At 51.2% G+C, this 70,328-nt stretch overlaps 4 protein-coding genes and 1 pseudogene across 5 annotated transcripts; 3 read left to right on the forward strand and 2 right to left on the reverse strand.

Annotated features, from left to right (window-relative positions):
- Positions 1 to 8,796: 8,796 nt before the first annotated feature.
- Positions 8,797 to 9,830, forward strand: LOC310890524 (olfactory receptor 14J1-like; the record flags this gene model as incomplete). The annotated part of the gene is made up of 1 exon (XM_083852853.1): positions 8,797 to 9,830. The coding sequence occupies exon 1, from the start codon at positions 8,901 to 8,903 to the stop codon at positions 9,828 to 9,830; it is 930 nt and encodes a 309-aa protein (XP_083708979.1). The 5' UTR covers positions 8,797 to 8,900.
- An 11,082-nt stretch (positions 9,831 to 20,912) lies between these two features.
- LOC310890525 (olfactory receptor 14J1-like) lies at positions 20,913 to 23,494 on the reverse strand (the record flags this gene model as incomplete). Its single annotated transcript, XM_083852854.1, has 1 exon — positions 20,913 to 23,494. The coding sequence occupies exon 1, from the start codon at positions 21,840 to 21,842 to the stop codon at positions 20,913 to 20,915; it is 930 nt and encodes a 309-aa protein (XP_083708980.1). The 5' UTR covers positions 21,843 to 23,494.
- Positions 23,495 to 33,715: 10,221 nt separating this feature from the next.
- LOC310890607 (olfactory receptor 14C36-like) lies at positions 33,716 to 35,903 on the forward strand (annotated as a pseudogene). Its single transcript has one exon. The product of its transcript is annotated as an olfactory receptor 14C36-like (transcript).
- Positions 35,904 to 57,387: 21,484 nt separating this feature from the next.
- Positions 57,388 to 59,905, forward strand: LOC310890526 (olfactory receptor 14C36-like; the record flags this gene model as incomplete). Its single annotated transcript, XM_083852855.1, has 1 exon — positions 57,388 to 59,905. The coding sequence occupies exon 1, from the start codon at positions 58,976 to 58,978 to the stop codon at positions 59,903 to 59,905; it is 930 nt and encodes a 309-aa protein (XP_083708981.1). The 5' UTR covers positions 57,388 to 58,975.
- Positions 59,906 to 63,551: 3,646 nt separating this feature from the next.
- Positions 63,552 to 66,268, reverse strand: LOC310890627 (olfactory receptor 14C36-like). Its single transcript, XM_083852938.1, has one exon. The coding sequence runs from the start codon at positions 64,904 to 64,906 to the stop codon at positions 63,878 to 63,880; it is 1,029 nt and encodes a 342-aa protein (XP_083709064.1). The 5' UTR covers positions 64,907 to 66,268; the 3' UTR covers positions 63,552 to 63,877.
- Between the last annotated feature and the right edge of the window lie 4,060 nt (positions 66,269 to 70,328).

Below are 70,328 nucleotides of genomic sequence, written 5' to 3' on the forward strand. Positions count from 1 at the left end.
CAACCCCTGTGGCAGGGTCAGAGAAACGAGCTGTAGCAGTGCAAGTTGACCCCGCAGAGGGTATTCCAACCCCTGTGGCAGACCCTGTGGCTGGGTCAGAGAAACGAACTGTAGCAGTGCAAGTTGCCCCTGTAGACAAGGTGAAAAAATGGTATAGAGACTCGGGTCGTTTAGAATGCAGACAGTCTTCTGCTAAGTCTGGGCATAGTGAAGATGAGGCTGGGCCATCAAAGGTGCAGGAGGATGAAGATGAGGATGGGGATGTCGAAAAATCAACAGTAACTACCCGGACTCTATACCAGCGTGAGCTACGAGATGTGCGAAAAGATTTTGGTGGCTGTATAGGTGAGCAGCTTGTCACCTGGCTGCTCCGGTGCTGGGACACCGGAGCCAATTGTGTGGAATTAGAGGGCAAGGAAGCCAGGCGGCTGGGATCCCTTGCTAGGGATGCATGTATTGACAAAGCAATTGGAGATGGAGCACGATCTCGCAGCCTCTGGAGGCGTCTCCTGTCAGCTGTGCAGGAAAGGTATCCCTTCAAGGAAGAACTTGTATGTCTACCAGGCAAATGGACCACCATGGAGAAGGGAATTCAGTACCTGAGGGAATTGGCCATACGGGAAGTAATTTATAAGGACCTAGACGACGCACAAACATCCACAGATCCAGATGAAGTCCGGTGTACACAACCCATGTGGCGGAAGTTCGTACGGAGTGCACCATCATCATATGCCAGCTCATTGGCAATACTAACCTGGAAAGCGGAGGAGAATCCCCCAGTGAATGAAGTGACTAAAATACTCCGGCAGTACGAAGGAAATCTCTCCTCTTCCCTACAGGCCTGTGTCTCAGCTGTGGAGAAACTCTCTGAAGAGGTCCACCAACTTAAAGAGAATTTATCTTCCCCTCCACCTGAACGAACCAGTGTCCACCAGCTAAAAGAGAATGCTTTGGAGAAACTTTCTGAAAAGATCCACCAACTTAAAGAGAGATTATTTTCCTCCCCACCTGTACAAACCAGTGTCTCAGCTATTAGGGGTAAATGTTCATCTGTGCAAGGAAGACAATATGGTGGGCACACACCCCGTGCCACCCTGTGGTTTTACCTACGTGACCATGGAGAGGCCATGAGAAAATGGGATGGAAAATCTACTGCGACCCTAGAGGCACGGGTACATGAATTGCAAAGGAAAACAATTGGGAAAAAGGGGTTCTCTGAAAAGTTTGCTGCTCCAACTTCCAGCAGGCAGTCCTTTAAACACAGAAACGAAGATTCTGACCAGGACTAGAGGGGCCCTGCCTCCAGCCAGGGGGAGGAAAGGGACAATCGAGTTTATTGGACTGTGTGGATTCGATGGCCTGGCACGTCAGATGCACAGAAGTATAAGGCTTTAGTAGACACCGGTGCACAATGTACTCTAATGCCATCAAGCTATAAAGGGCCAGAGCCCATCTGTATTTATGGTGTGACGGGGGGATCCCAGCAGTTAACTGTATTGGAGGCTGAAGTGAGTCTAACCGGGAATGAGGGGCAAAAGCACCGTATTGTGACTGGCCCAGATGCTCCGTGCATCCTTGGCATAGACTGTTTTAGAAGAGGATATTTCAAGGACCTAAAAGGGTTCCGCTGGGCTTTTGGCATAGCTGCCTTAGAGACAGAGGATGTTAAACAGTTGTCTACCTCTCCCGGTCTCTCAGAGGACCCTTCTGTTGTGGGGTTGCTGAGGGTTGAAGAACAGCAAGTGCCGATTGCTACCACAACTGTGCACTGGCGGCAATATCGCACCAACCGAGACTCCCTGAGTCCCATCCATAAGCTAATTCGTCAACTGGAGAGCCAAGGAGTGATCAGAAAGACTCATTCACCTTTTAATAGTCTCATATGGCCAGTGCGAAAGTCTAATGGTGAGTGGAGACTAACAGTGGACTATCGTGGCCTGAACGAAGTCACGCCACCACTGAGTGCTGCAGTGCCGGACATGCTAGAACTCCAGTATGAACTGGAATCAAAGGCAGCCAAGTGGTGTGCCACAATTGATATCGCTAATGCATTTTTCTCCATCCCTCTAGCAGCATAGTGCAGGCCACAGTTTGCTTTCACTTGGAGGGGAGTCCAATATACTTGGAATCGGCTGCCCCAGGGGTGGAAACACAGCCCTACCATTTGCCATGGACTGATCCAGTCTGCGCTGGAGCAGGGGGAAGCTCCTGAACACCTGCAGTACATCGATGACATCATTGTGTGGGGTGACACTGCAGAGGAAGTTTTCGAGAAAGGGAAGAAAACAGTCCAAATCCTTCTGAAGGCCGGTTTTGCCATAAAACAGAATAAAGTTAAAGGACCTACATGAGAGATCCAGTTTTTAGGAATAAAATGGCAAGATGGACGTCGTCAAATCCCAATGGATGTGATCAACAAAATAACAGCTATGTCTCCACCAACTAGCAAAAAAGAAACACAAACTTTCCTAGGTGTCGTGGGGTTTTGGAGAATGCACATTCCAAATTACAGTCTGATTGTAAATCCTCTCTACCAAGTAACCCGTAAGAAGAATGCTTTTGAATGGGACCCTGAGCAACGACAAGCCTTTGAACAAATTAAGCAGGAAATAGTTCATGCAGTAGCCCTCGGGCCAGTCCGAACAGGACCAGATGTAAAGAATGTGCTCTACACCGCAGCCGGGGAGAATGGTCCCACCTGGAGCCTCTGGCAGAAAGAACCTGGGGAAACTCGAGGTCGACCCCTGGAGTCGGGGATACAGAGGATCTGAGGCCCGCTATACTCCAACTAAAAAGGAGATATTGGCAGCATATGAAGGAGTTCGATCTGCTTCGGAAGTGGTCGGTACTGAAGCGCAGCTCCTCCTGGCACCCCGACTGCCGGTACTAGGCTGGATGTTCAAAGGAAGGGTCCCCTCTACACATCATGCAACTGATGCTACATGGAGCAAGTGGGTTGCACTGATTACTCAGCGGGCTCGAATAGGAAACCCCAGTCGCCCAGGAACCTTGGAAGTGATTATGGACTGGCCAGAAGGCAAATACTTTGGGATATCATCAGAGGAGGAGGTGGTCCGTGCTGAAGAAGCCTCACTGTACAACAAGCTACCGGAAAATGAGAAGAAATATGCCTTGTTCACTGATGGGTCCTGTCGTATTGTGGGAAAGCATCGGAGATGGAAAGCTGCTGTATGGAGTCCTACACGATGAGTTGCAGAAGCTGCTGAGGGAGAAGGTGAATCGAGTCAGTTGGCAGAAGTGAAAGCCATTCAGCTGGCTTTAGATATTGCTGAACGAGAAAAGTGGCCATATCTCTATCTCTGTACTGATTCATGGATGGTAGCAAATGCCCTGTGGGGGTGGTTACAGCAATGGAAGCAGAACAACTGGCAGCGCAGGGGCAAGCCCATCTGGGCTGCTGCATTGTGGCAAGATATTGCTGCCCGGGTAGAGAACCTGGTTGTAAAGGTACGCCATGTACCTTTGATGCTCATGTGCCCAAGAATCGGGCTACTGAAGAACACCAAAACAACCAGCAGGTGGATCAGGCTGCTAAGATTGAAGTGGCTCAGGTGGACCTGGACTGGCAACATAAAGGTGAATTATTTATAGCCCGATGGGCCCATGACACCTCAGGCCATCAAGGTAGAGATGTAACATACAGATGGGCTCGTGATCGAGGGGTGGACCTGACCATGGACACTATAGCACAAGTTATTCATGATTGTGAAACATGTGCTGCAATCAAGCAAGCCAAACGGTCCAAGCCTCTTTGGTATGGAGGACGATGGCTGAAATATAAATATGGAGAGGCCTGGCAGATTGATTACATCACACTCCCTCAAACCTGCAACGGCAAGCGCCATGTACTTACAATGGTGGAAGCAACCACCGGATGGCTGGAAACATATCCTGTGCCCCATGCCACCGCCCGGAACACTATCCTGGGCCTTGAAAAGCAAGTCCTATGGCGACATGGCACCCCAGAGAGAATTGAGTCAGACAACGGGACTCATTTCCGAAACAACCTTATAGACACTTGGGCCAAAGAACATGGCATTGAGTGGGTGTATCACGTCCCCTATCATGCACCAGCCTCTGGAAAAGTTGAACGATACAATGCACTGTTAAAAACTACACTGAAAGCAATGGGTGCTGGGACATTCCAAAATTGGGATACACATTTGGCAAAGGCCACCTGGTTAGTCAATACGAGGGGATCTGCCAGCCGAGCTGGACCTGCCCAATCAAACCTGTTACGCACTGTAGAAGGGGATAAAGTTCCTGTAGTGCACGTAAGAAACATGCAGGGTAAAACAGTCTGGGCTACTCCTGCCTCAGGAAAAGGCAAACCCATTCGTGGAATTGCTTTTGCTCAGGGACCTGGATGCACTTGGTGGGTAATGCAAAAGGATGGGGAGGTCCAGTGTGTACCTCAAGGGGATTTAATACTGGGTGAGAATAGCCCATGAGTTGAATTGTAGTATGTTAATTATTATATAATACTGTATGTCATCACTACCATGATTGCTATATATCATAGATGAAAATGGTGATTAATTACAAGGTACTGGAAAGAGTGTAACCTGAGCATGACATAAAATGGTATGGAATAAGGGGTGGATATCTGTCCTGGTTTCAGTTAGGAGAGAGTTAATTTTCCTCCTAGTAGCTGGTAGGGTGCTCTGTTTTGGATTAGGATGAGTAGAGCACTGATAACATGCTGATGTTTTAATTGTTGCAGAGCAGTGTTTACACCAGGCCAAGGACTTTTCGGCTTCTCGCTCTGTCCTGCCAGCGGGCAGGCTGGGGGTGCAGCAGGAGCTGGGAGGGGACAGACCCAGGACAGCTGACCCAAACTGGCCAAAGGGGTATTCCATACCATCTGGCGTCGTGCTAAACAATATATAGGGGTGGCTGGCCGGGGTGGGGGGCAGGCTGCTCGGGGATAGGCTGGGCATCGGTCAGCAGGTGGTGAGCAATTGCATTGTGCATCACTAGTTTTGTACACATTATTATTAGTAATATTATTATTATTATTATTATTATTAATTTTCCTGTCTTAATAAACTGTCTTTATCTCAACTCACAGGCTTCACTTTCCCGTTTTCTCTCCCCCATCCCAGAGAGGGAGGGGGGAGGGTGAGCGAACGGCTGTGTGGTGTTTAGCTACTGGCCGGGTAAAACCACAACAAGCATAATTTGCTGGAGGTGCAGAGCTCATGGGCACATTTTGGAGGATGCTCCTAAAGACCTTTGTGCCCTTTTCTCTCCTGACAACAATGCCACTTCTGTCTCAAGAATAGAGTTGCCAACAGAGGTGAGACAGATACTCTGGGATCAAGAATGTCATCCGAAAGCTGATCCCAATAAGATATGGGGAGGTCAGGAGCAGCCTGGACAAGAGAGATGTGAGATTTTGGGGTGGGAAGAAGAGCTTGCCCAGCAGAAACTTATGATTTGGTAGACCTAAGAGGGTTCATGTAATGTAGATGCTGTGGTAACACTGACTTAAAACAGTCAGGTATGGCCCTTACCTTACTTGAACCAGGAATTTTAATCCCTAAACCTAAATGCTACTACAACACTCTGAAAGGAATCCATTTTCTCGCTTGCTAACCCTAATGTCTTCCCTTAACACTAAAATTAAAATGGTCTCTTTAAACCTAGACTTCTTGGCAGGCCTAAAACACCCCTAAACCACAGAGCTAGGCCATACCTTAACCACAGAGCTGACACCACAAGCAGAACACCAAACACTCCCATTAAAACTTTGCTTCATCTCTAATCCAGAAAGTGAAATACAGGTACCGAGAGGGCTCTGTAGGTCAGCCACGACTCCCCTGGGTGAGCTCTGCCTCAGGATCTCCATCCCCAGCAGGAGGAATGTGACCGGGGCAGTGACTGGGAGGTCACTTCTGTCTCTGCAGCTGATAGGGCAGCAGCAGGAACGTGTCACGCAAAGGGCCTGTGAGGTCCCTTGTGTCTGGAGGTGGCAGGTCAGCCTTGGCTTCTCCCTGGGATGTGCACTTTGGGGCTGACATCTGCCAGTGGCCCTGCTAGGCCAGCAGAAGGCCCCTGCTTGGCATGCTGCCTGTGGGATCCCCTCTGCTTCCATCCCCAGGAGGACCCAGACAGAAAGAAGGCCCGCAGAGGGCTTGTCCTGTCCCTTCTGCTTGAGTCCAGGACTGGGCAGCAGCAGGCCCAAGGCTTCGCTGTGTCTAGCCAATAAGCTGCAAGGCCAGCAGCAGGCCCAGGCCTTGGAAGATGCTGGTGAGGTGACTTCTGTCTGCTTGGCTGACGGGCCGCAAGGAGCCTGATGGGTTGAGATGCCTGCTTCAGGAGTAGTTTCCACCCTGATGGAGCTTTGTTTTGTTGTAGAGATGAGCAGAAGAGAAAAAACTGCCACAAAGTGCACCTTGGAAGCTTGGCACTGGCCATGAGGAAGAAGAAATGTCCAGGGGAACAACTGGTTTTGCTGCTAGAGCCTGAGGCAAAGAAGGCATTAAGTGCCTCAGCCTTCACCTCATCTCTTGTCACCAGGTTTCCTCCCACAGACAATAAAAGATGATGAAGCTCCTGAATCCTCCATTATTAGAGTGTTTCTATAAAGAGTTTTTATTGTCTTTGACAGTAATAGATGGATTGACAGCCACCTGGGCTTTAACCCATCTGTATACTTCCCTGCACAGCTCCATAACTTTTAGGACACAGCTCCAGCCAGAATGAAACCATGCATGAGAAGGAAGCACAGAGGAGGTGGAACCTGGCAGCCTTCTGTCCCCTGCCCTTCTGTGACTCTGTGCTGCGATTCCATTCAGCTGGTTACTCCTGTATTATCCAAACTTCCTTGCAGCTCCTGATGCTGCTGTCTTGTCAGAGATAGCACAAACACAGAAAGGTGGAACTGTCTGCCTGCAGACATGAACACCTGTCAGAATGGAGCATCAGAGTGGGGGAACCCTGAGAAACTGCAGGATTTTGCCTACAGAAACCTCTTGACCTTTACAAGGAGAAGAGCCCAGTCCTGCAGCAGAGGAAGAGGAACCCCGCACATCAGGGCACACTGGGACCCTGCTGAGTGAGCAGTGCCCAGGAGGAGGAGGGCCTGGGCACCACGAGTGGTCTCATACGAGCTACTCAGCTAAGACCCCATATGACAGCACATGGACAAGGGTCTACAGCCAACGGCAAAAGAGGTGCATGTCTGGGAGACTCTACGATACTCTGGTAATGAGAGGAACAAGGAAATAGGCAACGCTGAAAGTCCCAACAAACCGACATCTTTGTGTCCAAGGCTATGGCTTTTGTCTCTGTCACTGAGGCCTATGAAGAGACAACGTATTGCTAAAGAACCAGGACCACCTCATCCCCACTGATTAACCAGGCAGGGCTTGTACCATTCTCCTGCACTTGGCCATGCACATCCCCATCTCCTCCTGCCCCACGAAGAGCCCTGAGCAGTGTGTGAAGGGAAAGGATCTCCCTTCCCAGGGGCTGGCGGTCAAGGCCTGGCCCTTGTCCTTGATGACACACATCCAGTTTTCCTACACATCAGAGCCACCTTCACACTGCCTTTGTCTCCTTGTCCTCACTGCCTCCAATGCTCTGCTCTAACGAGCTCCAAGGGAGGCTGTGTCAGTGCTGGCCCTCAGGGGGACACTGCAGGAAACTTGCCTCTGACTTGGACTTGTTGAGAGATGGCTTCAATTGTCTCTCAGTGCCTGAGGTTCGTGGGCTCCTCCCCAAAGCCCCCCGAGGGGGGATTCCAATGCCTTGGGCTGGGCGTCTGGTGCTGAGCTGGGCCGGGCTCCTGGGACAGAGAGAGCTCGTGGCAAGAGGGCCCTGGTGCAGAGAGACAGCTCTGCCCAGGAGCAGCTCCTGTGCACAGCGCAGCAGGGCTGGGAGCTCTGACCGCAGGTGGCACGGGGAGAGGAGAGAAGGAGAGAGGGCTTGGAGGCAGTTGGCAGTGGGAGGATGCTGAGAGCTGCCTGCAGGAGAAATGTGCACAGCCCTTGACAAGGTACGTCTCTGGTTGCAGGGCCACGCAGCTGCACGTCCTGGAAGGGTCTCCTGCTGGGTCTTGTTTCTGGGAGGGCAGTGGGCAATGCAGGAGGCTTTGGGAGTCCTGCTGGATGGCACTGCGAGGTGAGGAAGTCTGGCAGAAGCCCCTCGGAGTGGCCTAAGCCAGGTGCCCCCGGTCAGCCCAGAACACCCTGCCCTGCCTGGCCAGGCCGGGCTCTCTGCCAGCTGCCCCGGAGCTCGTGCAGCCATGGAAAGAAGAGAAGCTCCCAAGATCCCTCTGGCTTGCTGTGGCCCTTCTTCCTCAGCAGAATTCTCCTGTTTCTTCTCAGGGAAACACCTCAATCTTATGATAGCGCAGCTCAGAGAGGGGTGACACAAGGCAGCTGAGAACAGGACAGGTGGACAGAAGTGTTCTTCTCAGTCTTCACTAATGGACCCTCCCATAAAATATCAGCAGGAGTGTCCAGGAAATGTGAGGACATTCAACCCTCCAATACCTATCCTAAGCATTACAGGGCCTACTGGGGTAAAATACAGCAAACAAAATCCCTACAGCTCAGCTCTGCGTTCAGATGACTTGTTTGCAGGAACCGACTAGTCGAATGGAGTTGAGTTTCCCCCATGTTCCTGCCTCCCTCCTGCTGCACAGCAGGAAGGACTCCTCTGGAGCCCACAGCAGCCCCTGCTCCCAGTGCCACTTTCAGCCACCACCAGCCAGAGCTCAAGCAGGGGAGATGCAGAAAGGTTCTCCTGCAAAGAGAGAGGCTTGGGCTGGGGGTGCTCTAGGGCTTGCAATAGGTTTTCCTGAGATAATTATGTTCTAACCTTTTTCTGCCTTTTCCTCTTCAACAGACAGCAGTGTCCAAAGTCAGGAAATGGCCAACATCAGCTCTGTGAGCGAGTTCCTCCTGCTGGCATTCACAGACACGCGCGAGCTGCAGCTCCTGCACTTCGGGCTCTTCCTGGGCATCTACCTGGCTGCCCTCCTGGGCAACGGCCTCATCCTCACCGCCGTAGCCTGCGACCACCGCCTCCACACCCCCATGTACTTCTTCCTCCTCAACCTCGCCCTCCTCGACCTGGGCTGCATCTCCACCACTCTGTCCAAAGCCATGGCCAATGCCCTCTGGGACACCAGGGCCATCTCCTATCAGGGATGTGCCGCACAGGTCTTTTTCTTTCTCTTCTTCATATCAGCAGAATATTATACTCTTACTGTCATGTCCTACGACCGCTACGTTGCCATCTGCAAGCCCCTGCACTACAGGAGCCTCGTGGGCAGCAGAGCTTGTGCCCAGATGGCAGCAGCTGCCTGGGGCAGTGGCTTTCTCAATGCTGTCCTGCACACGGCCACTACATTTTCCCTGCCCCTCTGCCAAGGCAATGCTGTGGACCAGTTCTTCTGTGAAATCCACCAGATCCTCAAGCTCTCCTGCTCAGGTTCAGACTACCTAAAGGAAGTTAGACTTCTGGTGGTTAGTGCATGTTTAGCATTTGGCTGTTTTGTTTTCATAGTGGTGTCCTATGTGCAGATCTTCAGGGTGGTGCTGAGGATGCCCTCTGAGCAGGGCCTGCACAAAGCCTTTTCCACGTGCCTCCCTCACCTGGCCGTGGTCTCCCTGTTTGTCAGCACTGCCGTGTTTGCCCACCTGAGGCCCCCATCCATCTCCTCCCCATCCTTGGACATGGTGGTGTCATTTCTGTACTCGGTGGTGCCTCCAGCACTGAACCCCCTCATCTACAGCATGAGGAACCAGGACCTCAAGGAGGCAGTTAAGAAACTCTTTGCACACATGCTTTTATGAACCATTAATGCTCACTTGATTTCCAGGTTTATTTCAGAAACAGGAAAATATTTTTTATTATTTGTCTTTATGAATATATTATCCAAGTTGTGGTTTTCGTTTAATTAATGTTATTCTTAACATTCTGCCCGTTATATTTTCTAACTTACTTTAGCCGAATAGTCTCATGTACTTACAAAACTGGGCTTCATGTGTAGATAAATACAATAAAAAAAACAGGAGATATTCATTGTTATCAGCTGCCGTCTCTTCCCATCTCCTGTGCAGCTGGGGGAGCAGCCCCAGCACACAGGAGGGGCTCAGGGCCCAGAGCCCAGCTGCCACAGGGAGGAGCAGCCCCGCTGGCCCTCGCGGCTGCCCCTCACTGCCCGCTGGGCTCTGCCTCTCTGCTGCCTTCGGGTCGGGGCTGCTGCTTCCCTGGAGCCATGGCCATGGCCAGCAGCAGGACGTGGCCTTTCCACTGCTGCTCTCTTCTGGCTTCCACATTGTGCTTCTTGTATTTGGATAAGCCCTGAGATCTCATGTATGTTGGTGACAGTCCTGTTATCCCTACAGTGGCATCTCTTCAATATCTCTGCACGCCTCTTGCAAACCTGGTTTCAGGAATACACCCAAGGAGCTGCTTCCTGAACAGACCTCTTGCTTTTCTGGGCCTCACAATGGATCAGAAGCCCAGCGTGATCAGTGAAGGACCAAGGGCTGGACTGGGAGCTGCCTTCTTTGCTGTCCATGGCTCAGCAAACAGTAACTGGCCTTGTCAGGCCTGGTACTGTCCCAGTGGTGCTGGGTCTGATGGCAAATGTCATCCTGGAGAGGAATCTGGAGGTGCTCTGTGCCTGGGCCAAGCCTCTTGTGCTGGCCTGGGGAGCGGGGCTGGCCCTGCGGGTCACAGGCACTCTGTGCTGGGGATGTCCCAGGCAGGAGAGCAGGGCTCCTGCAGCTTCACGGCCCTCCATCTCCTGAGCCGTGGCTGGCCCCAGCGCGGGGGCTGCTGGGGAGGCCCAGAGCCGCCTTTGTGCCAGCAGCTGCGGTGCCTTGCGAGGGGCTGGGGCTGTGCTGGCCGTGCCCAGAGCCCTGCAGCAGGCTGCGGTGGGCACTGCCCTGGGGCCAGCCCAGCCTGGGCTGCTGGGCTGGGGAGACAAGGCCCGGGAGGTGGGGAGAGGTGGGCAGGGGCTGGGCTGGGCTGGGCAGTGCCCGGCAGAGGGCACCAGCAGCGTCAGGGAGCGGTGGCAGCATGCAGGGGAGGGCTCCCAGCAGGGCTTGGTGCTGCAGAGCCAGGGCTGGGGAAGGGAGCCCAGAGCTGCAGGGGCAGGGGACACGAGGCCGCTCGGGGCCCTTGCTGGCCTGGGCAGAGCAGGAAGGGGACCCAGGGCATTCGTCCCCTCACCGCAGCCTACCAGGACCAGCACAGCCCTCACGGAGCGTCCAGGGCCAGGCTCTGCCCCGTGGTGCGCAGGGAGAGGGCAAAGCCTCTCTGAAAAAGAGGCTGAAACTGAAAAAGGTCCCTCCACTGCCCCGTGGTGTGACAGGGCCAGGGTGGGACAGCTTACCTTTATTTGATGTAGTTCTTGTCTAATTTGCATTGGTGCTGGCACAAAAAGACAGCTCCTTCAGCAGTGATGTACATCCTTCTTCATGTTAGGACATAATTCAACATCCTTCACTCTGCTTTATCTCACAGATGAACTGGATTAGGTCTCCTTGATTATTCTGAGGCACAATGCAATGCTTTTTGCCTTCTTTGCCTACAGCACAATATGTGTGACTTTCCCTTACTCTGCGTATTGACCTGACGGGTCATTTCACATTTTTCTCTTTCATAACCTGAGTTGGACGGGGACTATTTCGAAAGTGGGACAAGCTGATGGGTTCTGTCTCAGCCATTTGAAGCGTTCTATACTTGATTTTTTCAGTTGGAATTTGCTAAAGATGACCCAGGAAGGTAAACGGATGTTCAAGTGTCTCGTAGGAATAAGGGAGAGTATCATGGGTTTCCAATGGCCATTTCAGATTTAGGTCAGTCCCAGGAACGCACTGAACTAGGGTGTTTTCTTTGAAGGGGTTTCCTGTGCTGGGCTTGTTAGTAATTGAAGATGAAATAATACAATATTGCTTAATATGTTACATTTGCGATGTACTGTTCCGGGGCTGCGCTTGGAAGATACAAAATATATGTGCAAGGGTAGCATGAGAGAATGCACCGATTCGTGATGAGGAGTAAGGAGGATTAAAAGAATGCTCAATTTGCAAGACATCTAGGTAACTGGGGCTTCTTGGACCCTGGGAACTGGATCAAACCAACCTTGCGGTTTGGACTGAGACCGAGGGCTCAGAGAGCATGCGTGAGAAGGAAAGGTTAAAAAGTACAGCTCTGATGAAGACATCTTACTTCATCCCGACGACCACCCGGACGACCACCAGAGAGTAGTACGCAAGCGCAGAAGGACTGATCAGATAATTAGCATACGAAGCGAGGCTAGGCGGAGCTAGGAAATGAATATGCATAGATGAGTTGTGAAACCTTATGCATATGTAATATCTTAGGATATAAAAGAGAACTAAGAGAACAAATCGGACGGAGTTAGATTTGGGGAGGCATGCACCTAACTTCCGGCACCTAATAAAGCACCTTCATATAATCACTTTGTGGATTATGTGTCTTCATGAACGCTAACAGGCTGGGCTGCAGTTACAGGGACAAAGACCACTGCTGGCAGGGGAGGTGCCCTGGGAACTCCACCTGGCTACATACGAATCCTCCAAAGGGCTCTGGTCTCTTGCATGTCCTGCTCGCTTATTGTCTGACAGCAAAACTCTGCCTGAATACCCAGTAATTACTTTAGTATTTAAGTAGCAGAGCAACTCCCCTTACTCTTTGATCATTCAGACCGCTCTCACCAACCCAGTTGCTGCTTTGAGTTTCAGTGAGTTCCAGCTCGCCCATCTCTCAGCAGTGTGTCTAACGGTTTCCTTAGCAAGAAACTCAACATTAATCATTGAATTAGTATGATATGGATTAATATTAACACTATTATTTTAAATTTCCTATTATTCACTGTAAAATATATCATGTACAGTCATCCTTTTGGGAAGGTAAACATCACTGGAGGCAACAAAATGAGGAACATGAACATTGTTTTTTTTTTTTTTGAAAATTGCAGCATGGTTTCCTATTCTTTGCATTTCAATAGGAAAAACCCTGCTCTTCCTACACTAAGCAGGGATCCAAAGGAGAAACCCTAGACCAATACCTATAGGACAATGATGCTCCAAGCTGAAATGCAACAAAATTCAGCCTTTAAAATGAGGAAAGAGTTCTATCAGATGCTCTTTGAAATCTTCCTCCTTAACTACACCATGAAAGCTCTCCAATTAACTGCACAAGTCCTGAACACCTGAAGAAAACTGTGGGAGAGATATGGCTCCTTAGGACTTTCTCTCTTTTAATGAGTTCCATGGTGTATTTTGGTGCTCGGTCTATGAAGCTCAGGTACTGAGAGGAGAATGATGTAACCACTTGAGAAAGTAAAGTCAGGAGGAAAAGTTGAAGTGACTTGGAGTATTAATGGGCCCCACTGAGGGCTGTTCCTAACAAAGCCTCCCCAGGGACTTGTTAGGGCAGATAATTGGAGGCCATGATTGCAGACAGGCAAAGCGCTGTGCTGAGAAAAGTCTTGGTTGGTTTTGGTGAAGCAGAAGGGCCAAGGCCTGACCCCAGCCACTGGGAGGGGAGATCCTGCACCCCCCCGTCTGGCTCAGGGCTCTTCTTGGGGTCTGTATGATGTGGTGGGCAGTGTGATGCCACGGGAAGAACTTCATTAGGACACGTCCCCACCCCTGCACAGGGTATCAAGGAAGCAGTGAGGCCCCATTGCAATGACTATATCTCGTCTCCTCAGAAGCTCTAGCCAAAGGGACAAAAAGGTCAGGGCTGTTGGGGCCTTCCATTCCTGCCAGCACCCTCTGCCTTCTCCTCTGCAGGCTTTCCTATGCTGTCCCATACTTTGTCCTATTTCCTTGAAGTCTGCAGACACCCATCTCTGTGTACCACCTTGCTCTCATCCAGGACTTTCCATCAATTCACCCATGTCTCATCAACCCTCACCAGCTGTTCCTTGAAACACAAAGCTAGAGTCTGATCACAGATGCTCACCAGCATCTCCCAAGCCCTGGGCCTGCTGCTGGCTTTGAAGCTTCTTGGCTAGACACAGCAAAGCCTTGGGACTCCTGCTGTCCAGTCCTGGACTCAAGCAGAAGGGACAGGACAAGCCCTCTGCGGGCCTTCTTTGTGTCTGGGTCCTCCTGGGGATGGAAGCAGAGGGGATCCCACAGGCAGCATGCCAAGCAGGGGCCTTCTGATGGCCTAGCAGGGCCACTGGCAGAAGTCAGCCCCAAAGTGCACATCCCAGGGAGAAGCCAAGGGTGACCTCCCACCTCCAGACACAAGGGACCTCACAGTCCCTTTGCGTGACACGTTCCTGCTGCTGCCCTATCAGCTGCAGAGACAGAAGTGACCTCCCAGTCACTGCCCCAGTCACATTCCTCCTGCTGGGGCAGGAGATCCTGCGGCAGAGCTGAGCTCCTCAGAGCATTCCCACCCATCTCCTCCTTGTGGCCCACAAACTGACCAGATCCATGGCCCCTCACACTCAACTCTGAATGCCATGCGACTGCACAGCAACCTCACAGTTCCTGCCCTGCCGGAAGGGGTCAAGCACCTAAAGTTAAGGGTCAGGTGAGAGGCTGAAAGTGAGGAGGTTAATGTACGGGAACGAGGGCTTTGTCTGGTTACTTTTTACATTTGGGTTTAGGGACCAGGGCTCACCTTTCTGGGTTAGAGTTTAAGCAAATATTTTGTGGGCAGGTTTGATGTTCTGCTTGGGGTGTCATGTCTGTGGTTAGGGGATGGGCAGGCTTTGTGGTTTAGGGTTTTGTTTAGGTTTTTGTTTGTTGTTTAACCCTAGAAGTCTAGGGTTAAATAGAGCAATTACAAGCTAGTGCTAAGAGCAGAGATCAAGGTAAGCAAGAGAGTAAAGGTAAGGGAAAGAGGCTATGGGCTGAGTTTTGGCTTCAGTGCATACTTTGAGGTCAGGCAGAAGAGGAGTGGATTCCTGTCGGGGTGTGGGGTAGCAGTTCGATTTGTGAATTAAGGTTACTGATTGAACCTGGGGAAGGGCCTAACATGACTCTCTTAAGTCACCATTACAGCAACATCAGCATAACCTGAACCCTCTTACCTCTACAAATTCCTTAATTTCTGCTGGCCAAGCCCCTATTCCCTCCCCAAATCTCACATCTCTCCTGTCCATGTTTCTCCTGACCTCCCCATATCAGTCATCTCATTGCGATCAGCTTTCTGATGGCTTTCATGATCTCAGAGTTAAGGTTTAGGAGAGGGTTTAAGGTGAGGAGGTTAATGCACAGGAACAGGGGCTTTGGGTTAGAGATTAAGCAACTGTTTAGTGGGAGGGTTTGGTGTTCTGCTTGGGGTGTCAGGTCTGTGGTTAGGCTATGGTAAACTTTGTGCTTTAGGGTTTTCTTTAGCACTGGTAAGAAGTTCTCTAGGATTAAATAGAGCATTTTAATGCTAGTGTAAAGGGAAGGGATCAGGGTGAGCAAGAGAGCAAGTGTAAAGGTAAGGGGCTGAGTTTTGGCTTCACGGGATTCTTTGAGGTCAGGCATTAGAGTAGTGAATTCCTGTCAGCGTGTGGAGCAGCATTTAGGTTTAGGGATTGTCCGGGTTCCAGTTAGGACAGAGTTAATTTTCCTCCTAGTAGCTGGTAGGGTGCTATGTTTTGGATTAGGATGAGAAGAGTGCTGACAACATGCTGATGTTTTAAGTGCTGCAGAGCAGTGTTTACACCAGGCCAAGGACTTTTCAGCTTCTCGCTCTGTCCTGCCAGCGAGCAGGCTGGGGGTGCAGCAGGAGCTGGGAGGGGACAGACCCAGGACAGCTGACCCAAACTGGCCAAAGGGGTATTCCATACCATCTGACGTCATGCTAAACAATATATAGGGGTGGCTGGCCGGGGTGGGGGGCCGGCTGCTCGGGGATAGGCTGGGCATCGGTCAGCGGGTGGTGAGCAATTGCATTGTGCATCACTTGTTTCTTACACATTATTATTATTAATACTATTATCATGATCACTATTATCATTATTGTTATTATTATATTCCTGTCTTAATAAACTGTCTTTATCTCAACTCACAGGCTTCACTTTCCCGTTTTCTCTCCCCCATCCCAGAGAGGGAGGGGGGAGGGTGAGCGAACGGCTGTGTGGTGTTTAGCTACTGGCCGGGTAAAACCACAACAAGCATAATTTGCTGGAGGTGCAGAGCTCATGGGCACATTTTGGAGGATGCTCCTAAAGACCTTTGTGCCCTTTTCCCTCCTGACAACAATGCCACTTCTGTCTCAAGAATAGAGTTGCCAACAGAGGTGAGACAGATACTCTGGGATCAAGAATGTCATCCGAAAGCTGATCCCAATAAGATATGGGGAGGTCAGGAGCAGCCTGGACAAGAGAGATGTGAGATTTTGGGGTGGGAAGAAGAGCTTGCCCAGCAGAAACTTATGATTTGGTAGACCTAAGAGGGTTCATGTAATGTAGATGCTGTGGTAACACTGACTTAAAACAGTCAGGTATGGCCCTTACCTTACTTGAACCAGGAATTTTAATCCCTAAACCTAAATGCTACTACAACACTCTGAAAGGAATCCATTTTCTCGCTTGCTAACCCTAATGTCTTCCCTTAACACTAAAATTAAAATGGTCTCTTTAAACCTAGACTTCTTGGCAGGCCTAAAACACCCCTAAACCACAGAGTTAGTCCATACCTTAACCACAGAGCTGACACCACAAGCAGAACACCAAACACTCCCACTAAAACTTTGCTTCATCTCTAACCCAGAAAGTGAAATACAGGTACCGAGGGGACTCTGTAAGTCAGCTACGACTCCCCTGGGTGAGCTCTGCCTCAGGATCTCCTGCCCCAGCAGGAGGAATGCGACTGGGGCAGGGACTGGGAGGTCACTTCTGTCTCTGCAGCTGATAGGGCAGCAGCAGGAACGTGTCACGCAAAGGGACTGTGAGGTCCCTTGTGTCTGGAGGTGGCAGGTCAGCCTTGGCTTCTCCCTGGGATGTGCACTTTGGGGCTGACATCTGCCAGTGGCCCTGCTAGGCCAGCAGAAGGCCCCTGCTTGGCATGCTGCCTGTGGGATCCCCTCTGCCTCCATCCCCAGGAGGACCCAGACACAAAGAAGGCCCGCAGAGGGCTTGTCCTGTCCCTTCTGCTTGAGGCCAGGACTGGACAGCAGGAGTCCCAAGGCTTTGCTGTGTCTAGCCAAGAAGCTGCAAGGCCAGCAGCAGGCCCAGGCCTTGGGACATGCTGCTGAGGTGACTTCTGTGTGCTTGGCTGACAGGCCGCAAGGAGCCTGATGGGTTGGGATGCCTACTTCAGGCGTGGTTTCCACCCTGATGGAGCTTTCTTTGGTAGTAGGAAAGAGCAGGAGAGGAAAAACTGCCACAAAGTGCACCTTGGAAGGGTGGCACTGGCCGCAAGGAGGAAGAAATGTCCCTCAAAGGGTCGTGCTGTGGTGCTAGAGGTCACCCAAAGAGTGTCTGTAATCAGACACAGGCTTTGTGTTTTAAGGAACAGCTGATGAGGGTTGACGAGACATGGGTGAGATGATGGAAAGTCCTGGATGAGAGCAAGGTGGTGGACAGAGGTGGGTGTCTGCAGACTTCAAGGAAATAGGACAAAGTCTGGAACAACATAGGAAAGCCTGCAGAGGAGAAGGCAGAGGGTGCTGGCAAGAATGGAAGGCCCCAACAGCCCTGACGTTTTTCCTTTTGGCTAGAGCTTCTGAGGAGACGAGATAGAGTCATTGCAATGGGGCCTCACTGCTTCCTTGATACCCTGTGCAGGGGTGGGGACGTGTCCTAATGAAGTTCTTCCCGTGGCATCACACTGCCCACCATATCATACAGACCCCAAGAAGAGCCCTGAGCCAGACGTGGAGATGCAGGATCTCCCCTCCCAGGGGCTGGGGTCAGGCCTTGGCCCTTCTGCTTCACCAAAACCAACCAAGACTTTTCTCAGCACAGCGCTTTGCCTGTCTGGAATCATGGCCTCCAGTTATCTGCCCTAACAAATCCCTGGGGAGGCTTTGTTAGGAACAGCCCTCAGTGGGGCCCATTAATACTCCAAGTCACTTCAACTTTTCCTTCTGACTTTACTTTCACAAGCAGTTGCATCATTCTCCTCTCAGTACCCAAGTTTCATAGACTCAGCACCAAAATACGCCACGGATCTCATTAAAACAGAGAATCTCCTAAGAAGCCATATCTCTCCCACAGTTTTCTTCAAGTCTTCAAGACTTGTGCAGCTAATTGGAGAGCTTTCATGGTGTAGTTAAGGAGGAAGATTTCAAAGAGTATCTAATAGAAATCTTTCCTCATTTTAAAGGCTGAATTTTGTTGCATTTCAGTTTGGAGCATCATTTTCCTATAGATATTGGTCTAGGGTTACTCCTTTGAAGCCCTGCTTAGGTAGAAAGAGCAGGGTTTTTCCTATTTAAAAACAAAGAATAGGAAATCATGCTGCAATTTAAAAAAAAAAAAAAATCAAGTTCCTCATTTTGTTGCCTCCAGTGATGTTTACCTTCCAAAAAGGATGACTGTACATGATCTATTTTACACTGATTAATAGGAAATTTAAAATAATAGTTTTAATATTAATCCATATCATACTAATACAATGAGAAATGTTGAGTTTCTTGCTAAGGAAACCATTAGACAGACTGCTGAGAGATGGGCGAGCTGGAACTCACTGAAACTCAAAGCAGCAACTGGGTTGGTGAGAGCGGTCAGAATGATCAAAGAGTAAGGGGAGGGCAAAGCAGGAGAACCATGGGAAGTGCATAGGTCCAGACAGGCAGCTGGAAAAGGGACATTCGGCAGGGTCTGTGTAATCAAGTCAGGTTTTCTTCCTGGAAGATGAGGGAACACACCATGATAGACAAAGCGACGACAATGCAAGCACAGGTGAACACCAGTATTTCTTCTCCTGCGATGGATATACATCCTGAAAATTCACATTTCTTCAAAATAGAAATTATCATTCATGTGAGACATTTAACGGAAGGGGTTGAATTATTTGAGCTGATGAGTAGTTGCTTTATTAGTTAAGTACTAAAATAAATTACTGGGCATTGAGGCAGAACTTTGCTGTGTGAAAATAAGTATAACCAGGGAAAACCCCCTGTGGCCCCATTTTGTTTTAGGCACTTTCCTGGACCAGCAGATGTCAGAAAAGACCTGCAGGAGACCGGAGCCCTTTGGGAAAATCAGGTGGAGCCAGGTGGAGTTCCCAGGGCACCTCCACTGCCAGCAATGGTCTTTCTCCTTGAAACTGCAGCCCATCCCAGCACAGGAAACCCCTTCAAAGACAAATCCCTTCTTCAGTGGGTTCCTGGGACTGCTCTAGATTTGAAATGCCTGTTGGAAACCCATGATATTCTTACTCCTACTTAACCCATGATACCCCTTATTCCTACGAGACACTTGAACATGCATTTACCTTCCTGGGTCATCTCTAGCAAACTCATGCTGAAAAACTCAAGTATAGCACGCTTCAAATGGCTGAGCCAGAACCCATCAACTTGTCTCACTTTGGAAATGGTACCCGTTCAACTAAGGTTTTGAAAGTGAAAAATGTGAAATGACCCGTCAAGTCAATGCGCAGAGTAAGGGAAAGTCACACATATTGTGCTGGAGTAGCAGAAGGGAAAAAGCACTGCACTGTGCCTCAGAGTAATCAAGGAGACCTAATCCAGTTCATCTGTGAGATAAAGCAGAGTGAAGGACGTTGAGTGGTGTCCTAACATGAAGAAGGATGTACATCACTGCTGAAGGAACTGTCTTTTTGTGCCATCACCAATGCAAATTACACAAGAACTACATCCAATAAAGGTAAGCTGTCCCACCCTGGCCCTGTCACACCACGGGGCAGCGGAGGGACCTTTTTCAGTTTCAGTCTCTTTTTCAGAGAGGCTTTGCCCTCTTCCTGTGCACCACGGGGCAGAGCCTGGCCCTGGACACTCCATGAGCGCCGTGGAGGTCCTGGTAGGCTGCGGTGAGGGGACGAATGCCCTGGGCCCCCTTCCTGCTCTGCCCAGGCCAGCAAGGACCCCGAGCGGCCTCGTGTCCCCTGCCCCTGCAGCTCGGGGCTCCCTTCCCCAGCCCTGGCTCTGCAGCACCAAGCCCTGCTGGGAGCCCTCCCCTGCATGCTGCCACCGCTCCCTGACGCTGCTGGTGCCCTCTGCCGGGCACTGCCCAGCCCAGCCCAGCCCCTGCCAACCTCTCCCCACCTCCCGGTCCTTGCCTGGTCACCCAGTCTAGGTCCTTTCCGCTTGTTCACTGAAGGTCTCTGAGACCTTTGTGCTGTGGCCTCGCTGTGTGTCCTGGCATTGCAGAGCTCCCATCAGCCCGTGCATCCTTTGGCTTGGCTTTACTGTGAAGACCCACTCGCTGCCCACCCAACACAAGGCACACGGCACCCCAGGAGAACCCTTAGGGTATCCTGGTGGCTCCCGATACCTCCCTGATGCCACCAGCCCTGTCACGTTTCAATCCCAGGAAGCTGCTTCTTGACCAGTCAGGGCCTCCAGGGGCACTGAGAATCCACCAGTGACGACTCAGTCCAGCCCTGACTCCCTCACCCCCCACCCCATGCCCTCGTGCCCCTGTGTCCAGGTGGCACCCAAGCACAAGAGTGAGGCCTTGAGCCTGGCATTCCCTGAGCATCTTCTGCACTCCACTTTGGGAAGAAGAGCCCTGAGCACTGAGCAACTTCACTTTTAGTACCCAGATGCCACAATGGAGGCCAGGTGTCATTTAGGAATAAACATGTTTACAGAAAAAATCTCAGTCAAACAAAGGGTTGGTCATCTGGAAAAGAGGAATGAAAGCAAATATTTAACTGCAAAGAGAATTACAAACAATACTACACATAAAGGTAAAATTTGGCTCAGATTAACTAAAAAAAAAAAACTAGAAAAGTGAGATAGCCAAATCATTGCTAAGTAAATATTACAACTAGAAGCATTTTCTTCAGTGTGTCTTTCAGGTCCTGGTTCCTCATGCTGTAGATGAGGGGGTTCACTGCTGGAGGTACTACCACATATAAAACTGCCACCAGCAGGTCCAGGGATGGGGAAGAGATGGAGGGGGGCTTCAAGTGTGCAAACATGATAGTGCTGATAAAGAGGGAGACCACGGCCAGGTGAGGGAGGCACGTGGAAAAGGCTTTGTGCAGGCCCTGCTCAGAGGGCATCCTCAGCACAGCCCTGAGGATCTGCACATAGGACACCACAATGAAAACAAAACAGCCAAAGACTAAAGAAACACTAAACACAAGTGCCCCAACTTCCCTGAGGTAGGTGTCTGAGCAGGAGAGCTTGAGGATCTGGGGGATTTCACAGAAGAACTGGTCCACAGCATTGCCTTGGCAGAGGGGCAGGGAAAAGGTAGTGGCCGTGTGCAGGACAGCATTGAGAAAGCCACTGCCCCAGGCAGCTGCTGCCATCTGGGCACAAGCTCTGCTGCCCACGAGGCTCCCGTAGTGCAGGGGCTTGCAGATGGCAACGTAGCGGTCGTAGGACATGACAGTGAGAACTGAATATTCTGCTGATATGAAGAAGAGAAAGAAAAAGACCTGTGCAGCACACGCTTGAAAGGAGATGGCCCTGGAGTCCCAGAGGGCATTGGCCATGGCTTTGGGGAGAGTGGTGGAGATGGATCCCAGGTCAAGGAGGGCGAGTTTGAGGAGGAAAAAGTACATGGGGGTGTGGAGGCGGTGGTTGCAGGCTACGGCGGTGAGGATGAGGCCGTTGCCCAGGACGGCAGCCAGGTAGATGCCCAGGAAGAGCCCGAAGTGCAGGAGCTGCAGCTCCCGTGTGTCTGTGAATGCCAGCAGGAGGAACCCGCTCACAGAGCTGCTGTTGGGCATTTGCTGGTTCTTGGCATGCGTTTCTGTCCCAGGGGGATAAAAAGCATTAATAAATCCAAAAACTTTTATGAGAAAATCTTTTTCTCTTTCTCAATTAATCCAATGTAATGACTGTCCTCTTTCAGGATTACAGTTGGCAGGTGCCTTTCAGGAGGTCTTACTGACGCTGCCTGAGGATATCCCAGTGAATAGGGGATTCTGCTGTGAGCAACACGAGGCAGTCCTGCCCAACAACAAGAGGTTAAGAGGAACATTGGCTCATTTCACATTCAAGTCACCTGCTAATAAGGAGCTTTTTCATATTGTTGCTCACAATTCATCCATTTGCAGAGCATGGCTGTGGGGATTTATTTTTGTATTTTTTTTTGTCTAGCTGCCCACCCCAATCCTGAGGACTTTTTCTAAGGCAGAAATCCTGGGCATTTCTGCTGCAATCCAAGAGAAAACCTGTGGATCATCAGAGGCAAAGGGACTGTCCCTTCAATACAGAGTGTTCTTTAGAGAGGCCAGCCAGTCTGTCCATTACAGCTGGTCACAGCTGCCCTGTACTGGCATCCACCTGAGATGCAGGACAATTGCACTCAGAGATTCATAGAGTCATAGACTCATAGAATATCCTGACTTGGAAGGGTTCCACAAGGATGGTCAAATCCCACCCCTGAATCTGTATATAAGCACCCAAAAATTGCTCCACATGCCAGAGGGTGTTGTCCAAATATTTCTTAAATTGTGATAGCCTCAGTGCTGTGACCACTTCCCTGCGGTGTTTGCTCCTGTGCCTAAAAAACCTGGACACTTCAGGGAGCAAAAGAATCCAGGCTCAACGTGCCCATCTCCAGACCCCTCACCCTGTCCCCGTACTCCCCTTCCCCCAGGCACCCCGAGGGCTCACTCCATGGGCAGGTGAAACCCCCATCCCCAGGCAGCCTGGGAACAAGAGCAGCAGCAGCACGGCCAGGTGGAGAAGCCAGGAGGAATGGCAGCGTGCTGCTGCCAGGGGAGGCAAGGCCAGGGAGGGACAGACGGACACTCAGCACACCCTCCTGTGCTGCAGCTCTGCCTGCAGAGGAGGCAGCTCCTGCTCATTGCAAACTATCTCTGCTCCCCTCAAGCCCCCAGACACCACCCAAAGGCAGGGCACTGGGCATCGGAGGGTTTGCAGCTCCTAAAGATCAGCTAGGATAAAGCCTGAGAGGACCACAATGATGATGTTGGAGCAGTCTGTGGGCTGAGGTGTAGGAAGGGACTTTATGATAAAGTTCATTGATGGCATATTGGTCCCTCACTGCAATGCTCTAGGAGTCTCAGTCTCCTGTACAATCCTGACAAACCATTACCATGGAACCTGCCTCCCCTCCACCGCAGGATTCTTCAGGCACAGAGTGCAAAAAAGCCTTGCCTTTCTGCTAGCCCCTGCCTTGATCTTTCTCTTGAAAAATGCAATCATAAATGCCATTCACTAAAGCATTTTCTACTCCTCGCTGGAGAAACAGTGAGACCCATCCCAACAGATGCTATCAACCATCGGATGTGCCAGCTGTAGAAGACCCCTCTGGCAACCCCACCTGCACGACCCTGCTGCCACAGACTCACGGTGCCAAGAGCCTGCAGATCTGTCCTGCCACACGCTGCCCTCTGTTGATGCGCTCCTCACTGCCTCCAAGCCCTCTCTCCTTCTCTCCTCTCCCCGTGCCAGCTGCGGTCAGAGCCCCCAGCACTTCTGCGCTGTGTAGAGGAACTGCTCCTGGGCAGAGCTGTCTCTCTGCACCAGGGCCCTCTTGCCACGAGCTCTCTCTGTCCCAGGAGCCCGGCCCAGCTCAGCACCAGACGCCCAGACCAAGACATTGGAATCCCCCCTCGGGGGGCTTTGGGGAGGAACCCACGAACCTCAGGCACTGAGAGACAATTGAAGCCATCTCTCAACAAGTCCAAGTCAGAGGCAAGTTTCCTGCAGTGTCCCCCCGAGGGCCAGCACTGACACAGCCTCCCTTGGAGCTCGTTAGAGCAGAGCATTGGAGGCAGTGAGGACAAGGAGGCAAAGGCACTGTAAAGGTGACCCTGATGTGTAGGAAAACTGGATGTGTTTCACTAAGCACAAGGGCCCAGACAATAGTGAATGATTGAAAATTTGAAAAGACAGAAAAAGGAGTTAAAACAGTAATAATAACAATAATAACAATAACAAGAATAACAATAATATGTACAAAGCAAGTGATGCACCATGCAATCCCTGAGAAGCCCCTCACCGATGCTCAACCTGTCCCTGAGCATTGGTCCCCCTGACCCTGGCCAGCCTGCAGCAGGATCTCTTGTGCACGTCCCTTCACCTTCAGTTCTTTTAGTGCAAAATCAGCTGTCAGAGGAATTTGGAGTATTTTCTTCCCTTTCTCAAACACTTCCTCTGCTCTGTCACCCCACACAACAATGCCATCGATGTACTGCAGGTGTTCAGGAGCTTCCTCCTCTTCCAGGGCACTCTGGATCAGTCCATGGCAAATGGTAGGGCTGAGTTTCCTGCCCTGGGGCAGTCGATGCCAGGTTGAAAGCAAGCTGTGACCTTCCATCTGCTGGCAAACGGATGGAGAAAAATGCATTAGCAATATCAGTTGTGGCAAAACGCTTGGGTGCCTTTGATCCCAGTGTGCATGGAAGCTCTACCGTGTCCGGCATGGCAGCACTCAGCACTGCATGACTTCCTTCAGGCCACGACGATCCTCTGTCAGCGGACTCGGTTGGTGCTCTACTGACTGAGGTGCACGGCTGTGGCAGTGATTGGCACCAGCTGTCCTTCAGCCCTCATCAACCCCACAACAGAAGGGTCCTGTGAGAGACCAAGGCAAGGCAGACAACAGCATCATGTCCTCCGTCTCCAAGGCAGCTGTGCCAAAAGCCCACCCATACCCTTTTGGGTCCCTGAAATATCTCTCCTCTCCTGAAGCAGTCTCTTCCAAGGATGCACAGAGTCTGGGGCCAGTCCCAGTGGGGTGCTTTTGCCACTCCTTCCCACTTAGACTCACTTCAGCCTCCAGTACAGGTCAGTGTTGGGATCCCCCTGTCACTCCAGACATACAAATGGGTTCACCCCTCCACAGCTTGATGGCACTAGGGTACGCTGTGCAGTGGTGTCCACTGGAGCCTGAGACTTCTGGGGGCCTGATGTGCAAGGCCATCAAATCCACACAGTCCAATACAGCCGATTGTCCCCTTCCTCCCCCTGGCTGGAGGCAGGGCCCCTCTAGTCCTGCTCATAGTATTCCTTACTGTGTCTGCAGGACTGCCCGCTGGAAAGTGGAGCAGCAGTTCTCTAAGAACCCCTTTTAGGGATTGTTTTTCCTTGCCACTCACATACCCGTGCCTCTAGGGTTGAGGCAGATTTTCCATCCCACTTTCTCATGTCCTCTCCATGGTCACACAGGTGAAACCACAGGGTGACACATCGTGTGTACCCACCATCTCTCCTTTCCTGCCCTCTGAGTCCAGGGAGGGGCCCCGTTTCTTCCAGCACCAGAGCAGCATAGGGATAGGGATCGCGTGATTACTGATGCTCTTAGGACCTCTTCCTCTTTGTCCTCCTACTCACATGATGGCCCAGCTTTTCTGAAGCCTGCCTCATCTTCTTTCTCCTCCTTTCTTGTCTGGGTAGGAGTTTCTTTCCTTTCTTAAAAAGAAAAAAAAGTGCCCATGAAAGGAGCTGGAGTTTTTGCAGGGCATTTTACAGATGCTGTAGTGGCTGCAGGGTCTGTCAGAGGGGTGGGAGTGGCTGCAGGGCTTGTCACAGAGGTTGGAGTGGCATTGATTGTGGCTCTGTAAGCATAGGCCGAGACCCAGCACACTGCAGTGGTATGTGTTTCTTTGGAAATGCCAGGGTGATAACACCACTTTTCCAAGCATTTAACCATTTTTTTTAGGATTCTACCTTTGCTCAGAGGTGAAGTTCCAAAACAGTGGAGGTGCCCCCTGCTCTAGGTGCCTGCCCAGATCCTCCCACACTCCCTGCCACTCCTCACTCTCCTGCCTCTGGACACATCTCTGGATGGCATGCTTAAGTGGTTGTTTGACTTTAAACAAAAGCTGAAACACATTCAGGAGACATAACAATAGGAACATGCTGGTTTGACCATCCCAAGGATATTCAAAACTTTGAAGAGCTAGTGTAACTAGCCTGGAGGAGAAGGGGGAGGTGAAGGAGAAAGGGAGAGTGAACCAGTGAGGAAAAGTGTCCTCCCCTTGTCTCCCCCATGGCTTGGTTTCCTGAGGAGAAAAGGTCAAGAGTGTAATTCTTAATAGTTTCTGAGAGATGGCTCCCAAGGTACGGAGGTAATGGCAATGCTGAGTACAAGTACCAGATTAGTTTCATGACCAGGAATTTTATCATATCATAAGCCAGTGTTACACGATACAAGAAAAGAATAAACTTGAAGCAGCCATCAGAAAAGATAAAGAGCATGACAGGGGAGACATACAGGAAGTCATGTGCTATACAACACAGTTCTGAAATTGAGCACAACGGGCCTGAGGTTAAAAAAATAATAATAAATAAACTTTTTATCAGCAACTCTTAAAATTATTTAATGCTTGTAATAGCTTCCTATTATTTTATTATTATTATTATTTTTTTTTATTTAACATGCTGTGGTGAGATCTGTCATTGGCTCAAACTTCATGCTCCATGTTGGGCACCAAAAAGAGCGTGGTTTAACCCGGCAGGCAGCTCAGCACCACACAGCCATTCCCTCACACACACACCCTGCTACACCCCCAGCGGATGCAGGAGACAATGAGGAGGGGGGAAAAAGAAATAATAATAATCATGGGTTGAGATGAAGACAGTTTAATAGGACAGAAAGGGAAGACAAATAATATGAACAATGATGACGATGACCGTGATGGTGATTGCCTGTCCCACAGCAGTGGTACCCCCTACCCTGGCCAGCCACCCGATATCGATTGTTCAGCATGACGGCTGCGGTATGGAACATCCCTTTGGCCACTTGGGGTCAGCTGTCCTGCTTCTGTCCCCCCCAGCTCCTCAGGCACCCCCAGCCCTCCACTGCTGGGTAACAACTAAGCCATCAGTGTGTGATCATCATTCTTCTCATGCTAAATGCAAAACACAGCATCATACCAGCTACTAGGAGGAAAATTAACTTGATTCTAGCCAACAGCAGGACACCCCCAGACTAAGGGCATGATATCTCTGTGTGTATATCAAAAGAGAAAAGGTGGTGGTGATTAATTAGAAAGTACTGGAGCTGAGCACGATGCAGATGGTGTGGAATATGGGGCGGATATTGTCCTCGTTTTGGCAAGGGAATGCCAGGCTCAAGGCCTCACTCTTGTGCTTGGGTGCCACCTGGACACAGGGGATGGAGGGCACGGGGTGGGGGGTGAGGGAGTCAGGGCTGGACTGAGTCATCACTGGTGGATTCCCAGTGCCCCTGGAGGCCCTGACTGGTCAAGAAGCAGCTTCCTGGGATTGAAACGTGACAGGGCTGGCGGCATCAGGGAGGTATCGGGAGCCACCAGGATATCCTAAGGGTTCTCCTGGGATGCCGTGTGCCTTCTGTTGGGTGGGCAGCGAGTGGGTCTTCACAGTAAAGCTAAGCCAAAGGATGCATGGGCTGATGGGAGCTCTGCAATGCCAGGACACACAGCGAGGCCACAGCACAAAGGTCTCAGAGGCCTTCAGTGAACAAGCAGAAAGGGCCAAATGTGGGTGACCAGGCAAGAGCAAGGGGGTGGGGAGAGGTGGGCAGGGGCTGGGTTGAGCTGGGCAGTGCCCGGCAGAGGGCACCAGCAGCGTCAGGGAGCGGTGGCAGCATGCAGGGGAGGGCTCCCAGCAGGGCTTGGTGCTGCAGAGCCAGGGCTGGGGAAGGGAGCCCCGAGCTGCAGGGGCAGGGGACACGAGGCCGCTCGGGGCCCTTGCTGGCCTGGGCAGAGCAGGAAGGGGGCCCAGGACATTCGTCCCCTCACCGCAGCCTACCACGACCTGCACGGCGCTCACGGAGCATCCAGGGCCAGGCTCTGCGCCGTGGTGTGCAGGGAGAGGGCAAAGCCTCTCTGAAATAGAGGCTGAAACTGAAAAAGGTCCCACCGCTGCCCCATGGTGTGAGAGGGCCAGGGTACTTAACTAATAAAGCACCTAGACATCAGCTCAAATGATTCAATCACTTCCATAAAAAGTCTCATGTAAATGATAATTTCTATCATGAAGAAATGTTAATTTTCAGAATGTATATTCATTGCAGGAGAAGAAATACTGGTGTTCACCTATACTTGCATTGTCATCGCTTTGTCTATCATGGTGTGCTCCCTCATTTTCTAGGAAGAAAACCTGACTTGATTACACAGACCCTGCTGAATGTCCCCTTTCCAGCTGCCTGTCTGGACCTATGCACTTCCCATGGTTCTCCTGCTTTGCCCTCCCCTTACTCTTGGATCACTCAGACCGCTCTCACCAACCCAGTTGCTGCTTTGAGTTTCAGTGAGTTCCAGCTCGCCCATCTCTCAGCAGTCTGTCTAATGGTTTCCTTAGCAAGAAACTCAGCATTAATCATTGAATTAGTATGATATGGATTAATATTAACACAATTATTTTAAATTTCCTATTAATCATTGTAAAATACATCATGTACAGTCATCCTTTTGGGAAGGTAAACATCACTGGAGGCAAAAAAATGAGGAACTTCAACTTTTTTTTTTTTTGAAAATTGCAGCATGATTTCCTGTTATTTGTTTTTACATAGGAAAAACCTTGCTCTTCCTACCTAAGCAGGGCTCCAAAGGAGTAACCCTAGACCAATATCTATAGGAAAATTATGCTCCAAAATGAAATGCAGCAGATTCAGCCTTTAAAATGAGGAAAGGTTTCAGTTAGGACAGAGTTAATTTTCCTCCTAGTAGCTGGTAGGGTGCTATGTTTTGGATTGGGATGAGAAGAGTGCTGATAACATGCTGATGTTTTAATTGTTGCAGAGCAGTGCTTACACCAGGCCAAGGACTTTTCAGCTTCTCGCTCTGTCCTGCCAGCGGGCAGGCTGGGGGTGCAGCAGGAGCTGGGAGGGGACAGACCCAGGACAGCTGACCCCAACTGGCCAAAGGGGTATTCCATACCATCTGGCGTCATGCTAAACAACATATATAGGGGTGGCTGGCCGGGGTGGGGGGCCGGCTGCTCGGGGATAGGCTGGGCATCGGTCAGCGGGTGGTGAGCAATTGCATTGTGCATCACTTGTTTCTTACACATTATTGTTAGTAATACTGTTATCATTATTATTATTATTATTATTATTATTATTATTACTATTTTCCCATCTTAATACATTGTCTTTATCTCAACTCAGAGGCTTCACTTTCCCGTTTCACTCCCCCATGGCAGACAGGGAGGGGGGAGGGTGAGCGAACGGCTGTGTGGTGTTTAGCTGCCAGCCGGGTTAAACCACAACTGTGACAACACAATTCCAAGTAGATGACATCGGTCAGTCTTCCTTTGTCGTCTGATGTGGTCACTCTATTATAGAAAGCCACGAGACTGGTTAGGCACGATTAACCCTTTGGTGAAGCCATGCTGGCTGTCTCGGATCACCTCTTTCTCTTGCATGTGCCTTGACATTGATTCCAGGAGGATCTTTTCCATGATCTTGCCAGGCACAGAAGTGAGGCTCACCATTCTGTAGTTCCCTGGGTCCTCCTTTCTACCCTTAATCAAAAGGGGAGTGATGTTTCCCTTTTCCCAGTCACCAGGGACTTCACCCGACTGCCAGGACTCTTCAGATATGATGGAGAGAGGCTTGGCAACTACATCAGCCAGTTCCCTCAGGACCTGGTGTGCAAGTCATCAGGCCGCATAGACTTGTACGTGTTGAGTTTCATCAGGTGCTCCTAAACATGCTCTTCACTTACAGCGGGTGGGACTTTGAACCCCAGCCTCCATCTGTGAGTTCAGGGAAGTGAAAGATTTGGGAAGCCTGACTGGCAGGGAAGACTGAGGAGAAGACGTTGCTGAGTCCCTCAGCCTTCTCCATGTCTGTCATTACCAGTTCACCCTTCTCATCCATCAGAGGGGGTACACTCTCCTTGGCCTTTCTTTTCTGAGCAATGTATCTGTAGAATCTCTTCCTGTTATTCTTTGCATCCTTTGGCAAGCTCAGTTCCATCCATGCCTTGGATTTCCTTATCCCATCCCTGCACATCTGAAACAAAACCATGCGTGAGGGCCTGGAAAACGGAACCCTGGACCAGAGAAGCCATTTGGGAAACAAAACTTATAGGTAGGAAGTGCAGTTTTGTGGAGGTGCAGAGCTGATGGGCACATTGTACAGGATGCTCCTAAAGACCTTGTGCCTTTTTCCCTCCTGACTACAATGTCACTTCTGTCTCAAGACTAGAGTAGCCAGCAGAGGTGAGACAGATAGTATGGGATCAAGAATGTCATCAGAAAGCTGATCCCAATAAGATATGGGGAGGTCAGGAGCAGCCTGGACAAGAGAGATGTGAGATTTTGGGGTGGGAAGAAGAGCATGGCCAGCAGAAATTAATGTTTTCACAGAGGTATGAGGCTTCATGTAATGTTGATGCTGTGGTAACACTGACTTAAAACAGTCACGTATGCCCTTTAACTTAATTGAACCAGGAATTTTAATACCTCAACCTAAATGCCACTCCAACACTCTGAACGGAGTCCATTTTCTCTCTTGCTAACCCTAATGCCTTCCCTTAACACTAGCATTAAAACGGTCTATTTAACCCTAGACTCCTTGGCAGACCTAAAAAAACCCTAAACCACAGATCTTGCCCATACCTTAACCACAGACCTGACACCACAAGCAGAACACCAAATACACCCATTAAAACTTTGCTTCATCTCTAACCCAGAACGTGAAAAACAGGTACCGAGGGGGCTAGAGAGAAGTCAGCTCTGCCTCAGGATCTCCTGCCCCAGCAGGAGGAATGTGACTGGGGCAGTGACTGGGAGGTCACTTCTGTCTCTGCAGCTGATAGGGCAGCAGCAGGAACGTGTCACGCAAAGGGACTGTGAGGTCCCTTGTGTCTGGAGGTGGCAGGTCAGCCTTGGCTTCTCCCTGGGATCGGCACTTTGGGGCTGACATCTGCCAGTGGCCCTGCTAGGCCAGCAGAAGGCCCCTGCTTGGCATTCCGACTGTGGGATCCCCTCTGCCTCCATCCCCAGGAGGACCCAGACACAAAGAAGGCCCGCAGAGGGCTTGTCTTGTCCCTTCTCCTTGAGTCTAGGACTGGACAGCAGCAGGCCCAAGGCTTGGCTGTGTCTAGCCAAGAAGCTGCAAGGCCAGCAGCAGGCCCAGGCCTTGGGAGATGCTGGTGAGGTGACTTCTGTGTGCTTGGCTGACAGGCTGCAAGGAGCCTGATGGCTTGGGATGCCTGCTTCAGGAGTAGTTTCCACCCTGATGGAGCTTTGTTTTGTTGTGGAGATGAGCAGGAGAGAAAAAACTACTACAAAGTGCCCCTTCGAAGGGTGGCACTGGCCATGAGGAAGAAGAAATGTCCAGGGGAACAACTGGTCTTGCTGCTAGAGCCTGAGGCAAAGAAGGCATTAAGTCCCTCAGCCTTCACCTCATCTCTTGTCACCAGGTTTCCTCCCACAGACAATAAAAGATGATGAAGCTCCTGAATCCTCCATTATTAGAGTGTTTCTATAAAGAGTTTTCATTGTCTTTGACAGTAATAGATGGATTGACATCCACCTGGGCTTTAACCCATCTGTATACTTCCCTGCACAGCTCCATAACTTTTAGGACACAGCTCCAGACAAATTGAAACCATGCATGAGAAGGAAGCACAGAAGAGGTGGAACCTGGCACCCTTCTGTCCCCTGCCCTTCTGTGACTCTGTGCTGCGATTCCATTCAGCTGGTTACTCCTGTATTATCCAAACTTCCCTGCAGCTCCTGATGCTGCTGTCTTGTCAGAGATAGCACAAACACAGAAAGGTGGAACTGTCTGCCTGCAGACATGAACACCTGTCAGAACGGAGCATCAGATTGGGGGAACCTTGAGAAACTGCAGGATTTTGCCTACAGAAACCTCTTGACCTTTACAAGGAGAAGAGCCCAGTCCTGCAGCAGAGGAAGAGGAACCCCGCACATCAGGGCAGACTGGGACCCTGCTGAGTGAGCAATGCCCAGGAGGAGGGCCTGGGCACCACGAGTGGTCTCATACGAGCTACTCAGCTAAGACCCCATATGACAGCTCATGGACAAGGGTCTACAGCCAGCAGCGAAAGAGGTGCATGTCTGGGAGACGCTACGATACTCTGGTAATCAGAGGAGCAAGGAAATAGGTAAGGCTGAAAGTCCCAACAAACGGAGATCTTTGTGTCCAAGGCTATGGCTTTTGTCTCTGTCACTGAGGCCTAGGAAGAGACAGCGTATTGCGAAAGAACCAGGACCTCCTCATCCCCATTGATTAACCAGGCAGGGCTCGTACCATTCTCCTGCACTTCACCATGCACATCCCCATCTTGTCCTGCTCCACGAAGAGCCCTGACAACTGTGTGAAGGGAAAGGATCTCCCTTCCCAGGGGCTTGGGGTCAAGGCCTGGCCCTTGTGCTTGATGACACACATCCAGTTTTCCTACACATCAGTGCCACCTTCACACTGCCTTTGTCTCCTTGTCCTCACTGCCTCCAATGCTCTGCTCTAACGAGCTCCAAGGGAGGCTGTGTCAGTGCTGGCCCTCAGGGGGACACTGCAGGAAACTTGCCTCTGACTTGGACTTGTTGAGAGATGGCTTCAATTGTCTCTCAGTGCCTGAGGTTCGTGGGCTCCTCCCCAAAGCCCCCCAAGGGGGGATTCCAATGCCTTGGGCTGGGCATGTGGTGCTGAGCTGGGCCGGGCTCGTGGGACAGAGAGAGCTCGTGGCAAGAGGGCCCTGGTGCAGAGAGACAGCTGTGCCCAGGAGCAGCTCCTGTGCACAGCGCAGCAGGGCTGGGGGCTCTGACCGCAGGTGGCACGGGGACAGGAGAGAAGGAGAGAGGGCTTGGAGGCAGCTGGGAGTGGGAGGATGCTGAGAGCTGCCTGCAGGAGAAATCTGCACAGCCCTTGACAAGGTACGTCTCTGGCTGCAGGGCCATGCAGCTGCACGTCCTGGAAGGGTCTCCTGCTGGGTCTTGTTTCTGGGAGGGCAGTGGGCAATGCAGTAGGCTTTGGGAGTCCTGCTGGATGGCACTGCGAGGTGAGGCAGTCTGGCAGAAGCCCCTCGGAGTGCCCTAAGCCAGGTGCCTCCGGTCAGCCCAGAACACCCTGCCCTGGCTGGCCCTGCCGGGCTCTCTGCCAGCTGCCCCGGAGCTCCTGCAGCCATGGAAAGAGGAGAAGCTCCCAAGCCCCCTCTGGCTTGCTGTGGCCCTTCTTCCTCAGCAGAATTCTCCTGTTTCTTCTCAGGGAAACACCGCAATCTTATGATAGCACAGCTCAGAGAGGGGTGACACAAGGCAGCTGAGAACAGGACAGGTGGACAGAAGTGTTCTTCTCAGTCTTCACTAATGGACACTCCCATAAAATATCAGCAGGAGTGTCCAGGAAATGTGAGGGCATTCAAACATCCAGTACCTATCGTAAGCATTACAGGGGCTACTGGGATAAAATACAGCAAATAAAATCCCTACAGCTCAGCTCTGCGTTCAGATGACTTGTTTTCAAGAACCGACAAGTCAAATGGAGTTGAGTTTCCCCCATGTTCCTGCTTCCCTCCTGCTGCACAGCAGGAAGGACTCCTCTTTGATCCCACAGCAGCCCCTGCTCCCAGTGCCACTCTCAGCCAGCACGAGCTGCAGCTCAAGCAAGGGAGATGCAGAAAGGTTCTCCTGCAAAGAGAGAGGCTGTTGCTAGGGGTGCTGTAAGAATGCAACAGGTTTTCCTCTGAGAAGTCTGCTCTAACATTTTTCTGCCTTTTCCTCTCCAACAGACAGCAGTGTCCAAAGTCAGGAAATGGCCAACAGCAGCTCTGTGAGCGAGTTCCTCCTGCTGGCATTCGCAGACACGCGGGAGCTGCAGCTCCTGCACTTCGCGCTCTTCCTGGGCATCTACCTGGCTGCCCTCCTGGGCAACGGCCTCATCCTCACCGCCGTAGCCTGCGACCACCGCCTCCACACCCCCATGTACTTCTTCCTCCTCAACCTCGCCCTCCTCGACCTAGGATCCATCTCCACCACTCTGCCGAAAGCCATGGCGAATTCCCTCTGGGACACCAGGGCCATCTCCTATCAAGGGTGTGCTGCACAGGTCTTTTTCTTTCTCTTCTTTAAATCAGCAGAATATTTTACTCTTACTGTCATGTCCTATGACCGCTACCTTGCCATCTGCAAGCCCCTGCACTACGGGAGCCTCGTGGGCAGCAGAGCTTGTGCCCAGATGGCAGCAGCTGCCTGGGGCAGTGGCTTTCTCCATGCTGTCCTGCACACGGCCACTACATTTTCCCTGCCCCTCTGCCAAGGCAATGCTGTGGACCAGTTCTTCTGTGAAATACCCTAGACCCTCAAGCTCTCCTGCTCAGGTTCAGACTACCTAAAGGAAGTTAGACTTCTGGTGGTTAGTGCATGTTTAGCATTTGGCTGTTTTGTTTTCATTGTGTTGTCCTATGTGCAGATCTTCAGGGCGGTGCTGAGGATGCCCTCTGAGCAGGGCCGGCACAAAGACTTTTCCACGTGCCTCCCTCACCTGGCCGTGGTCTCCCTGATGGTCAGCACTGGCATTTCTGCCTACCTGAAGCCCCCCTCCATCTCTTCCCCATCCCTGGACCTGGTGGTGTCATTCCTGTACTCGGTGGTACCTCCAGCAGTGAACCCCCTCATCTACAGCCTGAGGAACCAGGAACTAAGGGATTCAGTGAGGACACTACTTGAATACATACATCTTCAGCAAATTCACCTATAATAATATGCCTACAGTTAGAAATCCCAGCTTTTCTCACAAAATTTTCAAGATTTCTTCAGTTATTAAATGCCTGTATTATTATTTTATATAATTAATAAGATTTTGATTAAACACTGTTATTCTTAGTCTCCTACTTGTCAGTTATTTACCCATAGAAGCCGGCTTCCTGTGTACCTACACCTACTGAGGAAACCTTGCGAACTTCATATGTCTCAGCTCCGTTTCTTCCCATTTCTGGAGCTGGGGGAGCAGCCCCAGCACGCAGGAGGGGCTCAGGGCCCAGAGCCCAGCTGCCACAGGGAGGAGCAGCCCCGCTGGCCCTCGCGGCTGCCCCTCACTGCCCGCTGGGCTCTGCCTCTCTGCTGCCTTCGGGTCGGGGCTGCTGCTTCCCTGGAGCCATGGCCATGGCCAGCAGCAGGACGTGGCCTTTCAACTGCTGCTCTCTTCTGGCTTCCACATTGTGCTTCTTGTATTTGGATAAGCCCTGAGATCTCATGTATGTTGGTGACAGTCCTGTTATCTCTACACTGGCATCTCTTCAATGTCTCTGCACGCCTCTTGCAAACCTGGTTTCAGGAATACACCCAAGGAGCTGCTTCCTGAACAGACCTCTTGCTTTTCTGGGCCTCACAATAGATCAGAACCCCAGAGGGATCAGTGAAGGACCAAGGGCTGGACTGGGAGCTGCCTTCTTGCTTGCCTATGGCCCAGCAAAAAATACCTGGCCCTTGAATTACCTGCTTGGGACTGTGCCACTGGTGCTGGGTCTGATGGCAAATGGCATCCTGGAGAGGAACCTGGAGCTGCTGTGTGGTCTCCTTGTTTGTCAGCACTGGCTTGTTTGCCTACCTGAAGCCCCCCACCATCTCCTCCCCATCCCTGGACCTGGTGTTTGCAGTTTTGTACTCGGTTGTGCCTCCAGCAGTGAATCCCGTCATCTACAGCATGAGGAACCAGGAACTGAGAAATGCACTAAGGAAATTACTTTCATAGATACTCCTGAAGCATCAGTAATATCCTCAACATCCTAACAGTACTGAGAGAATTTCTCACAAAATGTTTTCTGAAATTGTTTAGTCTTATTTTTTAAAATGTGTGATAATATTATTTTAAGTTAAGGAAATTTCGTCTTATCCGTCTACCTGTTAATTTTTATTATTACCCAGTTACGTATTGTACTTTAAGAACCAAACTGCCTGTGTAGATAAAGACAATAAAGAAGCCATGAGCTATTCAAAGCTCTCAGAGCCCATCTCATTCACTCTACGGAGAAGGGGCTCAGGGCCAAAAGCCCTGCTGTCACATTTAGGAACAGCCCTGGTGGCCCTTGGGGCTGCCCATCACTGCTCAGTGGGGCAATCTGGAGCTTCACGGACTGGAATCTGGAGGTGTTCTGTGCCTGGGCCAGGCCTCTTGTGCTGGCCTGGGGAGCGGGGCTGGCCCTGCGGGGCACAGGCACTCTGTGCTGGGGATGTCCCAGGCAGGAGAGCAGGGCTCCTGCAGCTTCACGGCCCTCCATCTCCTGAGCCGTGGCTGGTCCCAGCGCGGGGGCTGCTGGGGAGGCCCAGAGCCGCCTTTGTGCCAGCAGCTGCGGTGCCTTGCGAGGGGCTGGGGCTGTGCTGGCCGTGCCCAGAGCCCTGCAGCAGGCTGCGGTGGGCACTGGCCTGGGGCCAGCCCAGCCTGGGCTGCTGGGCTGGGGAGAGGTCCGGGAGGTGGGGAGAGGTGGGCAGGGGCTGGGCTGGGCTGGGCTGGGCAGTGCCCGGCAGAAGGCACCAGCAGCGTCAGGGAGCGGTGGCAGCATGCAGGGGAGGGCTCCCAGCAGGGCTTGGTGCTGCAGAGCCAGGGCTGGGGAAGGGAGCCCCGAGCTGCAGGGGCAGGGGACAGGAGGCCGCTCGGGGCCCTTGCTGGCCTGGGCAGAGCAGGAAGGGGGCCCAGGGCATTCGTCCCCTCACCGCAGCCTGCCACGACCTGCACGGTGCTCAATGAGCGTCCACAGCCAGGCTCTGCCCCGTGGCCACAAGCCCTGCCTGCCCTCCTCCTGCCACGCAGCGTGCGGTGGCTGCAGCAGAGGGGACCCCCAGCCAGCCCCTGCATGGGGCTCTGCCACCCGCCTCGCCCCGGCCCTCTCCAGCACCCTCCTTGCTGCTCTCTGATGCACGCCAGCACCTCCCCGTGTGTGCCGGCCAGCACATCTGCTGAGGGCCAGTGCGGCTGCTGCAGGGGCAGGGAGCTCAGCATGGCCCTTGCAGCCCCCTGCCCTGGGCCTGCCCCTCCCCTTCCCCTCGGCCCTGGCCTTGTCTCTGCTGCCAGGAGCGCTCTTGGCATGCGCTTCCTGGCCTCCCCTCGCCTGCGCACAGCTGCTGCCCACTCAGGCTGCTGGCACAAACGTGTCCTCACAAGCAGCACCACCCCTTGGGCTGCTTCTCCGGGCCTCCCCCAGCTACTGCCTTGGCTCCTTGTCTCTGCTGGGCCCCACCTTCCACACCCAAATGCGTCCCTTGGCTGTCAGCTCCTTCTCCCGTGCACTGTGGGGTGACAGAGCCAGAGTGGGGCTTGTTACCTTTATTTTATATAGTTTTATGTATTTGCATTGGTGATGGCACAAAAAGACATTTCCTTCACCAGTGATGTACATCCTTCTTCATGTTAGGACACAACTCAACGTCCTTCACTCTGCTTTATCTCACGGATGCACTGGATTAGGTCTCCTTGATTACTCTGAGGCACAATGCAATGCTTTTTACCTTCTGCTACTCCAGCACAATATGTGTGACTTTCCCTTACTCTGTGCTTTCACCTGACAGGGCATTTCACATTTTTCACTTTCAAAACCTCAGTTGGACGGGGACTATTTCCAAAGTGGGACAAGCTGTTCGGTTCTGGCTCAGCCATTTGAAGCGTGCTATACTTGAGTTTTTCAGCCTGAGTTTGCTAAAGGTGACCCAGGAAGGTAAATGGATGTTCATGTGTCTAGTAGGAATAAGGAAAAGTATCTCAGGTTTCCAATGGCAATTTCAAATCTAGGTCAATTCCAGGAACCCACTGAACTAGGGTGTTGTCTTTGAAGGCGTTTCCTGTGCTGGGCTGGGCTGCAGTTACAGGGACAAAGACCACTGCTGGCAGTGGAGGTGCCCTGGGAACTCCACCTGGCTCCACCAGATTTTCCCAAAGGTCTCCGGTCTCCTGCAGGTCTTTTGTGACATCTGCTGGTCCTGGCAAGTGCCTCAAATGCAACGGGGCCACAGGAGGTTTTCCCTGGTTGCTTAAGGTCAGACAGCAAAGCTCTGCCTCAATATCCAGTATTTTTTTTTAGTACTTAACTAATAAAGCAACTACTCATCAGCTCAAATGATTCAATCCCTTCCATAAAAAGTTTCACGTGAAGTATAATTTCTATCATGAAGAAATGAGAATTTCTATGTTCTATATTCATTGCAGGAGAATACTGGTGTTCACCTGTACTTACACTGTCATCGCTTTGTCTATCATGATGTGTTCCCTCATCTTCCAGGAAGAAAACCCATCTTGATTACACAGACCCTGCTGAATGTCCCCTTTCCAGCTGCCTGTCTGGACCTATGCACTTCCCATGGTTCTCCTGCTTTGCCCTCCCCTTCCTCTTTGATCATTCAGACCGCCCTCACCAACCCAGTTGCTGCTTTGAGTTTCAGTGAGTTCCAGCTCGCCCATCTCTCAGCAGTCTGTCTGATGGTTTCCTTAGCAAGAAACTCATCATTTATCATTGAATTAGTATGATATGGATTAATATTAACACAATTATTTTAAATTTCCTGTTAATCAGTGGAAAATAGATCATGTACAGTCATCCTTTTGGGAAGGTAAACATCACTGGAGGCAACAAAATGAGGAACTTGAACTTTGTTTGTTTTATTTTATTTTGAAAATAGCAGCATGATTTCATGTTGTTTTTACATAGGAAAAACCCTGCTCTTCCTACCTAAGCAGGGCTTAAAAAGAGTAACACTAGACCAATATCTATGGGAAAATGATGCTCCAAACTGAAATGCAACAAAATTCAGTCGTTAAAATGAGGAAAGATTTCTATTAGATGCTCTTTGAAATCTTCTTCCTTAACTACACCATGAAAGCTCTCCAATTAGCTCTACAAGTCTTGAAGATTTGAAGAAAATTATGGGAGAGATATGGCTGCTTAAGACATTCTGCATTTTAATGAGTTCCATGGTGTATTTTGGTGCTCAGTCTATGAAGCTCAGGTACTGAGAGGAGAATGATGTAACCGCTTGAGAAGGTAAAGTCAGAAGGAAAAGTTGAAGTGATTTGGAGTATTAATGGGCCCCACTGAGGGCTGTTCCTAACAAAGCCTCCCCAGGGACTTGTTAGGGCACATAATTGGAGGCCATGATTGCAGACAGGCAAAGCGCTGTGCTGAGAAAAGTCTTGGTTGGTTTTGGGGAAGCAGAAGGGCCAAGGCCTGACCCCAGCCACTGGGAGGGGAGATCCTGCACCCCCACATCTGGCTCAGGGCTCTTGTTGGGGTCTGTATGATGTGGTGGGCAGTGTGATGCCACGAGAAGAACTTCATTATGACACCTCCCCACCCCTGCACAGGGTATCAAGGAAGCAGTGAGGCCCCATTGCAATGATTATATCTCGTCTCGTCAGAAGCTCTAGCCAAAGGGACAAAAAGGTCAGGGCTGTTGGGGCCTTGCCTTCTTGCCAGCACCCTCTGCCTTCTCCTCTGCAGGCTTTACTATGCTGTTCCACACTTTGCCCTATTTCCCTGAAGTCTGCAGACACCCATCTCTGTCCAGCACCTTGCTCTCATCCAGGACTTTCCGTCATCTCAGCCATGTCTCGTCAACCCTCATCAGCTGTTCCTTGATGAACACAAAGCCTGGGTCTGATCATAGACTCTCTTTCAGTGACCTCTGTCACGACTGCACGACCCTTTGAGGGACATTTCTTCCTCCTTGTGGCCAGTGCCACCCTACCAAGGTACACTCTGTGGCACTTTTTTCTCTCCTGCTCTTTCCTACTACCAAAGAAAGCTCCATCAGGGTGGAAAACACTCCTGAAGTAGGCATCCCAACCCATCAGGCTCCTTGCGGCCTGTCAGCCAAGCACACAGAAGTCACCTCAGCAGCATCTTCCAAGGCCTGGGCCTGCTGCTGGCCTTGCAGCTTCTTGGCTAGACACAGCCAAGCCTTGTGCCTCCTGCTGTCCAGTCCTGGCCTCAAGCAGAAGGGACAGGACAAGCCCTGTGCGGGCCTTCTTTGTGTCTGGGTCCTCCTGGGGATGGAGGCAGAGGGGATCCCACAGGCAGCATGCCAAGCAGGGGCCTTCTGCTGGCCTAGCAGGGCCACTGGCAGATGTCAGCCCGAAAGTGCCGATCCCAGGGAGAAGCCAAGGCTGACCTGCCACCTCCAGACACAAGGGACCTCACAGTCCCTTTGCGTGACACGTTCCTGCTGCTGCCCTATCAGCTGCAGAGACAGAAGTGACCTCCCAGTCACTGCCACAGTCATGTTCCTCCTGCTGGGGCAGGAGATCCTGAGGCAGAGCTGACCACTTTCTCGTCCCCACGGGAATAGGGCTCACCTTTGTGGGTCAGAGAGTAAACAAAGGTTTAATGGGAAGGTTTGGTCTTCTTCTGTGGTTAGGGTACGAGAAAGCTCTGTGGTTTAGGGTCTTTTTAGGTCTGCCAAGAACTTGTCTAGGCCTCAATATAGCATTTTAATGCTAGTGTCAAGGGAAGGGATTAGTGTGAGCAAGAGAGTAACGGGAAGGGAAAAGGGCTATGGGTGAGTTTTGCTTCAAGGGATACTTTGAGTTCAAACATTAGAGTAGGGGATTCCTGTCAGAATGTTGGAGTAGCATTTACTTTTAGGGAATAAAACTACTGGTTAAAATAAGGTAAGGGCCACACATCACTGTTTTAAGTCAGTGTTACCACAGCTTCGACATTACATGAACCCTCTTATTTCAGGTGGCCATGCTCCTCTTCCCACCCCAAAATCTCACATCTCTCTTGTCCAGGCTACTCCTGACCTCCCCATATCTTCCTGGGATCAGCTTTCTGATGACATTCCTGACCTCAGAGTATCTGTCTCACCTCTGTTGGCTACTCCATTCCTGAGAAGGAAGTGGCGTTGTAGTCAGGAGGGAAAAGGACACAAAGGTCTTTAGGAGAATCCTGCACAATGTGCCCATCAGCTCTGCACCTCCACAGAATCACACTTCCTACCTATAAATTTGTTTCCCAAATGGCTTCTATGGATCCAGGGTTACTTTTTTCTCATGCATGTTTCAGTGTTGGATGTGCAGAGATGGAATAAGGAAAGCCAAGGCACAGATGGAACTGAGCTTATCGAGTGAAGCAAGGAATAACAGGAAGAGATTTTGTAGATACATTGCTCAGAAAAGAAAGGCCAAGGAGAGTGTTCCCCCTCTGATGGATGAGAAGGGTGAACTGGTAATGACAGACATGGAGAAGGCTGAGGGACTCAGCAACGTCTTCTCCTCAGTCTTCACTGCCAGTCAGGCTTCCCAAGTCTTTCGTTTCCCTGAACCCAGAGATGGAGGCTGGGGGTCAAAGTCCCACCTGCTGGAAGTGAAGAGCAGGTTTGAGACCACCTGATGAAACTAAACAAGTACAAGTCTATGGGGCACAATGACTTGCACCTCAGGGTCCTAAGGGAACTGGCTGATATAGTTGCCAAGCCTCTCTCCATCATATTTGAAGAGTCCTGGCAGTCGGGTGAAGTCCCTGGTGACTGGAAAAAGGGAAACATCACTCCTATTTCTAAAAAGGGTAGAAAGGATGACTCAAGGAACTCCATAAGAGTGAGCCTCACCTCAGTGCCTGGCAAGATCATGGAAAAGATCCTCCTGGAATCAATGTCAGGCACATGCAAGAGAAAGAGGTGATCCAAGAGAGCCAGCTTGGCTTCACCAAAGGGTAGGTTGTGCCGGACCAATCTGGTGGCTTTCTACAATGGAGTGACCACTTCCGATGACAATGGAAGACCGACCGATGTCATCTACTTGGACTTCTTTAAGACCTTTGACATGGTCCCACATGACCTCCTGGTCTCCACATTGGAGAGATACACATTTGATGGGTGGACCATTGAGTGGATTAGGATTTGGCATGAAGGTCACACCCAGAGAGCGATGGTCAATGGCTCTATGTCCAAGTGGAGGCTGGTGATGAGTGGTGTCCCTCAGGGGTCTATCCTGGGACCAGTACTGTTCAATATCTTTATCAATGACAGGGGCAGTGGGGTAGAGTGCACCCTCAGCAAGTGTGCAGATGACACCAAGCTGAGTGGTGTAGTTGATGCAACAGAGGAAGGGATGCCATCCAAAGGGTCCTGGACAGATTTGAGAAGTGGGCCCATGTGAACCTAAGGAGGGTCAACAAGTGCAAGTGCAAGGTGCTGCACCTGGGCCGGGGAAATCCCAGACATGGGGATAGGCTGGGAGAAGAACTCACTGAGAGTAGCCCCGCAGAGAAGGACTTGGGGGTTCTGCTGGATGAAATGCTCAACATGAGCCAGCAGTGAGCACTGGCAGCCCAGAAGGCCAACTGCATCCTGGGCTGCATCAAGAGAGGAGTGCCAGCAGGTGGAGGCTGGTGATTGTCCCCCTCTCCTCTGCCCTTGTGAGGCCCCACTTGGAGTCCTGCGTCCAGGTCTGGAGCCCCCAGCACAAGAAGGATGTGGGCTGTTAGAGTGGGTCCAGAGGAGGGCCACAAAGATGATCAAGGGGCTGGAGTGCCTCTTCTATGAAGAAAAGCTGAGAGAGCTGGGCTGTTCAGCCTGGAGAAGAGAAGGCTCTGGGGTGATGTCATTGCAGATTTTCAATACTTAAAGTGGTCTTATAAAGTGGATGGAGAAGGACTCTTTACTCAGGTAGATAATGATAGGACAAGGGGAAATGGTTTTAAATTAAAAGAAAGGGGGAATTCCTATTAGAGGTTACCAGGAAAGTTTTCACTCAGGATAGTGAGGCACTGGAACAGGTTTTCCACAGAGGTATTGGATGCCCCATCCCTGCAGGTCTTCAACAGCAAGTTAGATGAAGTCCTGAGCAACCATGATCTCCTGGGGGGTGTCACTGCCCATGGTAGGGGAGTTGGAACTAGATGATCTTTGAGGTCCTTTCCAGCCCAGGCCATTCTGTGATTCCGCGATTCTATGACTGGTTAAAAATATTTTTAAAACTTGTTACGCAGAAGGATAAGAATAACATTATTTCTATCAATATAAAATTTTGCTAAAATATTAATAAAAATTGACTTAAGGAAATCATTCTCTCAGTTTCCCAAATAACCAGGTAGTCCTGTTCGGATTATTTCTAATATTACATTTTGATAATAAGTATAATGACAAAAATGATATGATAATAATGATAATGATAATGAAATGATAATAATGATAATAATGAAGTCATTCTTGATGATGAAGAAGCATGTATAGAAATATTTTTCTCACTCCACCTTTGATCTCCTTGTTCCTCACGCTGTAGATGAGGGTGTTCACTGCTGGAGGCGCCACCGAGTGCAGAACTGCCACAACCAGGTCCCTGGGTGGGGAAAAGATTGAGGGGGGCTTCAGGTAAGCAAACAGGACAGTGCTGACAAACAGGGAGAGCACGGCCAGGTGAGGGAGGCACGTGGAAAAGGCTTTGTGCCGGCCCTGCTGAGAGGGCATCCTCAGCACAGCCCTGAAGATCTGCACATAGGACAGCACAATGAAAAAAAAAACAACCGACACCTAAACAGAAGGTGACTGCAGTAAGCCCAAGTTCCCTGAGGTAGGCATCTGAGCAGGAGAGCTTGAGGATCTGGGGGATTTCACAGAAGAACTGGTCCACAGCATTGCCTTGGCAGAGGGGCAGGGAAAAGGTAGTGGCCGTGTGCAGGACAGCATGGAGAAAGCCACTGCCCCAGGCAGCTGCTGCCATCTGGGCACAAGCTCTGCTGCCCACGAGGCTCCCGTAGTGCAGGGGCTTGCAGATGGCAACGTAGTGGTCGTAGGACATGATAGTAAGAGTATAATATTCTGCTGATATGAAGAAGAGAAAGAAAAAGACCTGTGCAGCACATCCCTGATAGGAGATGGCCCTGGTGTCCCAGAGGGCATTGGCCATGGCTTTGGACAGAGTGGTGGAGATGCAGCCCAGGTCGAGGAGGGCGAGGTTGAGGAGGAAGAAGTACATGGGGGTGTGGAGGCGGTGGTCGCAGGCTACGGCGGTGAGGATGAGGCCGTTGCCCAGGAGGGCAGCCACGTAGATGCCCAGGAAGAGCCCGAAGTGCAGGAGCTGTAGCTCCCGCGTGTCTGCGAATGCCAGCAGGAGGAACTCAGTGATGGAGCTGCTGTTGGACATCTGCTAATTCTGGTCATGAGGTCCTGTACAAGGAGGAGAAAGGCAGTGATAATGTACCACAGGCATATCAGAGGAAAACTCTTTCCATTTTCTCACTTAAAATCACCCAAAATTGCCCATTTCCAGGCACATATTTTGAAGGTTTCTTTCATTGATTCTGCCTGAGAGTGTCTCTGGGAGCAGGGGACTCATCTGTGGGCAATGCAAGAGTCAGTCCTGCACTGCAGCCAGAGGTAGTAGCATGGTAGTAACATGGTAGTAACATGGTAGGAACAGGGTAGGAACATGGGGTAGTCTCAGATTCACTTTACTGCTGATATCAAAGAGATTTCTCCAGTTTTGCTCTCAGTTCACCCAACTGTAGAGCAGGGTGTGGAGATTTAGTTATTTAATTATTTGTTTTGTATTTTTGATTCTTGCTGACCCACCACACCTGAGGAGTGATTCTAAGGCATAAATCCTCGGTGTTCTGCTGCACTCCAAGTAAAACCTTGTGGATCCTCAGAGGCAAAGAGACTGTCCCTTTAGTGCAGAGCGTCCCACAGAGACGACAGCCAGTCTGTCCATCAGTGCTGGTCTCAGCTGTGCTGGCATCTCTTTGAGCTACAGGACAATTGCACTAAGGAGGTTCTCCTGAGAAGAACCAGGACACTGCTGAATGCAGAGGAAGCCAGGCTCCAAGTGCCCATCTCCAGACCCCTCACCCTCTCCCCGTACTCCCCTTCCCCCAGGCACCCCGAGGGCTCACCCCATGGGCACGTGAAACCCCCATCACCAGGCAGCCTGGGAACAAGAGCAGCAGCAGCACGGCCAGGTGGAGAAGCCAGGAGGAATGGCAGCGTGCTGCTGCCAGGGGAGGCAAGGCCAGGGAGGGACAGACGGACACTCAGCACACCCTCCTGTGCTGCAGCTCTGCCTGCAGAGGAGGCAGCTCCTGCTGGGGACAGCGGGGGCTTGAGGGCAGAGGCTGTGCTGGTGGCAGAGGAGAGCAGGGGGTGTCCCAGGGAAGGCGCCTGCCCTGCAGGGGCTGGCAGGGAGGTGCCTGAGCCCTCCCTCGCACAGCATTTCTGGCAGCAGCTCCCTCTCACTGCCTGCCCATGTCCCTGCTGCCTGCCGGTGTCCCTGCTGGGGGCTGATTCTCTGTCCACACGTCTCCTCCCTGTCCATGCTCACAGACCCATCCCACAAGCTGTGTGCTCAGATTCACTCAGATTCCCCTCCACTGCAGGAATCTGACAGCACAGAGTCCAAAAAATCTCTTCCCTTCAGATAAACCAAGCCTCTATCTTCCCTTCGAAATTTCCTCTTATAAATGCCATTCTCTACAGCTTCTTCTACAGTTTGCTGGAGAAACAGAGAGACAACTATCCCGACAGATGCTGTCAGGCATCGGATGTGCCAGCTGTAGAAGACCCCTCTGGCAACCCCACCTGCATGGCCCTGCAGCCAGAGACGTACCTTGTCAAGGGCTGTGCAGATTTCTCCTGCAGGCAGCTCTCAGCATCCTCCCACTCCCAGCTGCCTCCAAGCCCTCTCTCCTTCTCTCTTGTCCCCGTGCCAGCTGCGGTCAGAGCCCCCAGCCCTGCTGCGCTGTGCACAGGAGCTGCTCCTGGGCACAGCTGTCTCTCTGCACCAGGGCCCTCTTGCCACGAGCTCTCTCTGTCCCACGAGCCCGGCCCAGCTCAGCACCACACGCCCAGCCCAAGGCATTGGAATCCCCCCTCGGGGGGCTTTGCTGAGGAGCCCACGAACCTCAGGCACTGAGAGACAATTGAAGACATCTCTCAACAAGTCCAAGTCAGAGGCAAGTTTCCTGCAGTGTCCCCCTGAGGGTCAGCACTGACACAGCCTCCCTTGGAGCTCGTTAGAGCAGAGCATTGGAGGCAGTGAGGACAACTACAGAAAGACAATGTGAAGGTGACCCTGATGTCACTTTTCCAAACTGGATGTGTTTCACCAAGCACAAGGGTCAGGCCTTGACCCCCAGCCCCTGCAAAGGGAGATCCTTTCCCTTCACAACTTGCCCAGGGCTCTTCCTGGGGCAGGAGGAGATGGGGATGTGCATGGCCAAGTGCAGGAGAATGGTACGAGCCCTGCCTGGTTCATGGGTGGGGGCGAGGAGGCAATGAGGCCGTGGTGCTTTACCGATAAGCTGTCTCCTCCTAGGCCTCAGTGGCAGAGACAACAGCCAGAGCCATGGACACAAAGCCCTGGGTCCTGTTGGGACTCTCAGCCTTGGTAGAACCCTTCATACTCTCCACACCAGGCTGTCCTAGGGACTCCCACACCTGTACCTCTTTTCCTGTTGGCTCTAGACCCTTGTCCGTGTGGTGTCACACCGGATCTAAGCTGGGTCTGATAACTCAGATTTTTTGGTGGCCATGCTCCTTGTAAGGCAGCTCTGTAGGAAGCTGGCCTGGTTCCTGGGGAGCAGCACCACTGCTCGTATGGCATCCCTCGTGGTGCCCAGGCCCTCCTCCTCCTGGGCACTGCTCACTCAGCAGGGTCCCAGACTGCCCTGGTGTGAGGCGTTCCTCCTCTTCCTCTGGTGCAGGACTGGGCTCTCCTTCTTTTAAATGTCAAGATGTTTTTCTAGGCAAAAGCCTGCAGTTTCTCAAGTTTCCCCTGGACTGATGCTCCCTTCTGTCAGCTGTTAACATCTGCAGGCAGACAGTTCAACCTTTGTGTGATTGTGCTATCTCTGATAAGCGGCATCAGGAGCTGCAGGAATGTTTGGATAAAACAGCACAGAGTTTGTTTGGATAAACAGCACAGAGTCATAGAAGGGTAGGGGATGGAAGGCTGCCAGGTTCCACCTACTCTGTGTTTCCTTCTCAAGCATGCTGTCAGTTTGTCTGCAGCTGTGTCCTGAATCTTATGGGGCTGTGCAGGTCAAAATTAGAAGTGCCAAAGCCCTGCTAGAGCTCAGTCCGTATATCACTGTCAAAGAAAATAAGAAACTCTTTATAGAGATAATTTTTAAAAAAGGGGTTTAAGGAGAATCGTCATCCGTTATTGGATGGGGGAGGAAACCTGGTGACAAGAGATGAGGTAAAGCCTGAGGCACTTAATGCTGCCTTTGCCTCAGGCTCTAGCAGCAAGACCAGTTGTTCCCCTGGACATTTCTTCTTCCTCATGGCCAGTGCCAACCTACCAAGGTGCACTTTGTGGCATTTTTTCTCTCCTGCTCCTTCCTACTACCAAAGAAAGCTCCATCAGGGTGGAAACCACTCCTGAAGCAGGCATCCCAACACATCAGGCTCCTTGCGGCCTGTCAGCCAAGCAGACAGAAGTCACCTCCCCAGCATCTCCCAAGGCCTGGGCCTGCTGCTGGCCTTGCAGCTTCTTGGCTAGACACAGCCAAGCCTTGTGCCTCCTGCTGTCCAGTGCTGGACTCAAGCAGAAGGGACAGGACAACCCCTCTGCGGGCCTTCTTTCTGTCTGGGTCGTCCTGGGGATGAAGGCAGAGGGGATCCCACAGGCAGCATGCCAATCAGGGGCCTTCTGCTGGCCTAGCAGGGCCACTGGCAGATGTCAGCCCCAAAGTGCACATCCCAGGGAGAAGCCAAGGCTGACCTGCCACCTCCAGACACAAGGGACCTCACAGTCCCTTTGCGTGACACGTTCCTGCTGCTGCCCTATCAGCTGCAGAGACAGAAGTGACCTCCCAGTCACTGCCCCAGTCACATTCCTCCTGCTGTGGCAGGAGATCCTGAGGCAGAGATCACCTCTCTCGTCTCTTTGGGTCTAGGCCTCACTTTTCTGTGTTAGAAATTTAGCAAATGTGGTGGTCGGCTTAGGGAATCAGGTCTTTGGTTAGGTTATGGGTAAGCTTTGTGGAATAGTTTTTTGTTCTACGTCTGCCTAGAAGTCTGGGTTTAATAGGGGATTTTAATGCTAGTGTTAAGGGCAGGAATTAGGGTGAGCACAAGAGCAAAGGCAAGGGAATGGGCTATGGGCTGAGTTTTGCTTCATGGAATACTTTGAGTTCAAGCATTAAACTAGTGGATTCCTGTCAGCGTGTTGGAGTAGCATTTAGGTTTAGGGATTTAGGTTATTCTTTAAAATTGTGTAACGGCCTTACATCAGTGTTGTAATTCAGTGTTAAAGTAGCATCAATGTTACGTGAAGACTCTTACCTCTACGAAATCATAGCAGAGGTTCGCTCACCCTTCCCCCTCCCTCTCTAGTGTGGAGGGAGAGAATTAGAAAGAAATGAAAACTTGTGGGTTGAGATAAATTGAAAGTGTTTATTAGGACAGGAAATAAGGGATAATAATAATAATATTAATAATAATAATAGTATTAATAATAATGTTACGAACAAGTGATGCACAATGCAATTGCTCACCACCCGCTGACTGATGCCCAGACTATCCCTGAGCAGCCGGCACCCCCCACCACACCCAGCCCCTCCATATTGATTGTTCAGCATGACGTCAAATGGTATGGAATACCCCTTTGGCCAGTTGGGGTCAGCTGTCCTGGGTCTGTCCCCTCCCAGCTCCTGCTGCACCCCCAGACTGCTCGCTGGCAGGATAGAGCGAGAAGCTGGAAAGTCCTTGGCCTGGTGTAAGCACTGCTCTGCAACGATTAAAACATCAGCATGTTATCAGCACTCTTCTCATCCTAATCCAAAACATAGCACCCTACCAGCTACTAGGAGGAAAATTAACTCTGTCCTAACTGGAACCAGGACAAATGCTACACCTAAGGGTCACAACCTGCCTGAGATTAACTTGAGTTAAACTAGAAAAGAGAGATAGACACTTCCTTACTAAGTAAATAGTACTACTAGAATCAGTTTCTTCAGTGTGGCTTTCAGCTCCTGGTTCCTCATGCTGTAGATGAGGGGGTTCAGTACTGGAGGCACCACCGAGTACAGAACTGCCACCACCAGGTCCCTGGATAGGGAGGAGATGGAGGGGGGCTTCAGGTAGGCAAACAGGACAGTGCTGACAAAGAGGGAGACCACGGCCAGGTGAGGGAGGCACGTGGAAAAGGCTTTGTGCTGGCCCTGCTCAGAGGGCATCCTCAGAACAGCCATGAAGATCTGCACATAGGACAGCACAATGAAAACAAAACAGCCAAAGACTAAACAAACACTAACCACGAGAAGTCTAACTTCCTTTAGGTAGTCTGAACCTGAGCAGGAGAGCTTGAGGATCTGGGGGATTTCACAGAAGAACTTGTCCACAGCATTGCCTTGGCAGAGGGGCAGGGAAAATGTAGTGGCCGTGTGCAAGACAGCATGGAGAAAGCCACTGCCCCAGGCAGCTGCTGCCATCTGGGCACAAGCTCTGCTGCCCACGAGGCTCCCGTAGTGCAGGGGCTTGCAGATGGCAACGTAGTGGTTGTAGGACATGATGGTGAGAACATAAAATTCTGCTGATATAAAAAACAGATAGGAAAATACCTGTGCAGCACACCCTTGATAGGAGATGGCCCTGGTGTCCCAGAGGGCATTGGCCATGGCTTTGGACAGAGTGGTGGAGATGCAGCCCAGGTCGAGGAGGGCGAGGTGGAGGAGGAAGAAGTACATGGGGGTGTGGAGGCGGTGGTCACAGGCTACGGCGGTGAGGATGAGGCTGTTGCCCAGGAGGGCAGCCAGGTAGATGCCCAGGAAGAGCCCGAAGTGCAGGAGCTGCAGCTCCCGCGTGTCTGCGAATGCCAGCAGGAGGAACTCGCTCACAGAGCTGCTGTTGGACATCTGCTAATTCTGGTCATGAGGTCCTGTACAAGGAGGAGAAAGGCAGTGATAATGTACCACAGGCATATCAGAGGAAAACTCTTTCTATTTTTCACCTAAATTCACCCCAAATTACCCATTTCTAGGCAGATATTTTGAAGGTCTCTTTCATTGATTCTGCCTGAGAGTGTCTCTGGGAACAGGGGACTAATCTGTGGGCAATGCAAGAATCAGTCCTGCACTACAGCCAGAGGTAGTAGCATGGTAGTGTCATGGTAGGAACATGGTGTAGTCTCAGATTCACTTTACTGCTGATATCAAAGAGATTTCCCCAGTTTTGCTCCTAGTTCACCCAACTGCAGCGCAGTTAATTATTTGTTTTCTATTTTTGGTTTTAGCTGCCCCACCACACCTGAGGAGTGTTTCTACAGCATAAATCCTGGGCGTTCTGCTGCACTCCAAGTAAAACCTTGTGGATCCTCAGAGGCAAAGAGACTGTCCCTTTAGTGCAGAGTGTCCCACAGAGACAACACCCAGTCTGTCCATCAGTGCTGGCATCTCACCTGTGCTGGCATCAGCAGCACATTTCTGCATTTGAGCTGCAAGACAATTGCCTTCAGAGGTTGCCTTGAGAAGAACCAGGACACTGCTGAGGGCAGAAGAAGCCAGGCTCAAAGTGCCCATCTCCAGACCCCTCACCCTGTCCCTGTACTCCCCTTCCCACAAGTACCCCGAGGGCTCACTCCAAGGCAGGTGAAACCCCCATCCCCAGGCAGCCTGGGAACAAGAGCAGCAGCAGCACGGCCAGGTGGAGAAGCCAGGAGGAATGGCAGAGTCTACCTCATATTGGAGAAACAGAGAGATTTATCCTGTCAGATGCTATCCGCCATGAGATGTGTTGGCTTCAGAAAAACTCTTTGGAAATCCCATTTACCTGTTCCTGCTGCCAGAGACTCCCGGTGCCAAGAGCCTGCAGATCTGTCCTGCCACACGCTGCCCTCTGTTGCTGCGCTCCTCACTGCCTCCAAGCCCTCTCTCCTTCTCTCCTGTCCCCGTGCCAGCTGCGGTCAGAGCCCCCAGCCCTGCTGCGCTGGGCACAGGAGCTGCTCCTGGGCACAGCTGTCTCTCTGCAGCGCTGCCCGCGTGCCACGAGCTCCCCTTGGGCCCAGGAGCCCGGCCCAGCTCAGCAGCACAGCACCCGACCATGACATCGCTTGCTCTGTGACATCGGGCTCCCTCGAGGTGTCCCCAAGGCCTCAGGGCTGACAGCTCCCAAAGGCAGCAGAGTCTCTGCTGGGCTGTGGTGCTTGGAGCAGACTGAAGTCATCACCGACTGCTCCTCTCTGAACAGGGGATAGGCTGGTTTTAGAAGTGTGATTTGTGCTATTAAAGCAATTTTCTTCCCTTTCTCAAATACTTCTTGAGCTGTGTTGCCCCATGTGATGACGACATCAGTGTACTGGAGATGTTCAGGAGCTTCCCCCTCTTCCAGGGCAGTCTGGATCAGCCCATGGCAAATGGTAGGGCTGTGTTTCTACCCCTGGCGCAGTCCATTCCAGGTGGACAGGACGCCCCTCCAACTGAAAGCAAAGTGCGGCCTTCACACTGCTGCCAAAGGGATAGAGAAAAATGCATTAGCAATATTAATTGCGGCATAGCGCTTGGCTGCCTTTGACTGCAGTTCGTACTGAATGAAGTTCTAGCATGCCCAGCACAGCAGCACTCAGCGGTGGTGTGACTTCATTCAGGCACAGAAGCCCACCGTTCTCTTCCACTCACCATTAGAATTTTGCACTGTCCATATGGGACTCCTAAAGGGTGAGCAAGTGTTGGTGATCACTCCTTGGCTCTGCAGTCAATGAACCAGCTCATGCATGGGAATCAGGGAGTCTCTGTGAGTGCAGTACTGCCTCAGGTGCGCTGTTGTGGTAGTGATTGGCACCTGCTGCCCGTTGGCCATCAGCACCTGCACAGCAGAAGGGTCCTGTGAGAGAGTGGGAAAGGTAGACAACTGTTTGATGGTCTCCGTCTCCAGGGGAGTCATGCCCAAAGTCCATCCAGTAAACGTTTGGATCTTTGAAGTAACCTCTCCTGATTTAGTCTATGTCAAGGTAGCACAGAGCCTCCAGACCAGTCCCAATGGGTCACTTTTGCCACTCCTTCCCAGTTAGGCTCACTTCAGCCTCCAGTACAGTTAACTCTTGGGTTTGATGTGCCAGGCCAATACTCCTCAGAGTCCAATACACCCGATTGTCCCCTTCCTCCCCCTGGATGGAGGCTGGGCCCCTCTAGTCCTGCTCATAGTATTCATTACTCTATTTGGAGGACTGTCTCCTAGAAACTGGAGCAGTAATTTTCTCAGAAGAACCGCTTTTTGTGAATGTTTTTCCTTGTGCTTCATGGATCCCTGCCTCTAGGGTGGAGGTAGGGCAGATTTTTGCATCCCATTTTCTCATGGCCTTTCCATGGTCACACAGTTAAAACCACAGGGTGGCACGTAGTATGCACGCACTATATCAACTTTCTTGAGCAGAGGGATGTTTACACCTGATAGCTGAGCTATTGGTTCGCGCAGGTGGGGAGGAAGATGTATCCTCTTGTAGTTCTTGCACCTCATGAGAAAGTTTCTCTCAAGATGAGATGCAGGCCCATAGGGAAGAAGAGAAACTTTCTTTGTAATGCCGGAGTTGGCTAGCCGATTCACCCATGTGGGTTCCTCTTGGTCTTTCCAAGTCATTACTGTCAATGAGTTGGCATATGCTGATGGTGTGCTCTGTACAAACTTCTGCCACATGGGTTGTGTGCACTTGACTTCACCTGGATCTTTGGATAGCTGTTCATTTTCTAGGTTTCTACAAATGGCATTCAGCATGGCTAATTCCCTCAGATACTGGATACCCCTCTCCATGTTGGTCTACTTTCCTGGTTGACCTACAAGGTCTTCCTTCAAGGGATACTTTTCCTTGACACCTGACAGGATTAAGTTTCTTGTGCCCTTTTGCAATGTCTTTCTCATTCACCCCTTCCTTAGGGGGGGATCCAAGCTGCTTGGCTTCCCTGACCTCTAATTCCAGGCTATTGGCCCTGTTCTCCCAGCACTGGAGCAGCCAGGTGACAATGTGCTCACCAAGATGATGGCCGAAATCTTTTCCCTTATCTCCTAGCTAACACTGGGATAGGGACCACTTGGTTTCTGATGCTTATATGTTCTCTTCTTTTTTGTCATCCTGCCTCCATGATGGCCCAACTATGGAGAAACCTGCCTTATCTTCTTCCATATTTCTTGTCTGGGTAGGAGTTTCTTCACTTTCTAAAGAAAAACTGACTTCCACACCTATTGTTTTCTCTTTCATAAAGAGGCAACCAATACAGGCACAGGCTGGTTCTCTGGCCCATCGCAGGGGCTGGAGTGGCTGCAGGGCCCATCACAGGAGTTGTTCTGGCTGCAGGGCCTTTCAGAGGAGTTGGAGTGGCTGCAGAGCCTATTGCAGGTTTTGGAGTGGCTCTAGGGCCTGTCACAGGGGTTGGTTTAACTTTGGGCACACCTCAGGAGCTCAGAGGTGAAGTTCCAAAGCACTGGATGTGCCCACTGCTCTAGGTGCCTGCCCAGATCCTCCCACACTCCCTGCCACTCCTCACATTCCTGCCTCTAGACAGATCTCTGGATGGCATGCTTAAGTGGTTGTTTGACTTTAAACAAAAGCTGAAACACATTCAGGAGACATAACAATAGGAACACGTTGGTTTGACCATCCCAAGGATATTCAAAGCTTTGAAGAGCTTATGTAACTAGCCTGGAGGAGAAGGGGGAGGTGAAGGAGAAAGGGAGAGTGAACCAGTGGGGAAAAGTGTCCTCCCCTTGTCTCCCCCATGGCTTGGTTTCCTGAGGAGAAAAGGTCAAGACTGTAATTCTTAATAGTTTCTGAGAGATGGCTCCCAAGGTATGGAGGTAATGGCAATGCTGAGTACAAGTACCAGATTAGTTTCATGACCAGGAATTTTATCATATCATAATGATAATATCATAATATCATGGGAGATGAGTGGCTGGAATGCTGCCTGGCCGAGAAGGACCTGGGAGTACTTGTTGATAGTCGGCTGAATATGAGCCAGCAGTGTGCCCAGGTGGCCAAGAAGGCCAACAGCATCCTGGCCTGTATAAGAAGCAGTGTGGCCAGCAGGTCTAGGGAAGTGATTGTTCCCCTGTACTCGGCTCTGGTGAGGCCGCACCTCGAGTACTGTGTTCAGTTTTGGGCCCCTCGCTACAGGAAGGACATGGACGTGCTCGAGAGAGTCCAGAGAAGGGCGACCAAGCTGGTGAGGGGTCTGGAGAACAAGTCTTCCGAGGAGCGGCTGAGGGAGCTGGGACTGTTCAGCCTGGAGAAGAGGAGGCTCAGGGGCGACCTTATCGCTCTCTACAGTTACCTTAAAGGAGGCTGTAAAGAGGTGGGGGTTGGTCTGTTCTCCTACGTGCCTGGTGACAGGACGAGGGGGAATGGTCTAAAGTTGCACCAGGGGAGTTTTAGGTTGGATGTTAGGAAGTACTTCTTTACCGAAAGAGTTATTAAGCATTGGAACGGGCTGCCCAGGGAGGTGGTGGAGTCACCATCCCTGGAGGTCTTTAAAAGACGTTTAGATGTAGAGCTTAGCGGTATGGTTTAGTGGAGTACTTAGTGTTAGGTCGGAGGTTGGACTCGATGATCTTGAGGTCTCTTCCAACCTAGAAATCTGTGATACTGTGATAAGCCAGTGTTACACGATACAGCAAAAGAATAAACTTGAAGCAGCCATCAGAAAAGATAAACAGCATGACAGGGGAGACATACAGGAAGTCATGTGGAATACAACACAGTTCTGAAATTGAGCACAACAGACCTGAGATTAAAAAAAATAATAATAAATCAACTTTTTTTATCAGCAACTACTAAAATCATCTAATTCCTGTAATAGCTTCCTATTTTTTTATTTTTTTTTTGTTTATGTCCTGGTTCCAGTTAGGACAGAGTTAAGTAGCTCATAGTAGCTGGTAGGGTGCTATGTTTTGGATTAGGATGAGAAGAGCGCTGATAACATGCTGATGTTTTAATTGTTGCAGAGCAGTGTTTACACCAGGCCAAGGACTTTTCGGCTTCTTGCTCTGTCCTGCCAGCGAGCAGGCTGGGGGTGCAGCAGGAGCTGGGAGGGGACAGACCCAGGACAGCTGACCCAAACTGGCCAAAGGGGTATTCCATACCATCTGACGTCATGCTAAACAATATATAGGGGTGGCTGGCCGGGGTGGGGGGGCCGGCTGCTCGGGGATAGGCTGGGCATCGGTCAGCGGGTGGTGAGCAATTGCACTGTGCATCACTTGTTTTCTTACACATTATTATTGTTAATACTATTACCATTATCACTATTATTATTATTATTGTTATTATTATTTTCCTGTCTTAATAAACTGTCTTTATCTCAACTCACAGGCTTCACTTTCCCGTTTCTCTCCCCCATCCCAGAGAGGGAGGGGGGAGGGTGAGCGAACGGCTGTGTGGTGTTTAGCTGCCAGCCGGGTTAAACCACAGCAGTTTATTATTTAACATGCTGTGGTGAGATCTGTCATTGGCTCAAACTTCATGCTCCATGTTGGGCACCAAAAAGAGCGTGGTTTAACCCGGCAGGCAGCTCAGCACCACACAGCCATTCCCTCACACACACACCCTGCTACACCCCCAGTGGATGCAGGAGAGAATGAGGAGGGGGAAAAAAATAAACTAAAAAAAAAAGAAAAAAAAACCCAACAACATAAAGACAGTTTGATAGGACAGAAAAGGAAGACAAATAATACGAACAATGATGACGATGACCATGAAGGTGATTGCCTGTCCCGCAGCAGTGGTACCCCCTACCCTGGCCAGCCACCCCATATTGATGGTTCAGCATGACGGCTGCGGTATGGAACATCCCTTTGGCCACTTGGGGTCAGCTGTCCTGCTTCTGTCCCCCCCAGCTCCTCAGGCACCCCGAGCCCTCCACTGCTGGGCAACAACTAAGCCATCAGTGTGTGATCATCATTCTTCTCATGCTAAATGCAAAACACAGCATCATACCAGCTACTAGGAGGAAAATTAACTCGATCCTAGCCAACAGCAGGACACCCACAGACTAAGGGCATGATATCTCTGTGTGTATATCAAAAGAGAAAAGGTGGTGGTGATTAATTAGAAAGTACTGGAGCTGAGCACGATGCAGATGGTGTGGAATATGGGGTGGATATTGTCCTCGTTTTGGCTGGGATAGACTTAATTTTCTTCCTGTTAGCTGGTATGGCGCACTGTTTATAGGACTCAGTTCCAGACAAAATAACAGCATGCATGAGACGGAAGAAGAGAAAAATGTGGAATCTGGCAGCCTTCTACCCTGTACCCTTATATGAGTTTGTGATGCAATTCCATTCAAATAGTTACTGCGGTATTGTCCAAACTGTCCTACAAACTCCTGCTGCTGTTACCTTGTGAGAGACGGCATAATCAGGGTGAGCCATCTGCCTGCAGACATTAACAGCAGACAGAATGGAGCATCTGTCCAGGGGAACCTTGAGAAACTGCAGGATTTTGCCTACAGAAACCTCTTGACCTTTACAAGGAGAAGAGCCCAGTCCTGCAGCAGAGGAAGAGGAACCCCACACATCAGGGCAGACTGGGACCCTGCTGAGTGAGCAGTGCCCAGGAGGAGGAGGGCCTGGGCACCACGAGGGATGCCATATGAGCAGTGGTGCTGCTCCCCAGGAACCAGGCCAGCTTCCTACAGAGCTGCCTTACGAGGAGCATGGCCACCAAGAAAATCTGAGTTAGACTCAGCTCACATCCGGTGTGACACCACATGGACAAGGGTCTGTAGCCAGCAGGGAAAGATGTGCAGGTCTGGGAGTCCCTAGGACAGTCTGGTGTGGAGAGGAGCAAAGGCTGTTGCAAGGCTGAGACTCCCAACAGGACCCAGGGCTTTGTGTCCATGGCTCTGGCTGTTGTCTCTGCCACTGAGGCCTAGGAGGAGACAGCTTATCGTGAAAGCACCAGGGCCTCATTGCCTCCTCGCCCCCACACATGAACCAGGCAGGGCTCGTACCATTCTCCTGCACTTGGCCATGCACATCCCCATCTCCTCCTGCCCCACAAAGAGCCCTGAGCAGTGTGTGAAGGGAAAGGATCTCCCTTCCCAGCGGCTGGGGGTCAAGGCCTGGTCCTTTTCATTCGTGAAACACATCCAGTTTTCCTACACATCAGGGTCACCTTCACAGTGCCTTTCTCTCCTTGTCGTCACTGCCTCCAATGCTCTGCTCTAACGAGCTCCAAGGGAGGCTGTGTCAGTGCTGGCCCTCAGGGGGACACTGCAGGAAACTTGCCTCTGACTTGGACTTGTTGAGAGATGTCTTCAATTGTCTCTCAGTGCCTGAGGTTCGTGGGCTCCTCAGCAAAGCTCCACGAGGGGGTATTCCAATGCCTTGGGCTGGGCGTCTGGTGCTGAGCTGGGACGGGCTCCTGGGACAGAGAGAGCTCGTGGCAAGAGGGCCCTGGTGCAGAGAGACAGCTGTGCCCAGGAGCAGCTCCTGTGCACAGCGCAGCAGGGCTGGGGGCTCTGACCGCAGGTGGCACGGGGACAGGAGAGAAGGAGAGAGGGCTTGGAGGCAGTGAGGAGCGCAGCAACAGAGGGCGGCGTGTGGCAGGACAGATCTGCAGGCTCTTGGCACCGTGAGGCTCTGGCAGCAGGAACATGCAGGTGGGGTTGCCAGAGGGGTCTTCTACAGCTGGCACTTCTGATGCCTGACAGCATCTGTCGGGATGGGTCTCTCTTCATCCAGCGAGGAGTAGAAGATGCTCTACAGAATGGCATTTCTAAGAGGAAATTTTAAGAGTATGACTGAGGCTTAGTTTTTCTGAAGGGAAAGTCTTTTTTGGATTCTGCGCTTTCAGATACCTTCAGTAGAGGGGAATCTGAGTGAATCTGAATACACAGCCTGTGGGATGGAATCTGTGACTGTAGACAGGGAGGAGACGTGGGGACACAGAAGCAGCTCCCAGCAGGGACACGGGCAGGCAGTAGGGATATGGAGAGGTGGTGAGAGGGAGCTGCTGCCAGAAATGCTGTGCGAGGGAGGGCTCAGGCACCTCCCTGCCATCCCCTGCAGGGCAGGCGCCTTCCCTGGGACACCCCCTGCTCTCCTCTGCCACCAGCACAGCCTCTGCCCTCAAGCCCCCGCTGTCCCCAGCAGGAGCTGCCTCCTCTGCAGGCAGAGCTGCAGCACAGGAGGGTGTGCTGAGTGTCCGTCTGTCCCTCCCTGGCCTTGCCTCCCCTGGCAGCAGCACGCTGCCATTCCTCCTGGCTTCTCCACCTGGCCGTGCTGCTGCTGCTCTTGTTCCCAGGCTGCCTGGGGATGGGGGTTTCACCTGCCCATGGAGTGAGCCCTCGGGGTGCCTGGGGGAAGGGGAGTACGGGGAGAGGGTGAGGGGTCTGGAGATGGGCACTTGGAGCCTGGCTTCTTCTGCCCTCAGCAGTGTCCTGGTTCTTCTCAGGAGAACCTCCTTAGTGCAATTGTCCTGTAGCTCAAAGAGATGTCAGCACAGCTGAGACCAGCACTGATGGACAGACTGGCTGTCATCTCTGTGGGACGCTCTGCACTAAAGGGACAGTCTCTTTGCCTCTGAGGACCCACAAGGTTTTACTTGGAGTGCAGCAGAACGCCCAGGATTTATGCCTTAGAATCACTCCTCAGGTGTGGTGGGGCAGCTAAAACCAAAAATACAAAACAAATAATTAAATAAGTAAATCTCCACACCCTGCTCTGCAGTTGGGTGAACTGGGAGCAAAACTGGGGAAATCTCTTTGATATCAGCAGTAAAGTGAATCTGAGACTACCCCATGTTCCTACCATGTTACTCCCATGCTACTACCATGCTACTACCTCTGGCTGTAGTGCAGGACTGATTCTTGCATTGCCCACAGATGAGTCCCCTGTTCCCAGAGACACTCTCAGGCAGAATCAATGAAAGAGACCTTCAAAATATCTGCCTGGAAATGGGAAATTTTGGTGATTTTAAGTGAAAAAATGGAAAGAGTTTTCCTCTGATATGCCTGTGGTACGTTATCACTGCCTTTCTCCTCCTTGTACAGGACCTCATGACCAGAATTAGCAGATGTCCAACAGCAGCTCCATCAGTGAGTTCCTCCTGCTGACATTCGCAGACATGCGGGAGCTGCAGCTCCTGCACTTTGGGCTCTTCCTGGGCATCTACCTGGCTGCCCTCCTGGGCAATGGCCTCATCCTCACCACCGCAGCCTGCCACCACCGCCTCCACACCCTCATGTACTTCTTCCTCCTCAACCTTGCCGTCCTCGACCTGGGATCCATCTCCACCACTCTCCCCAAAGCCATGGCCAATGCCCTCTGGGACACCAGGGCCATCTCCTATCAAGGGTGTGCTGCACAGGTCTTTCTGTTTGTCTTCTTGATTCTAACAGAATTTTATGTTCTCACCATCATGGCCTATGACCGCTACGTGGCCATCTGCAAGCCCCTGCACTACGGCAGCCTCGTGGGCAGCAGAGCTTGTGCCCAGATGGCAGCAGCTGCCTGGGGCAGTGGCTTTCTCCATGCTGTCCTGCACACGGCCACTACCTTTTCCCTGCCCCTCTGCCAAGGCAATGCTGTGGACCAGTTCTTCTGTGAAATCCCCCAGATCCTCAAGCTCTCCTGCTCAGATGCCTACCTCAGGGAAGTTGGGGCACTTGTCTTTAGTGTTTCTTTAGCTTTTGACTGTTTTGTTTTCATTGTTTTGTCCTATGTGCAGATCTTCAGGGCTGTGCTGAGGATGCCCTCTGAGCAGGGCCTGCACAAAGCCTTTTCCACGTGCCTCCCTCACCTGGCCGTGGTCTCCCTCTTTATCAGCACTATCATGTTTGCACACTTGAAGCCCCCCTCCATCTCTTCCCCATCCCTGGACCTGCTGGTGGCAGTTTTATATGTGGTAGTACCTCCAGCAGTGAACCCCCTCATCTACAGCATGAGGAACCAGGACCTGAAAGACACACTGAAGAAAATGCTTCTAGTTGTAATATTTACTTAGCAATGATTTGGCTATCTCACTTTTCTAGTTTAACTCAAGTTAATCTCAGGCAATTTGTGACCTTTAGGTACGTATTCTTTAAAATTCTGTTTGCAGATAAATATTTGCTTTCATTACTCTTTTCCAGATGACCAACCCTCTGTGTGACCCAGAGGCTTTCTCTGAATGTGTTTATTCCTAAATGACACCTGGCCTCCATTGTGGCATCTTGTTAATAAAATGAAGTTGCTCAGTGCTCAGGGCTCTTCCCAAACTGGAGAGCAGAAGACGCTCAGGGAGTGCCAGGCTCAAGGCCTCACTCTTGTGCTTGGGTGCCACCTGGACACAGGGGCAGGAGGGCACGGGGTGGGGGGTGAGGGAGTCAGGGCTGGACTGAGTCATCACTGGTGGATTCCCAGTGCCCCTGGAGGCCCTGACTGGTCAAGAAGCAGCTTCCTGGGATTGAAACGTGACAGGGCTGGTAGCATAAGGGAGATATCGGGACCCACCAGGATACCCTAAGGGTTCTCCTGGGATGCCGTGTGCCTTGTGTTGGGTGGGCAGCGAGTGGGTCTTCACAGTAAAGCTAAGCCAAAGGATGCACGGGCTGATGGGAGCTCTGCAATGGCAGGACACACAGCGAGGCCACAGCACAGAGGTCTCAGAGGCCTTTAGAGTGAACAAACGGAAAGGGCCAAGACTGGGTGAGCAGGCAAGGTCCGGGGGGTGGGGAGTGGTGGGCAGGGGCTGGGCTGGGCTGGGCAGTGCCCGGCAGAGGGCAGCAGCAGCGTCAGGGAGCGGTGGCAGCATGCAGGGGAGGGCTCCCAGCAGGGCTTGGTGCTGCAGAGCCAGGGCTGGGGAAGGGAGCCCAGAGCTGCCGGGGCAGGGGACACGAGGCCGCTCGGGGCCCTTGCTGGCCTGGGCAGAGCAGGAAGGGGGCCCAGGGCATTCGTCCCCTCACCGCAGCCTGCCACGACCTGCACAGTGCTCACGGAGCATCCAGGGCCAGGCTCTGCGCCGTGGTGCGCAGGGAGAGGGCAAAGCCTCTCTGAAAAAGAGGCTGAAACCGAAAAAGGTCCCTCCGCTGCCCCGTGGTGTGACAGGGCCAGGGTGGGACAGGTTACCTTTATTGGATGTAGTTCTTGTGTAATTTGCATTGGTGATGGCACAAAAAGACAGTTCCTTCTGCAACAATGTACATCCTTCTTCATGTTAGGACACAACTCAACGTCCTTCACTCTGCTTTATGTCATCGATGAACATGATTATGTCTCCTTGATTACTCTGAGGCACAGTGCAATGCTTTTTGCCTTCTGACACTCCAGCACAATATGTGTGACTTTCCCTTACTCTGCTCATTGACCTGATGGGTCATTTCACATTTTTCACTTTCATATCCCTAGTTGGAAGGGGATGATTCCCCAAAGTGGGGGAAGATGATGGGTTCTGCCTCAGCCATTTGCATCATGCTATACTTGAGTTTTTCAGTCGGAATTTGCTAAAGATGACCCAGGAATGTAAATGGGTGTTCAAGTGTCCCGTAGGAATAAGGGAGAGTATCATGGGTTTCCAATGGACATTTCAGATTTAGGTCAGTCCCAGGAACCCACTGAACTAGGGTGTTGTCTTTGAAGGGGTTTCCTGTGCTGGTCTGGGCTGCAGTTACAGGGACAAAGACCACTGCTGGCCGTGGAGGTGCCCTGGGAATTCCACCTGGCTACATACGAATCCTCCAAACGGCTCTGGTCTCTTACATGTCCTGCTTGCTTATTGTCTGACAGCAAACCTCTGCCTGAATACCCAGTAATTTCTTTAGTACTTAAGTAGCAGAGCAATTCCCCTTACTCTTTGATCATTCAGACCGCTCTCACCAACCCAGTTGCTGCTTTGAGTTTTAGTGAGTTCCAGCTCGCCCATATCTCAGCAGTCTGTCTAATGGTTTCCTTAGCAAGAAACTCATCTTTTCTCATTGAATTACTATGATACGGATTAATATTAACACTATTGTTTTAAATTTCCTATTAATCAGTGTAAAATACATCTTGTACATTCATTCTTTTGGGAAGATAAACATCACTGGAGGCAAAAAAAATGAGGAACTTGAAGTTTGTTTGTTTTTTTTGAAAATTGCAGCATGATTTCCTATTGTTTGTTTTTAAATATGAAAAACCCTACTATTCTTATCAAAGCAGAGCTCCAAAGGAGAAACCCTAGAAAAGTATCTATAGGAGAATGATGCTCTAATCTGAAATGCAAGAAAATTCAGCCTTTAAAATGTGGAAAGATTTCTTTTAGATGCTCTTTGAAATCTCCCTCCTTAACTACACCATGAAAGCTCTCCAATTAGCTGCACAAGTCTTGAAGACTTGAAGAAAATTATGGGAGAGATATGTCTGCTTAGGACTTTCGATGTCTTACTGAGTTCCATGGTGTATTTTGGTGCTGAGTCAATAAAACTTGGGTACTGAGAGGAGAATGATGCAACTGCTTGAGAAAGTAAAGTCAGAAGGAAAAGTTGAAGTGACTTGGAGTATTAATGGGCCCCACTGAGGGCTGTTCCTAACAAAGCCTCCCCAGGGACTTGTTAGGGCAGATAATTGGAGGCCATGATTCCAGACAGGCAAAGCGCTGTGCTGAGAAAAGTCTTCGTTGGTTTTGGTGAAGCAGAAGGGCCAAGGCCTGACCCCAGCCACTGGGAGGGGAGATCCTGCACCCCCCCGTCTGGCTCAGGGCTCTTCTTGGGGTCTGTATGATGTGGTGGGCAGTGTGATGCCACGAGAAGAACTTCATTAGGACACCTCCCCACCCCTGCACAGGGTATCAAGGAAGCAGTGAGGCCCCATTGCAATGACTCTATCTCGTCTCCTCAGAAGCTCTAGCCAGAGGGACAAAAACGTCAGGGCTGTTGGGGCCTCCCTTTCTGCCAGAACCCTCTGCCTTCTCCTCTGCAGGCTTTCCTCTGCTGTCCCACACTTTGCCCTATTTCCTTGAAGTCTGCAGACACCCATCTCTGTTAACCACCTTGCTCTCATCCAGGACTTTCCATCATTTTACCAATCTCTTGTCAACCCTCGCCAGCTGTTCCATGAAACACAAAGCTAGAGTCTGATCATAGATACTCACCAGCATCTCCCAAGGCCTGGGCCTGCTGCTGGCCTTGCAGCTTCTTGGCTAGACACAGCCAAGCCTTGTGCCTCCTGCTGTCCAGTCCTGGACTCAAGCAGAAGGGACAGGACAACCCCTGTGCGGGCCTTCTTTGTGTCTGGGTCGTCCTGGGGATGGAGGCAGAGGGGATCCCACAGGCAGCATGCCAAGCAGGGGCCTTCTGCTGGCCTAGCAGGGCCACTGGCAGATGTCAGCCCCAAAGTGCACATCCCAGGGAGAAGCCAAGGCTGACCTGCCACCTCCAGACACAAGGGACCTCACAGTCCCTTTGCGTGACACGTTCCTGCTGCTGCCCTATCAGCTGCAGAGACAGAAGTGACCTCCCAGTCACTGCCCCAGCCACATTCCTCCTGCTGGGGCAGGAGATCCTGAGGCAGAGCTGAGCTCAGCAGAGCATTCCCACCCATTTCCTCCTTGTGGCCCACAAGCTGATCAGATCCATGGCCCCTCACATCCATCTCTGAATGTCATGTGACTTCACAGCAACCTCACTCTTCCTGCCCTGCTCCAAGGGAACAAGAACCTAACATTACGGGTTAGGAGAGGGTCTGAAGGAGAGGAGGTCAATGCACAGGAGGACAGGGTTTGGATGTTAGTTGTTCATGTATGGCAGTAGGGACTGCGGCGAACATTTCTGGGTGAGAGCTTAAGCAAATATTGAGTGGGAGGGTTTGGTGTTGGGATGAGATGAATCATATCATTTTAATGGGCAACTTTAGACGTATTAAAACAAAGAAGGTCCTGTAACGAAAACAGTCATAAATACACAAACACACACAAAAATAATTATATATATAATATTCGTTGTTCTTCTAGTCATTGATATTACTAGTCATCTGCAGAGGTAGAATGGAAATTTATTGCTTCTGAAACACATCTACTCATTAATTTCCACAGCGCTTGCTTAAGCTCCTTGTTCCTCATGCTGTAGATGAGGGGGTTCAGTGCTGGAGGCACCACCGAGTACAGAACTGCCACCACCAGGTCCAGGGATGGAGAGGAGGTGGATGGGGGCTTCAGGTAGACAACCACAGCAGTGCTGACAAACAGGGAGACCACGGCCAGGTGAGGGAGGCACGTGGAAAAGGCTTTGTGCCGGCCCTGCTCAGAGGGCATCCTCAGCACAGCCCTGAAGATCTGCACATAGGACACCACAATGAAAACAAAACAACCAAATAGCAAAGAAACACTAAACACAAGTGCCACAACTTCCCTGAGGTAGGCATCTGAGCAGGAGAGCTTGAGGATCTGGGGGATTTCACAGAAGAACTGGTCCACAGCATTGCCTTGGCAGAGGGGCAGGGAAAAGGTAGTGGCCGTGTGCAGGACAGTATTGAGAAAGCCACTGCCCCAGGCAGCTGCTGCCATCTGGGCACAAGCTCTGCTGCCCACGAGGCTCCCGTAGTGCAGGGGCTTGCAGATGGCAAGGTAGCGGTCATAGGACATGACAGTGAGAACATAAAATTCTGCTGATATGAAGAAGAGAAAGAAAAAGTCCTGTGCAGCACATCCTTGATAGGAGATGGCCCTGGTGTCCCAGAGGGCATTGGCCATGGCTTTGGGGAGAGTGGTGGAGATGCAGCCCAGGTCAAGGAGGGCGAGGTTGAGGAGGAAGAAGTACATGGGGGTGTGGAGGCGGTGGTCGCAGGCTACGGCAGTGAGGATGAGGCCGTTGCCCAGGAGGGCAGCCAGGTAGATGCCCAGGAAGAGCCCGAAGTGCAGGAGCTGCAGCTCCCGCGTGTCTGCGAATGCCAGCAGGAGGAACTCAGTGATGGAGCTGCTGTTGGACATCTGCTTATTCTGGTCATCAGGTCCTGTACAAGGAGGACAGACGCAGTGATAATGTACCACAAGCATATCAGAGGAAAACTCTTTGTATTTTCTCACTTAAAATCACCAAAAATTGCCCATTTCTAGGCAGATATTTTGAAGGTCTCTTTCATTGATTCTGCCTGGGAGTGTCTCTGGGAGCAGGGGACTCATCTGTGGGCAATGCAAGAATCAGTCCTGCACTGCAGCCAGAGGTAGTAGCATGGTAGTAACATGGTAGTAACATGGTAGGAACAGGTAGGAACATGGGGTAGTCTCAGATTCACTTTACTACTGATATCAAAGAGATTTCCCCAGTTTTGCTCCTAGTTCACCCAACTGCAGAGCAGAGGTGTGGAGATTTAGTTATTTAATTATTTGTTTTCTATTTTTCATTTTACCTGCCCCACCACACCTGAGGAGTGATTCTAAGGCATAAATCCTGGGCATTCTGCTGCACTCCAAGCAAAACCTTGTGGATCCTCAGAGGCAAAGAGACTGTCCCTTTAGTGCAGAGCGTCCCACAGAGATGACAGCCAGTCTGTCCATCAGTGCTGGTCTGAGCTGTGCTGGCATCTCTTTGAGCTACAGGACAATCGCCTTCAGAGGCTGTCCTGAGAAGAACCTGGAAACTGTTGAGGGAAGAAGAAGCGAGGCTCCACGTGCCCATCTCCAGACCCCTCACCCTGTCCCCATACTCCCCTTCCCCCAAGCACCCCGAGGGCTCACTCCATGGGCAGGTGAAACCCCCATCCCCAGGCAGCCTGGGAACAAGAGCAGCAGCAGCACGGCCAGGTGGAGAAGCCAGGAGGAATGGCAGCGTGCTGCTGCCAGGGGAGGCAAGGCCAGGGAGGGACAGACGGACACTCAGCACACCCTCCTGTGCTGCAGCTCTGCCTGCAGAGGAGGCAGCTCCTGCTGGGGACAGCGGGGGCTTGAGGGCAGAGGCTGTGCTGGTGGCAGAGGAGAGCAGGGGGTGTCCCAGGGAAGGCGCCTGCCCTGCAGGGGATGGCAGGGAGGTGCCTGAGCCCTCCCTCGCACAGCATTTGTGGCAGCAGCTCCCTCTCACCGCCTGCCCATGTCCCTGCTGCCTGCCCATGTCCCTGCTAAGAGCCACTTCTGTGTCCCCACGTCTCCTCCCTGTCTACACTCATAGATTCCATCCCACAGGCCGTGTATTCAGATTCACTCAGATTCCCCTCCACTGAAGGTATATTAAAACGCAGAATCCAAAAAAGACTTTCCCTTCAGAAAAACGTAGCCTCAGTCATACTCTTAAAATTTCCTCTTAGAAATGCCATTCTGTAGAGCATCTTCTACTCCTCGCTGGAGAAAGAGAGAGACCCATCCTAACAGCTGCTATCAGGCATCGGATGTGCGAGCTGTAGAAGACCCCTCTGGCAACCCCACCTGCATGGCCCTGCAGCCAGAGACTCACGGTGCCAAGAGCCTGCAGATCTGTCCTGCCACACGCTGCCCTCTTTTGTTGGCTCCTCACTGCCTCCAAGCCCTCTCTCCTTCTCTCCTGTCCCCATGCCACCTGCGGTCAGAGCCCCCAGCCCTGCTGCACTGTGCACAGGAGCTGCTCCTGGGCACAGCTGTCTGTCTGCACCAGGGCCCTCTTGCCACGAGCTCTCTCTGTCCCACAAGCCCGGCCCAGCTCAGCGCCAGACGCCCAGCCCAAGGCATTGGAATCCCCCCTCGGGGGGCTTTGCTGAGGAGCCCACGAACCTCAGGCACTGAGAGACAATTGAAGACATCTTTCAACAAGTCCAAGTCAGAGGCAAGTTTCCTGCAGTGTCCCCCTGAGGGCCAGCACTGACACAGCCTCCCTTGGAGCTCGTTAGAGCAGAGCATTGGAGGCAGGGAGGAGAAGGAGACAAAGGCAATGTCAAGGCACACTGATATGTAGAAAAGCTAGATGTGTTTCAGAAAAAAAATTACCAGGCCTTGACCCCCAGCCCCTGGGAAGGCAGATCTGTTCCTGTCACCTTGCTCAGGGCTCTTCGTGGGGCAGGAGGAGATGGGGATGTGCATGGCCAAGTGCAGGAGAATGGTACGAGCCCTGCCTGGTTCATGTGTGGGGGCGAGGAGGCAATGAGGCCCTGGTGCTTTACCGATAAGCTGTCTCCTCCGAGGCCTCAGTGGCAGAGACAACAGCCAGAGCCATGGACACAAAGCCCTGGGTCCTGTTGGGACTCTCAGCCTTGTCACAGCCCTTGCTGCTCTCCACACCAGGCTGTCCTAGGGACTCCCAGACCTCCACATCTTTCCCTGCTGGCTGTCGATCCTTCTCCATATGGTGTCACACTGGATCTGAACTGTCTGATAACTCAGATTTTTTGGTGACCATGCTCCTCGTAAGGCAGCTCTGTAGGAAGCTGGCCTGGTTCCTGGTGAGCAGCACCACTGCTCATCTGGCATCCCTTGTGGTGCCCAGGCCCTCCTCCTCCTGGGCACTGCTCACTCAGCAGGGTCCCAGTCTGCCCTGATGTGTGGGGTTCCTCTTCCTCTGCTGCAGGACATGTTCTCCTCTCTTTGTAAAAGTCAAGAGGTTTCTGTAGGCAAAATCCTGCAGTTTCTCAAGGTTCCCCTGGACAGATGCTGCATTCTGTCAGCTGTTAATGTCCGCAGATTGATGGCTCACCCTGATTGTGATGATCCGGGGAACTACAGGCCTGTCAGTGTGACCTCTTTACCAGGTAAACTCATGAAGCAGATTATCTTGAGTACCATCACGCAACACTTCCAGGGCAACCAGGTGATCAGGCCCAGTCAGCATGATTGTACCAAAGCAGGCCCTGCTTGACAAGTCAGATCTCAATCTATGACAAGGTGATGTGCTCAGTGGACAAGGGAAAGGCTGTGGATGTGGTTTAACTAGACTTCCATAAGGTTTTTGAAACCACTTCCCAAAGCATTCTCATGGAGAAACTCAAGGCCTGGATGGACGTACGCTTCATTGGGTTAAAAACTAGCTGAGTCTCCAAGTCCAAAGCGCTGTGGTGAATGGAGCCAAAGGCAACTGGAGGCCAGTCACTAGTGGTGTCCCCCAGGGCCCAGTACTGGGGCCAGTTCTCTTTGATATCTTCAACAATGATCTGGATGAGGGGATCGAATGCACCCTCAGTTTGTTTGCAGGTGACACCAAGTTCAGAAAGAGTGTTGATCTGCTCGAGGGTAAGAGGTGATTGTAGGAAGTGATTGTCCCTCTGTGCTCAGCCCTGGTGAGGCCACACCTTGAGTACTGCATTCAGCTCTGGGGCCCCCAACACAAGAAGGACATGGATCTATTACTATTAGAATGAGTCCAAAGGAGGGCCATGAGGATGATCAAGGGGCTGGAGCACCTCTCCTATGAAGACAGGCTGAGGGAGTTGGGGTTGTTCAGCCTGGAGAAGAGAAGGCTCCGGGGAGACCTTACAGCGGCCTTCCAGTACCTAAAGGGGCCTACAGGAAAGCTGGGGAGGGACTCTTCATCCAAGAGAGCAGTGATAGGACTAGGGGTAATGATTTAAACTGAAAGAGGGTAGATTCAGATTAGACATTAGAAAGAAGTTCTTTACTCAGAGGGTGAGAGGAACAGGGTGCCCAGAGAAGTTGTGGATGCCCCATCCCTGGAGGTGTTCAAGGCCAGGTTGGATGGGGCCTTCAGCAACCTGGTCTAGTGGAAGGTGTCCCTGCCCAGGGCAGGGGAGTTGGAATGATGTGATCTTTAAGGTCCTTTCATACCCAAACTGTTCTGTAATTCTGTAAATATGAAACACAGCACCATACCAACTACTAGGAAGAAAAATTAACTCTTTTGCAGCCAAAACTAGGACAAAATTCACCGCTTATTCCATACCGTATCGGTCATGCTCAGGTCCAACACTTTCCAATTAATCACAGCCGCCTGTTTTTTCTGTCTTTTGATATGCTCAAAAGATATCACTTCCTTAGTTTATTTGTGTCTATAATAATAATAACAATAACAATAACAATAACAATAACAATAACAACAACAACAATAATAATAATATTAAGAATAATATATTAAGAATAATATATTAAGAATAATATATTAAGAATAATATAATAATAACTATATATTATTGTTGTTGTTGTTATTGTTATTAAGCTTTTATATCAACCCATAAATGTTTTTTGTTTTTTTTTTCTCCCAGTTCTCTCCTCCATCCCAGTGGATGAATAGCTTTGTAGTGCTGAGCTGCCTGCCGGGTCAAACCACAGCAAGTCTTCTTGGTGCCTAGTGTGGAGCACAAAGGTTGAGATGACAGATCTGACCAGAGCGTTTTAAAAGTGAGTTGTTCTAAGCATTAGGTCAGTTTAACAGTTGCTGATCACAATGTCGATCTTTTTGATCTGGGGTCTGTTGTGTTTGTTTTCAGAATTGTGTTGTATAGCACATTGCTAACTGTCTGTCTTCCATGTCATGCTGTTCATCAATTCTGGGGACAGGTTTAAGGTTAATCTTTTGCTGTATTGGATAACACTGACTTCTGATAGGATAAAATTATTGCCCGCTCTGTACCTCCGGAACCATCTCTTCATCTCTTAGAAACTCTTAATAATTACACTCTTTTACACTTTTTGCCTTTTCTCCTCAGGGAGTAAATCTATGCGGGGTGGGGCAGGAGGTGCATGGGTGGAACTGGTATGGACAGTGGGGGAGGCCTTTCCCCATTTCTTCACTCTCCCTTTCTCCTTCACCTCCACCTTCTCCTCCAGGCTAATTACAATAGCTCTTCAAAGCTTTGAATATCCTTGGGATGGTCAAACCAGCATGTTCCTATTGTTACATTTCCTGCATGTGTTCCATCTTTTGTTTATGTTTAAGCAACTACTTAAACATGCCATCCCGAGATGTGTCCAGAGGCAGTAGAGTGAGGAGTGGCAGGGAGTGTGGGAGGATCTGGGCACGCACCTAGAGCAGGGGGCACCTCCAAAGCTTTGGAACTTCATCCCTGAGCAAGTGTAGAATCTTAAAAAACTGTGAAATGCTTGAAAAAGTGGTGTTATCACCCTGGCATTTCCAAAGAGACACATACCACTGCAGTGTGCTGGGTCTCGGCCTCTGCTTACAGAGCCACAATCAATGCCACTCCAACCTCTGTGACAAGCCCTGCAGCCACTCCAACCCCTCTGACAGACTCTGCAGCCACTACAGCATCTGCAAAATGCCCTGCAGCAACTCCAGCTCCTTTTATGGGCCCTGTGTCTGGGCCAGAGAAGCAACCTGTGTCTATATCAGTTGCTCCTATATGCAAGAAAAAACAATGGATATGAGAATAGAGAACTGCTGCTCCAATTTCCAACGGGCAGTCCTGCAGACACAGTAATGAATACTATGAGCAGGACTAGAGGGGCCCTGCTTCCAGCCCGGGGGAGGAAGGGGAAAATCGGCTGTATTGGACTGTGAGGATTCGATGGCCTTGCACATCAGACCCCAGAAGTCTCAGGCTCCAGT

The sequence above is a fragment of the Anser anser genome (assembly GCF_964211835.1).
Source record: "Anser anser genome assembly, contig: HAP1_SCAFFOLD_32, whole genome shotgun sequence".
Classification (NCBI taxonomy): Eukaryota; Metazoa; Chordata; class Aves; order Anseriformes; family Anatidae; genus Anser; species Anser anser.

Coding starts and splice junctions, on each gene's coding strand:
- LOC310890627 (XM_083852938.1), bottom strand. CDS start 64,906: ATGCTTGTGGTACATTATCACTGCGTCTGTCCTCCTTGTACAGGACCT.